This window comes from Bidens hawaiensis, unplaced genomic scaffold, assembly GCF_021521415.1.
Source record: "Bidens hawaiensis isolate Kalapana, Puna unplaced genomic scaffold, B.hawaiensis_p1.1 tig00020455_1, whole genome shotgun sequence".
NCBI classification, from domain to species: domain Eukaryota; kingdom Viridiplantae; phylum Streptophyta; class Magnoliopsida; order Asterales; family Asteraceae; genus Bidens; species Bidens hawaiensis.
The window spans coordinates 279,917-340,975 of record NW_027493126.1 but is presented as its reverse complement, the minus strand read 5'-3'; the positions used below and the strand labels follow the sequence as shown (position 1 = coordinate 340,975).

Genomic DNA, 61,059 nt, shown 5'->3' with positions numbered 1-61,059 from the left:
GGCACATGGACCAGTCTTTAATTTTTTTTATTTTTTTTTATTTTTTTTTAGAAAACATTGATCTTTTTATATATAACACAAACCGAACTATATCTGGATAATGGGTAAGCGAGCAACAGGTTGCGCCGCTATCCCCTTTTAAATCACAAAGCCTATTCTACTAAATATAAATCCTTGGTTCCTCGGGCTCTGCGAGTCACCGTGGACCACATTCTGCACCCGCTCCAAGAAGCGAACCGCCTCGGGAGCTAGGGATCCAAAAGTGTCGAAGGCAAATGGAATGAACACGTGCTGATTCTCCAAACACAATGTCTCATGCTTAGCAACCTTCCTAGACTCCACTCTCAAAACCGCCTGTCCCGGTACGAAGCCACTGTCTCTCAGCCCCACCAACGGGGACACCCCGGTGAGGTCAACACACGCATGCTTACCCCTTGCCAAGCCAAACACAAGAACATCCGTAGGACGCATGGTAGATCTTCCCTCACGCGGATCAGTCAAAAAGTTAACAGGTGTCTCTTTCTTGGCTGAGATCCCGGCACGTCTAAGCACATCCCATAACACATCTCTAACCCAGTCATGACGATACTTGAATCCCGGCAATTCCTTACAGTGGAGGGCATGCTCACCGAATCTATCCAAACAAGCTTTTTTACAAATTGGGCATAATTCATCTGGAGGGAAAAAGGGAATCATAAGCGGTATTTAAGGATGACTCTGTATTCAACTGCCGACATCCGTTGCCCAAGACCTTCAATGGGCACAACAGTCAAAAAATCCTGGGCATGAGCCCCCTTGAGACAAGCTAAAACTGCCTTTTGTCTCGGGGTCATATCGAATCGCTTCTCCAAATCATATACGTGTTTACCATAAAGAGCACTCGCAAAGGTTTGTTGAGGTTTCTTGAAGACGGTCTCCTTATCAGTAAAACCGTCTATATTCTTGGGGGCGGTCTTTAATGTGATTGATCAGTTGGCTCACTCACATGTCACAACCCAAACCATAGTTTCCTTGTATGTGAAGTTGGATCAAGCCCAAGTAGCCATTTCTCCAACCATTTTTCTATTAGCCTAACAGGTGTGAATGTGTGATGGTCAAATTTAAATGTGTCTACTACTTTAAATGCCATTTCAGACTTCAGAGAATGTTTTACGGCCCAAACAAAATAACTCAATCCAAAAGACTAGTTTGATGGTAACGAGGCACATTTGATCTATAAATCCCATATTAGTTATTCATACAATCGATATGTGACAAGTCTCATAAATTACAATAGTTTCAGACTACTTTCAGTCCGTAACAGACCATAACAACTAATCATGGCCAAGGTTCTCGCTGGTCATGGCTAACTCACTCCAAGGACACTACTCCGAGTTTGACTATGTTATGTTATAGTCCAAACAAGAGAACCCAATCTAAAAGCCTAGCCTGACGTGTAAGGGAGCTCATTTGGTCTATTAACCTCACATTTGCTGTTAATACAACTAATGTGGGACAAATCAAAATACCTTATAATATTTTCAATCCATAAAATTGTGTGGGTTAGCATGTTTAAAAATATAAATACTTTTTCTTAAAAACAAAAGCTTAGATTAGAGTATTAGACCTCCCTAAATATGTTTTACCATTTCTTCTAGAAATCATTTAGAATTTATATTTTTTTATTTATGTAAGTCTCTAAAGAAGGTGACAAAACACTATAAATTGAAAAAGTTAGGCTGGAAGACCACAAAATGACTACAAAATTACTAATATATATTAATAGAAACTTTGGTGTCGTAACTGGCTTTGGGTCATTTGACGGTACCGTATTGATTGGTAAGTGTTGTTTTTTTATTTACTTTTTTATTTTTTAATTTAATAACAATAATAAACGTAATGGAGACCGACCAAACGCTAATTTTTTCTAGTTTCGGTACGATAGCAAACTTGAAAGAAACCGATCGAGTTCGCGCAGACTCGCGACCTTATTTAAAGCACATGACCGACAACGCTCGGGTTTTACCAATGCGCAAGTTTACCGACCCCCCCCACCCCCCCACCCACCACCACCACCACAAAAAAAAGTAATAAAATATAGTTGTTGGTCCACCTCAATTTTTATATTTTTTTTTCATTTTTTAGTTCTGGTTACGTAACGTACGTAATCAAAACCAACCGAATTCGTGGCAAGTTATCTCCTCAATGCTCGAGACAGACACCGTTTGGGTTTTACCGCCGACAAGATTTGCCAACCAAATAAATGTCATTTTCAATATTTTGTTTTCTTATATGTTAATGTTTTTATATGTTCATTTGGCGAATTATTCTTTTGGGTTTTAACACCCAAATTTTACCAATAGTGTTTATCTCGTAACGAACACGGCTCGTACTGACCGAATTCATGTTAACTCATCGTAGTAACACCCTGGTTTCAATGCTGGAGTTTTGGCCGGGTAAAGAAACTAGTTGATAATAAAAAGATGTCAGAAACCCACACCTAATGTTGTGACTATTTAAAGTGAATATATGATCAAACGTACTAAAGATAATCTTGAAATAAAATCCGTCGTACTTGGACAACAATTTCCACCATTAATCCATCTCAAGAGTTTTCAACGGTTTTGTCGTCTCAAAAAGCCTTTTCTGTAGTTATGACTTGATTAGAATTTACACGTTTTGTGTTTCAAAAGTTTAGACTTTAAAGTAGACTCTAGCATTAAGTTACGAATAATCATCGCTTTAATAATCGTTGTCGCGATGTACAAATGGATGGTGTTGGATGCAACACTCGAACATAGTGGTGCATGAAAACGATACATGGTTTTCACCTTTGCTTGGAAATAACTTTGAGCCTTTGGTGACTTCCTTAAGCAAAATTCTTAATTAGTGAATTGTGGGACCATCAACTATCAACATCAAAACTCCAAAGCAACTCCTCTTAACTCTTAAGAAAGTTTTCACTTTAAAATAATTTATAAAACAAAAATCACATAGGCTTTGAAGTCCAAGATCAAGATTTGATCTAGTGAATCCAAATCAACCATCATGATATTTTGCCAAATTTCAAAACTAGTGAGAGGTCAAAAGCGACGTAAGAGCATTCTCAGTGGGTTCTCTATATTTATGTGAGTGAGTTTTGTAAGTTATAATATATAATTATGAGTGGTTGTGAGGATAAAAAAAAATGTTATATGGAAAAGTTAAATATAAGTTTATAATATTCAAATCGTATAATATTTTCTGAAAAAGATTGTTAGTAAAAAGAGATAAATGTACAAAAATTATTATTTTATTGAAAAGAAGAGAAAATCTTAGTGATTTTTAACGGAATTATATGAATATGGTAGGAAATCAGCTTAGAATACTCTAATATCAACATCAGATGTTATATAAACATATAATAGTACTTGTCGCGTGTATGTACCTCCATTGACGTATAAATCGGTCCCCTTCTATTAATAACTTGGTATTAAGTCATAGGTAGAGCGGGGCTTGGGCAATTCCGAGTTATCTTTTTCGTGTAGTAGGTATATATAGATTGTACTATTAGCAATTGTTAGAACATAAATTTGAAATAATAATAGAGTTCAACCCGAATGATTGAGGTATTTTATAAACCTCTAAGATATCATGTGTTCAAATTCAAATTAAAATATGGTCTAATAATTGTTATGGGAATAAATAATTATAACAACCTCATTAATTTAATTAATATCAAATATAGGTGAGGATGATGTGTAAACGCATGAGACATGTGACAAGCAAACTAACAAAAATGTTGCTAGTCTTTTCCTTTCTTCCTTTCATGAGTCTTAGATAAGGACGAGATCGGTATCATACCGGTCATGGTCTCGATAATCCGGTCCCGAAATCGTAAAATTTTGATACTGGTATTAAAGGTATCGTTACCGGTATCGATACCGAAACTCAAAATTTTTGTACAGATTCGATATCGGTACCGATATGGTCCTGGTTTTCTTATCCCTAGTACCGATTTCGGTATCAATCGGTACCAATACCGAATTTCCTAATCCCTAGTCTTTAAAGTGTATTTCAATAAAGTATATTATATTGGAGTACATGAAAGAACAATTTAGCATAAACAGTAAAGGTTTTTTGTTTTTTATTAATCTTAACTATTATCATTTGGTCGTTTTCGGTTTCAACTAATGTATTGGCTGTTGACGGTCCCATTTATTTTTCTGGATAACTCAACCCGAGCACTGCCACAACTACCAATTGATTCACCACCAACCAACCACCACCACTTGAGCATCATCAACTGATTTCGACGAAGGATTTAGGGATAATTGGGAATTGACTAGAAAAATGTTCCTAAAGATCCGATCCAATATTACAAAGATGTTTGGGTGAAAATGTTGAGTTTTCCGGTAAAAGAATGTGAGTTTTTAGACAAAAAAAAAACGTTTTTTCGGCGACCTACAACTAATGACATTAGGATTATGTTAGTCGCGGACCGTTGGATACAGATACGTTAAAAGATAGGACTTGTCAATAGCTAATTCGTTAGTTGGAGCCGGTAGCGATCAAAAGATGAGAGTTATAATCAATAAAACCGATATACCAATATTATATTTTTATTTTGTATATTATATTTTGTTAGTTGAATTAATGCTGATTTTACCTGAATATAGAATTATAGATAGTGCTTCGCTAAAATGTCTTCTCTCCAATTAACGATTATTTATGTGATAACGTGTGTGTAGTAAATTTATACGATACCATAATAATTGATACATAATTCATCACAATAACAATGTTTAATAAGTTTAAAGCTAATAACGTTTACGTAGTTAATCCGACCAACCTAGTATTAGGCAGCCAACTTATTACACAACACCAACGATAAGTGACACATGTTAATTAGTTCTTTTTATAGTTTAACTAGGATAGTTTTAGTGGAAGAATATGTTATTTTCTTTAAATAATCCCATAAAAGTTTTTCTTTTCTTAGGCTATGTGTAATGGGCGAAAATTGTGGATCTTGGACGAAATTTGGAGGGAACACCGCCCCCCAGGCGATAAAGGGGGCGGGGGGGGGGGGGGGGGGGGGATGAATATTTCTCGCATGTGCATGTTAGAAAAATATTATTATTATATTCCTTTGTGTGTGGGGTGTGTGTGTGTGTGTGTGTGTGTATTGGGCTACAACACCAATACACCCCTAAAACAAAAACCTATCATTTGCTGACTGAACGTCACATGACATAAAACGCCCAATTTTATAGCCTCTCCAAAACACGTAACATAGTATTGCCTTTGATCTAATATGATTTCTTTTTTAGTGTATGCTTTTTTTTTTCCTTTTTTCTTTTTCTTTATCTTTTTGTGCATAATTTTTTTTTTAATAATAGAAGATATAGGTGTTCATGCTTTTTTTTCCTTGTCATCTCTCCATTATATTTTATTACGTGGCAAAAATATATTATTAGAAGTGTAATTAGTTATACTTTTTTGAATATATATATATGTTCTTTTCTTATTTGCATATGTTTCTTTTTTCTTATGGAAACTTTAGTGATAACTCATTTATTAATTCAGCTTTAGAGATTCTACTTTAATAATTAATCATGTCCATAAAATCGATTAAATTAATCATCATTATTACAAAGTGTATATTATTGAAGCAAAACCATAAATCATAACCAAAGTTTGTAAAATACATTAAGATTTAAGAACATGTGTATCAAATTATAAAATCCATTTCAAACATAAGAAGTAACATGTTATGAATCTAACTAGGGAATTCAAGTTTTATAAACACTTTATAACTCCGGTTTTTAAGATAATAGGTGACACGCTATCCAAATATCCAAATGTTGCCTCCTTATGTCAAAATAAAAGATACCTGGTCATAAATAGTGTAATGTCACGTCTTAAATACCACCAACACGTTTTAGACATATCAATCGTGGATAATAGATGAACTCAACAGTTAAACACGCTTGAGTGGGGCAGTCTACGATGGTTGACCTTTTGAGAAGTTTCTACACAAGCAATAAAAGAAAAAATTTGCAAACTCTTAATGGAACAAAGCACACAGTAACGATTGGTATGATGCTTACATAACATGTAAATTAAAATTATATTATAGCGTTAAGACTACCCGCAATGCGGGCACACGTGTGCCTGGAGGGCAGTGTTGGGCCACCGACGCACTTGGCTTCCTGCACGCATAGACAAACGGCTATGTGCTTCAAATGTGGACCCCATTTTATTTTAAACCATTTTTGTCATCCCATAGGTGATCAAAGTTATTTGACGTGTTGTTTCATTGATCGACTATGAGCTATTGAAAGGTGAATAAGCAAAGATAAAGAAATTTGGTTTGAGCGTAAGTCTTATATTGGGGTTCTTATATGGTTATTTCAAAATAGCCGCTATGATAATGGACATTAAAAAATAGCCCTAACAAATTCGTTAGGTGGCGATCATAAAACTATTTAACTACTAAATGATATAATTATTTAATTACTAAAGTCTTTGTTACGAATCTCGTTCGTAAATCAAATGGTTCAAAGAAAATAGACGGAAACCAGAATAGAATTCATAGATTTTTGGAAGAGACTTTGATTTATCAAATTATAATATTTTCATTCATAAATGCATAACTATTAAATAGAAACAAGACTCAAACTACCCACTACTTCTTAACCCATGTTCTACTAAAATAATAGAATAACTACCTATTACTTGACACACTAATTCTAATTAAATAAATGATAAAACAACTAATAATATATTATTATGCATAACAAAATAAAGCACGTAATAGTCTTTAATTACAAAATTATTTAATTACTAAATTGTTTATTTACAAAATTACTTGAATAATATATTAATAAGCTTTGTTTTTTTCGAACAGTTTACTTTCAATAAAACAAAGGAAAATAAAATTTTGAAAGTAGCTATCCTCAAACAAACAAACAACAAAGAGAAAAAACAATTAATAAGCTTTGTATTTATCAATAGTATAAATGAAAAAAACTAATTAATTAATGTACTAAAGTTGAAATTCGATTTTCAATTGGGCAAATTCAAAGAATATTTGGGTGAAGGGACGAATCAGAGCTTTAATCCTGGGTTCAAACCTGACAGAGGGCGAGTGTTTACGAATTGCATCAGCTTTCCGCACATCAGGAGGGTATGATCTCATGACAGTCGAAAAGTTTACCTTGGACATGACCCTAAAAAGATAGGTTTACTTAACCGTTTAAAAAAATATAACTAAAATTAGATATATGTTTAAAAAAATATAACTAAAATTAGATATATGGTATATGTGAAGAAAGTGGCGGGGAAGATCCCGGAAAATCGCATGAATATCCGTTAACCAGCTGGCTTTACCATTAAAATGCTTAGACATACTATTTACGTACAAAAAGAATTCAATGATTTTCTGTTTTTAGCAACAGTTTTAAATGGATGAATTTATGACGAAATTGATTATGAATTGATTATTGAATTGGTGACAACAGCTATTAAATAATAATTATTATTATAATAAATAGTTGGTAATAAATAACCTTTTAATAATGTTTAGGTAATCCCCTACGCACACATTAAACATTTTAGATTTTATTATAATGTTTACTATAACTAAATTGATGGTTTAACTTAAATTCTTCTCCAACTACTTCTTTTATTTTATTTATCATTTTAAATATTTTATATAGACAAAAGATACCTTATTTGCAATATAGAAGGCATGTTAGTATAGTCTCCATTCCATTACAAGCATATATAATTCAGTTTTTTAAGTTTATATAATTTGATTTATTAGTTTCGTTGTTTAAAAAAGTTAAATTGTTACTTTCATATATATATATATATATATCTATTTACAACAAATATAACCAGAATCCATGGATTACAATATAACCGATAAAAATGAGAATATCAAAATTGGAATTCACCAAGACCAAACGTAGTGAACAATGGAGGGTAATTTTATTAGTCATCAGATCAAACGGTCCCACCCTCAAAATTTTAGGGCGTTTTATACAAAGCGCTCAGCGAGATTTGAAGCCCATAACGCAACATAACATCCGCGTTAACATTACCGAAAGAACCCTACCAATCCTTGTCTGTACGGCAAATACGACTTCCTCTTAACAACTCCATTCTTCTCTCGTTGCTGCACGTCAAAATACTCGTGTATCGGAGACGACAACTGTTTCGATTCATTCACTTTCCGCTTCGTACTCTCACCTTTCTTATTATTATTATTATTATTATTATTATTATGACTTAACAACACCATTGGATCCTTGCCTTCACTATTACTCCGGCGTAGTAAATAATCTCTAATACGCCACCGTTTCGATCCAGATCCAGTCGAACTACTCTTCTTACACTTACTCAACGGCGACGCTCCGCCGTTATGCCGCCACACACAAAACACCGCCGGAGCTTCGTTTTCCGATTCGGATTCCGACGTGGATCCGGATCCGGATCCATCACGTTCGGTGATAAACAGCTTCTCTAACGAATTCGTCGTAGTAGTAGTAATATTACACTCAATTTCACGGTCTACGTCGTCGTTTTGAATATGCAATTCGCGGTTAAACAGAGGAAAAACTGTACGGCCGTCGGAATTGAGATCTCCGGCGATTGTTACGGCGGCTCCGGTGAGAAACGAGAACTCGAATTCGTCGGAATTGAGGTCTCCGGTGAGCTGTTGTTGTAACTGACGGCTGATGTTAGCGGCGGCGGTGGCGGAAGGATGAGAATCGGAAGAGTAACAGTTGAAGCTAGGGCAGAACCCTAGGTCTTCATCAATAATTATTTGTTGTTGATGCATTGTTGTAATGGAGAAGATGATAATAATAATATTATTATTATTATTGTTGGAAATGAAGAGAAGTGATTTGGTAGCAGGGGAATATATATAAGGGTTGAAAGGCACTAGAAACAAATTCTTGTGTGCAGTTTCCACGCCTTAAAAACAGTATTATTATTATTATTATTATTATATAAGAAAAAATATTATATTGTTCATGATCAAGTTGTTATTCAATTATTATAATATGAATAACAATATTTGAGCAATATTGTGTTGTGACTTGTGCATTAAATTAAAAAATATTTTCTTCTTGTTTAATACCATTAGATTATAGCATTACTTCACCATATTATCATAGAATATTATTATTGCGATATAGAGCCAATGAGCCGGTGGTGAATTGGGATTGTTTTTGGGTGTTTGGTATTGCTTTTAACACGAGAGGTAAAATTAATAATGAGATAAAATAAAGTATCCCGAACACCCCCTTAGTATTTGTTTTGACTCAGGTCTGAGCTATGCCCCCACCCCAATCACCATCATTTACCGGGTGATGATGAGAGAGTATGCGTGAAGGTGGTTTTCACTAGTTGAATCGTTAACTGAACAAGTGTAATCTCATCTTATTGTCGTGCCTTCGAACGAGTGTTCACATGTGTTGCCCTTAGGTGAGGGTTTTCCCCGGATTGAAAGACTGTTAAAAAATTTGTGATATATATTATTTTGGCATATATTATTATGTGTATAAATAAAAATATACGTAAAGTTCAATTTTAAACCATGTCCACTACTTCATCAATTCCACCTTTCCACTTTTTCACAAAGGTTTCTCTTTGTCCACCGTTCGATACTTCAATTACACCTTTGAAACCCGAGCCATTGGTCCTTGTTTCGCTTCATACACTAATTGTTTGTTCAATTGTCAGGAGGAAATATCAATCAAATATCTTTGTTGAACTTATTATATATGTTTTTATAGTTAACTTTGAGTTTTAGACCTTTAGAATTGGAAGTTTTGAATTAATGACATTTTGGAGTTTTAGAAATTTTAAATTGAAAACTTTATACGAAACAAAATTTTGGCACCGATTTGGCGCGTATTCCGTACCATAACTATAATTAAAAAAATACATTTGTCAAATTAACATATTTAATAAAACAAAACATATAGTGGCACTCGTATAGCGCATTATTAAAGAATTAACATATTTAAATAATTGTTTATTCACTAATAAAAAAACCCGGTCGTTGATAAAACCTGAGTTTTGCGGCGACGATTCGGCATGTATTCCGTGATTATAGGCTACGTTTGTAACGGTATTATAGTTAGACCCAAAATATAAATTGTCGAATTAACATATAGAAAGATTAACATATTAAAAATAATATACCTAAAACCATGTTATTTATTGTCACACCCTGACTTAGGGCCTAGGAGTGTGACCAATAGTTGGTACCTGTTTTGTAAATAAATCAGAGTTGCGGTTTATAGCGGAAGTCTTTAAATTATTTATATTGAAAACTTATTAAAATCTCGGATTTAAATACCCGCTTGATATTTCAAATACATTTCTTTATAAAATATAACTCTTTTATAATATTTTCAAATAAAATATCTGAGCCATCAGATAGCATCTGATGACTATAACTCCAATCTTCTATTCCTTCTTGCTTGTCTGTTCTAACCTTTTTTTTTCCCTGTAACATGGGTGGAAAAATACGTCAGCACAAAGCTGGTGAATAACGCTGACTCTAAAAATATCTTTTCAATACCTTTGTGAAACCAACAATAATACCTTTGTGACTACTCATTAGGCACCCAACTAAATTGGGATCAAATTACCCTAAGTACCTTGTACAATTAATTATATACACAATATCATTTCTCTGAACAGTCCCATAGACCTTCAGAGGCATGTTGATGATATGCATGGCCTCGGGGAAATGCCGAGTCACCATGTATGTTTGGATCCAGACACATGTATACTCTTAATCAGAGTGTCTGTTTCTTATTATTGAATGACTCAACACATTTCTCAGAGAAGACGAATGGTGCGTCTTTCTCTAGAAGTTTGGTCATAGGTCTTGAAATTTTTGAAAAGTCTTTTATGAAGCGGCGGTAGAAACCGGCGTGACCTAGAAAACTTCTAATTGCTTTGACTGAAGTCGGTGGTAGGAGTTTGGATATGGTTTCTATTTTGGCCCTATCGACTTCTAGTCCGTTTTGAGAAATCTTGTGACCTAGGACAATGCCTTCCTTTACCATAAAGTGGCATTTTTCCCAGTTGAGCACTAGATATACATCTTCACACCTAGCTAGCATTTTGTCTAGGTTTTTCAGACAATGATCGAAGGAGTCTCCAAAGACTGAGAAATCGTCCATGAAAACTTCCATAGAGTTTTCGATCATTTCATGAAAGATGGCCACCATGCAGCGTTGGAAGGTGGCTGGAGCATTACATAATCCAAATGGCATTCTTCGGTAGGCGAAGGTTTCGTATGGACATGTAAAAGTAGTTTTCTCCTGGTCTTCAGGGGAAATGGGAATCTGAAAGTATCCGGAAAATCCATCAAGAAAACAGTAGAACATCTTTCTAGATAATCGTTCGAGCATTTGATCCATGAAAGGAAGTGGAAAATGATCTTTTCTTGTGGCATCATTAAGCTTCCGGTAATCGATGCAAACTCGCCAGCCTGTGATGGTCCTCATTGGTATTAGTTCGTCCTTTTCGTTCATTACGGCTGTCATTCCTCCCTTCTTGGGTACTACTTGAACGGGACTTACCCAAGGTGAATCTGAGATCGGGTAGATTAATCCGGCGTCAAGCAGTTTGATTACTTCCTTCTTCACCACATATTGCATGTTGGGGTTGAGACGTCTTTGATGTTGGACCACGGGTTTGTATTCTTCTTCCATGAGGATTTTGTGAGTACAAAAGGAGGGACTAATACCCTTGATATCCATGATCTTCCATGCGATAGCCTACTTATGGTTTTTGAGAACCTTAAGGAGTTCGTCTTTCTCTTCTTTAGAAAGGTGAGATGAAATAATTACTGGGAGTTGAGAATCTTTCTCTAGAAAGGCATATTCGAGATGTTTTGGTAGTTCTTTTAATTCCAAGGCTGGTGGTTCTTCGATTGATGTTTTTGATTTTTCATTGTTTTCAATGACTTCGTATATCGTTTCTGATTCTTCGTGGTAGTTGTTATTGAAATTTTCATTTTCTAAAATGGGTTTGTTTAGTGTTTTGTCTAAGACTTGTGTTTCTAGGGGAGTATTGATGGAGGAATCTCGCATATAGCAACTTACGATGGAATCTATGATGTCAACACAGTATAAAGTGTCATCGTGTTGTTGCGGATATTGCATAGATTTTCCAATATCAAAAGTGATTGCCTCGTCATTGACCCTAAGAGTGAGTTTGCTGGTGCGAACATCAATGATAGCCTTTGCAGTGGCTAAAAAGGGTCTTCCTAAAATTAGAGGTACGCTTTTGTCTTCCTCCATGTCTAGAATCACAAAATCTACTGGGAAAACGAACTTGTCAATTTTGACAAGCATGTTTTCAACAATGCCCCGAGGATATTTAATGGATCGTTCAGCTAACTGAATGCTCATGCGGGTGGGTTTTGGTTCTCCTATCCCTAATTTTGCAAAAACCGCATAAGGCATTAAATTGATACTAGCTCCTAGGTCAGCCAAGGCATTGCTAACAGATAAATTTCCTATGAGACAAGGGATAGTAAAGCTCCCTGGATCGATCATTTTTGTTGGTAGCTTGCTTTGGAGAACAGCTGAACATTCTTCACTCAAGGTGACATGCGAGAGCTCCTCCAGCTTCCTCTTGTTGGTCAGTACTTCTTTGAGAAACTTGGCGTATTTAGGCATTTGAGCGATAGCTTCGACAAAAGGGATGTTGATATTGAGTTGCTTAAAGAGTTCTAGAAACTTCCCATAATGGGCTTCCAATCGTTCCTGCTTCAGCCTTCCAGGGTATGGAATAGGTGGAACATAGGTTCGAACTGGCTCCTTAGGCAGTACTGTGCTTGTTGGAGTCAGCCTTTCCTGCGTTTCATCAGGAGACTTTTTCTCCAAAGTTGGTGAAACAACAGTGGTTGTACCACTCCTGAGTGTAACGGCGTTAGCTGTTGCATTCGGATTGGTGATTGTATTGCTTGGAAGAGTGCCAGGTGGTCTTTCGGATAATTGTCGAGCAATTTGTCCGATTTGGGTTTCTAGGTTATGAAGTGATGCTTGTTGACTTTTGAGATCGGCCTCATGCTTCAGTAATACTCCGCTGATATCAACAGCTCTTGAGTCTGCTTTCTTCTCGGCTTTATTTGTTTTGGTCATTAATTGGATTAACATTTCTTCAATCTTCGAGTAGTTTGGGTTTTGATGGCTATTAGAACTTTGATCTTGAAATTGAGGTTTAGGTTGGAAGGGTTGATTCATTGGTCTTTTCTCGAACCCGGATAAAGGTTGAGTGTTACCTCCGTCTTTCCAGCTGAAATTCGGGTGGTTTCTCCATCCTGGATTGTAGTTATTGCTGAAAGCGTTGTTCTGTCGAGCGATGAAATCGACTTCTTCCATGGCCATAATGACTTGTTTACAGTTACTCATCTTGTGACTTCCTCCACAAGTGTCACAGGTAAGTCTGGTTTTTGATAGTTCGGCTTGAAGTTGTTCGAATTTTTTAGAAAGAGCTTCAAGTTGGGCTGTGACAAGAGTGTTGGAGTCAACGTGGTGTATTCCCTTATGGGTAGGTGTAGATCTTAGTGGGTTGTAAGCGAAACTCTTCTTTGCGGCCTTCTCCATGACTTCAAATGCTTCGTTAGGTGATTTGGATCCCAGGTCTCCACCAGCGATCTGGTCGATGGCCTGTTTGTTTTGACTGGATTGTGCGTCAAAGAAAGTTTGGACTTGTAACCATACGCTCAGTCCATGATGTGGGCACCTTCTTAGAAGACTTTTGTATCTTTCCCATGTTGCGTGTAGCGATTCATCATCATCGGTCCGGAATCCGGTAATGCTGGCTCGATATTTGGCAGTTTTATCGGGCGGAAAATATTTGAGGAGAAACTGTTCAACCATCTGGTCCCAAGTGGTGATGGAACCAGAGGAAAGAGATTCTATCCATTCTAGGGCTTGGCCCCTTAGAGAGAAAGGAAAGAGTTTAAGCTTGATTTGATCTTCTGAACAGTTTTGAATTTTAAAGGTTCCGCAAATTCGTAGAAATCGAGATATGTGAGAAAGAGGGTCTTCGTCGAGGAGACCATGAAATTGAACTGGATTTTCTATCATATGAATGGTGCTAGATTTGATTTCGAAATTTTCGGTGATTTCGGGAGCAGCCAATCCATTGCCGTAGCCTTCGAGAGTCGGCTTGGCATACTGGCTCATGTTCGGCTCATTGTTCTAGGCCGTCATCATTTCTTCGGTTTGATTTTCTCCTGATGTGGTGGCGTCTACTGATTCGTCTTTGATTGCTTCTGCGGTTTCTGTAGCCCGTTTACGAGTTCGTCACGAAAGAGTCGTTCTGGTTCAGAAATTGGAGAAACAAGCTCACGCTCAAAAGTAGAGGACATACACGAGGCTAAATCAAAATTATACTAAAGTAAAAGTTAGTTAAAGTTAGTCTAGGTTGAACTATAAGTTAAGCTATTTTAAACTAAACTAATGTCTAAGTTAGTTAAACTATTTCAAAAGTAAGGTAAATAAAGGTTAAAAACTAGGCTAGCTGTAAAATTATATAGTTTAATATTTAGTAAAATTAAAGATAAGATAAAATAGAAGTTAAAAATTTATACAATTATAGACAATGATTAAATTAAAACTTGGATCGTTCTTAGAAATGTACCGTGTATCCCCGGCAACGGCGCCAAAAACTTTTGATGCGTACGTGCTAGTGGTATAAAATATGAAAGGATGGAATGATTTGCACAAGATCGTGTTTTAAATTTATAAAAGTGATTTCTACAAAGACTAAACACACACAAAATAGGCAAGTGTACCTATCGTATATGTAAAATAGTAATGGTAAGAACCAAGTATCGATCCGTGACACACAAGTTTCTAATAATAAATCGTTGTTTTACTTCAATCGGAGGTTTTAATCATTTTGAGGTTGATTTTTAAACTTTTTATAAAATATAAATACTTATATATATAGTATATAGGTGACCGAGACAATAGATTCTAAACGAGTTGTTCAATTATGCGAAGGTTACCATCTAAGATCAAGAATCCACTCCATTTTTAGCGTTGATAATTAATATGTAGACATGTGATAGACTTGCCGTAGCAATATATGATAGATGGCTCTTTAAACCTTAAGTGAACATCTTCGGCACTAAGGAGATGGTATGCGCATTTTAAAGTCCACCATTTCCTAATGTCATACCATCTCAATGATGTCGATTTGAGTTGACAAGTAGTTTCGTAAAGTAGAAAGATTAGGATTGACTTCGATTTCTCAAATACCAATTCTAACAACTTCGGGTGGTTGTAGTTCATCACACAACCTCCCCTTGGTTGATTTATGTAGGTTATAATTACACATTCCGTTAACATATGGTTTCTTTAACTAATTTGATATCCTAAGCAAAGCCATTTTCGGATTATCAAGGTTTAGAAAAATACACCATAACTTATATCTCATCATTTCTAAGTACAATATAAGGATCCATGTTTCGATAATGTATCAAAGTATTTCTATCTTTCAAGAACATGAATCGATCATGAACGATTGTCAATGATATTGACAACCACCAACTTTGATTTAGTGATTTAATATGGTGAAACATTTCTCATCAAAAGATAATTGTAATATAACCATGTACTTTACCAGACTACATCACATGTCTTGATTAATTATCAAGTAAAATAAACTTCTTCATAGATTTTAGATGTTAAAAGGAATTTTGCTCATAATGAGCATAATGATAAACATTAAGATGATTGATAACAACAAATACATTATTAAACTTAGAACAATCTTACCAAGTATAGATGAATCCTTCTTCTTAATTATGGTAATGATGGTTGATGATGATGATTAGTGGTGATGACCTCCAAGCCTTCAAACTCTTCACTAGATCTTCAAAGTGAGTGTTAGTGTGTGCTTTTATAAGTGAAAACCGGAGAGAACTCTTTTCAAGGCACACTTGATGAATGCAACATGAGCCACTATTTATAGGCAATCTGGACGATGAGACACGGCCCCGTGTATTTTTATGACATGTGCCAGATTTGTTTTGTCTTTTGTGTGAGGTGGCAACGGCCCCGTGGTTAGTAGGCACGGCCCCGTGTTGTTTAGTGACATGTGCTCAATTCTTCTTTGTCTTTTCTGCATTCCCGTCCACGGCCCCGTGCATGCTGAGCACGGCCCCGTGCCTTTTCTTCCAGATTTTGTCTTTTCTTGTTTCAGAAGCATGGGGACGTGTTTCTTGAGGCATGGGGGCGTGTTTCTTTGTTTTCTTGTGTTTTCTTCGTCTTTTTGCTTGTTTCTTCGTTTGAGGCTTGGTTTCACATGAAATAATGTTTTATTATGATAAGTAGTCTTTTATGCTATTTTATTAGATAGAAATTGCAGTTTTTAGAGGTTATTTGATGCCGAAAAGATGTATATTTCTATGTACATCATTCATAAAAGAATATAACTATGGAAATTCTATCTCTTATAAAGAGCTTCCATTTCTTTACCACTTTCCATGTGGGATGGATTCCATCTTCCTTATTTATATCTTAGTGGAATGCTTCCACTTTCTTACATCTTCCAATGTGGGATGGAGTTTTATTATTTTTCTTTATATAAGAATACTTAACTTAGGAAATATTTTTGTTTTCTTATTTTTCTTATATTTTCGTATTTAATACTTTCCCATTACTTATCTTGAGATTATTTTTGATCCTTCAACTTTCCTAAGTTGTCAAATTTGGATCGAAATTTTGGAGATGTTACATTTATTCGGTTGATAAAACCTGGACCATAGGAAAACCAGAGTGTTGAAAATCAGGCATTGGTAAAACCCAAGTGTTACGACAACGAGTCTACGCGAATTTGTTTGGTATTACTTATGTTCGTTAAGTTATAAACAACATTGCTAAATCCCGAGAGTTTAAACCCAAATAATAAATTCGTCAAATTAACATTTAAAAATATAAAATATTTAACTAACATTTATTCGGTTGGTAAAACCCAAGCGTTGGCAGTCCCAAGCATTGAGGTGGTGAGTTGACGCAAATTCGATCGGTTTTGGGTACATCCGTTACCGTACCGGATTTAAAACAAAAACATATAATAAATGGCGTGGGCCAATAGGTGACATCGGTGGTAAAACTTGGGTGTTGGTAAAACCTGGACGGCGTTGGTTCTGGCGTAGAGACGGAGTTGAGACGGTGAGTGTAAGTGAATTTGACATATTTTTGTTACGTCCGTTGCGTTACTAAGGGGGGAGGGGTGGTGGATGTGATGACATCACTCATCACACACCCCACCCAATCAAATGGTGCCACATCACCAACCCCAAATCCATCACATGTGATGGTTTTTTACTAGGGGTGGTGGTGTGGTGTGTGATGGTTTTTTTAATAAATACTAAAATATATAAAAAGAAAACAATATTACATTAACTTAAAAATAAAACAAGATTACATTAAATAAAGACAACTAAATTAAAAAAAAAACCTACGGGCCTTCCCAACCCCACTTGTCGCATGTCTCGCGTTTGCGTTGAAGTAAGAGCGATTTAAAGGGTTCCTCAAGATGTTCGTGCGGTTGTAAGATGAAAGTTAGCTCGGCGTTTTTTTTTTGTTTTTCATTCAAATGGTTGATATACGTCTCTTCACTTTTCATTTTTAAAATATGAGCCTCTTTCCTTTGCTCCTTCATCTCGGCCATTTCCGCCATCTTAGCCGACTTGTATTCGATGAAGTTTTCGGCCACCGCTTCCTTTCCAAGTCTTGATGGTTCCCCACTTTTCTTGCGATTCAGTCGTGTGGGTGTGGGTATGTCTTCGTCGGGATTGTCTTCGGGTTCCTCGTTCAAGTTCATGCTTGGCATGTTGCATGACAAGCCGCCGGTAGACGTTGTGTAGTCCCCAGAATCGGAAGTTTTTGATCTTTTTGAAGAAGATCCTTTCTTCCTTGGAGTCGTTGGTCCGTTCAAATCGACCAACGAAATCGGTTCCCACTTAGCGTGATGTCTCTCAATCTCCCACGCTTCCAAGTGGGGAAAATCCCTAAATTTGTAAGCTTGGACATATTCGGCCAAAGCATTCTTTATAATAGTCGCCTCGCTCGCTCCGCTTTGTGGAGTTCGGAACTACAAAACATTTAGAAAAAATATATATATCAAATTATAAAAATATAGTAATAGATTATAAAATAAATAAACTAAAATAGTTACCTCTTGGACGTAACAAGCATTAAATTTTGACATTTTTTAATTCAAATCTCCCCACTTGCCAATCATTTGATCCTTGTTTCGTTCGGTTGCGCCGGGAAGTTTCGAGAAATGTTCTTTAACACGTTTCTTTTCTTTGTTGGTTTGAGTGTTTTTTTGATTCGGAGCAATATAAATAAGCCTTGGTCAAGGCGACCTCCTCATCGGCCAACCAATGCCGATTACCTCTTTGATGCGGCTCCTCATCCGCGGATTTATCTTCATCCAAAGTTTGCACTTCGTGACGAAAAGCACTTGCAAATTGATGTATAACCTCGTTATCGTCTAGAGGATCGGCAGACATTTGAGACGGTTGAGATCCAAACATTTGAGACATTTGAGACGGTTGAGATCCAAAAGTTTGAAAAGCATTATTTGGGTAATTTTGGGTAGAAAAGGGGGAATAAAAGGTTGGTTTTGATACGATTGGTTTTGGGACGGTTGATAATAACGTTATTGTTGGGAAGGTTGTTGTTGGTTTTGAGACGGTTGAAAAGGTTGAGGATAATAAGGTTGTTGTTGGGAAGGTTGGTTTGTGTTGGGTTCGTCTTGTAAGCGAAATCTCGTCGGTTCGCCTAGATTTTGTCGAATCTTTGGTCGGGTTTGGGTTTTCTTTGAACCCGACCCACGTTTCTAAGAACCCTCCATTTGATATGTTTAAAATGGTGTGTGTAATAGAATATTTTGAGTTGGGTTTGTGTATGTTTTGAAGATATATTTATATAGGTAAATAATTTTTTTTTTATTTTCCAAGGCTTCCAATGGCTACATTCCTCCCCCCCCCCCAACCAACGGCTCTTTTCTTGGAATGCAACCCTCATCAAGCGTGACACCCATCACGTAAATATGCCCAAATTCGCGTGACAAGGGGGCGGCGGCGGTGTGGAGAAAGTCACCACGGGTGATGGGTGATCCATCACGTGGTGCCCCGTCCCCCCTAATTAAATCAAAAAAGAATTAAGCAAACCTGGCGTGGGCCAATAAGTTTCAGCCGCTTAGCACAATAGAAGCTATTACCTCACCAAAATCATCTTTTAATCTAGATACACATAATATATCTTTTTCATAAAACCTTTTTCAATATTTACTAAAGAGGTTTATATTGCCTCACAATATATTTTTTTCATAAGATAGTTATTATTACACTAACTTCTCTATGGAAATAAATGATGCACTTGTGAAAATGATTATTATACTTACAAAAGACACCAAAGATTTTCAAGATCATAATGATATTGTGAAACTTATGAAAATTTTAATGAGTTTAAAGAACGTTTACTTACCTAAGAAGCAATATTTTAAGCAACCCACCTTCTTATTAATTTATTTCACAATAGTGTAAAGGAAGGAGTCTCATCCATGCTTTTTTAAAAACTAGAACATGTGCGTTTGAAGTAAATTTCTACATAACGAAAAAATTCAAAACAAAAATTTTAACTTGTTTGTACCAAGTGTTGAATAACTAGACATACGAATGTAAACGAACCGAACAGTTAGTAAGAAGTTCGTTTATTTACATTGCATTCTCGGGGTTTAAAATAGAATGAAAAGAAATGATAAGATTGGATAGAGGAATAAATGAAAAGAAATTTTTGTGTTCATTTAATTAAACAAACAAACATGATCAAGTGTTTTGTTTGTTGATTTATGTCTGGGAACGTTCATGTATGTTTTGTTGCGATTAAACCCTCAACTCTAGTATCATTTCTACTTCTTACTTTTATCAAGACAAGTTTCTTACAATTAGAAATTATTGAGATTATTTTTAAAAATAGCTAGTGTGATTACCTCTTGTACTGATGCATCGATTTGTATGTACTGGATCACCAATGAAAAGCTTCATTGGTAAAATATACCGCATACGACCAGGTATTAAAAGCCGTTACTTTATACAACTTGCATACGGGTAGGCCTGGTGACGGGATTAAGTTTTTTTTACCAAAATAAAATTTTCAAATATTTATGTTTATTCAATATAATGTTGGGTCACTTGACCCGATATCCAACAGTTATGTAGGTCATGACCGAATTAATTATAACATTATTTTTTTTCACGTGTTTTAAGGTTTAATATATACCATGCACTGATTGTACTTGTAGTTATATACACAAGTAACAAATCTAATACAATAATTGAGATTAATTTAATTATAAACATAAAGTAATATTTGTCTTTAAGATTTGTTTTTTTTTGTTTTGTTTTTTTTAACTAAGAATCTAAATCCATAAAGTGGTTCTAAATAAAAACAAAAGAAAACCGGATCACAATCATATTTATTAATATTTTATAAGGCAATAAAGTAAATCTTTATTGAATCTTAAATAATAATTATTTAAAACTATGTTAATAACGCCGTGTATATCTTATAAGGCTTCCAAAGCACTTTAGACAAAATATTAAAGAGAGGGTGGACCCTCTAGAAGCAAAATCTTTTTAAGTATCACCATTTAAATAAAAAAACTCCAAATTTTACGTCGTTATGTTGGAAAGCTATTAATATTTTATAATTCTACATGTTTTAAATATTATTTTAGGTATTTGTATGTTAAATGCGCTTAACTACCAACCCAGTATGGGGGGGGGGGGGGGGGGAACGTTGTAAAAATAGCTAGTTGCTAGTCAGGAGGCGGGGTGAGAACTAACGATTATTAAAGAGGATTAACTGGATCGAACTCTGATCATCTGATGTATAACTTTCTGTTTCATATATTCACGCACACATTTTTAATTTTCAGTTATATATATACACAAACACCTTTTGCAGGAACCCATGATTGTGACAGAAATCTCGTTGGAAACCGCTGAGTTTAGACGAAATCTCACCGGAAATTGGAAACCGCCGACTTTGGCTAGAACCGCAAAAGAATAAGTCGATTGAGTCCAATTAATCCTGATTTTGGCCGTACTTGACCGTTAGCCCAAAATTAATCTGTGAAGTGGAGACTTTTGCAACACTGGGTAGGGGTGTGCATGGGTTGATTTGGATCGGTTTTATGTCAAACTTATAACCCTAATCAATATCGGTTAATGCATAACCATAACCATAACCATAACCGGTCCATTATGTTGGTTTTGGGTTATAGCAAATCAGTTATGAGTCGATTAACTGTAACAAAAAAAATGTATGGGGGCCTATAAGCTTGGTACCAAATTCTAAAAAAACAACATAACAAAATCCAATAAAATATATAATATGTAATCTATAATATTAAAACCAAATATTACAAACTTAATCCAACAATGAAATTTAAATTAATTTGATAACAAACATCAAACCAAAAACTTCAAAATGGTATAATCAACCAATATATTTGGGGGACTGTTCAAATACGACGGGTTTGGAATTATCTTTATGACACACATTTGCAGGGTTTACGAAAATTCAATAAACCGGCCACCCAGTTATGTCGGTTACCAATTAAATTCAGTTTACATATGACGGTTATGATTCGGTTAACGATTATGGAGGTTAAGTTACTCACTTTTAAACCTAGGGACGAAATTAAAGTTGTTATTGTATATCTGATTATGGCTTATAGTTTACACAATGTTTCTTCTTATTTTATGGAACTTGAAAGATGAAATTACATTGTAAACAAGTTCTTATTAAGAATCTTTTAAGAGAAATTTTCAAGTTGGTGATAATGGTCGAAGTCCAAAAATTGGTAATGATGTACAAGATAATGATGATATCATTCTAAATATTCCTTCGACTTTATTTCCCTTCAATACCAAATACAATCAATTTAAATGATCTCCCTTCGAATCACGAATAAAATAGATGAAATAAGATAATAAGTTAAAAAGGATATTCAACCACAAGTCCTATATTTTCATGTAAAGACTATTTTAATGGTGACCAAAGACCCTTAAATCAAGAATGGTTTAATAAATGAATGATAAAGCTTTGTGTAGTGGGCGGCAATTTAGGCGATAATGAAGTTTTGGGGGGAAACAACATCGCACCCAACATCGATAAAAAGGCGACAATGGGGTGGGAAACTAGTATTTGTCGCCGAATGTGTGTGTTTGTTTACGGGCAACAACATTACACACCTAAAACAAAAACCCACATTTCGCTGACTGAGCGTCACATGGCATAACTCACTTGATTTTATAACCTTCGAGTACAATACTAAAAAAGACAAACATTTTGCCTGTGTTGTTATTTGTTGAAAGAAGTTGGAAATCAAGGTTAGAACTCCAAATCAGTTTGGGTTGAAACCAGTTCAACTGGGACAACAAAAATCAAAATTGATTCATGATCAATTTCAGTTCGGTTTGAAACTGATTTCATAAGTTGAATACGATTAGTTTTGATCAGTTTTTGCCCGATATCGGTTAACCTTGGGGGAGAGAAATAAAAACAGGTACAGGACATACGGTTTCAATGAATTCCAAACTGAAATCTACAATCGGTTTCAGTTCAATTACCAACGACAATCAAATAAACAAAATTAACCTAAAACCAAATTAACAAAAGATTGGTTACCAACTATTTGTTGCACACTCGATTAATAAACCAAACAAAACCAAACCAATTATATTTTCATATGCTTTTAGATTGTATTACTCCAATTCATGTATTTCATGTTTTTCCCCGCCATTTCATGTAGTTATTTCTTCAATTAATTTTCATGCATTTAAACATTTAAACACCAATTTCATGTATTTATGTATCTGTTTAATATAAACAAAACCATGCATTCTCTAGTCTCATAAAACATAGCCCATTAAAATAGTTATGTTTACATTAATAAAATTGGCCCACTAAAACATCAACTTTTATTATCATAAGTTTCAAAAAGACACAAATATTAAAAATGTACTTGTGCTTACTAGACCAGTTTCATAGACTATTAATCTCAACAAGTCTGAAGAGCAAAAGAATTTGATGTACGAACAGATTAACACCAAGTGACCAAACCTTTAAATTAATTTACAAAAGGTGGTTGTCGATAAACTCATAAAAAATAATATAAACTAACAAAAAATAAATAAAGGAATTAGGCTCAGAGTGTTGCTTTATGTGCTCAAAGAACAGCTTTTCAAGGCCATTCTCATACAAGAGGTGTCAGAATATTAAGCAAACAATCATCTTTGCAATATCAAATATCAAAAAAACAAAAATTATATCATAAAAAAGATTATGAAAAACAAAATATCTACTACTCTAATAAAAGAATACTATTACGTGCCACTTGTCACTCTCTCAACCATTCTCACATTTTTAAACCCATTTTGTTATTTGGATCCCTTGTGGGTCATTACCCAACCCAAAATAGCTTTATTCTTATTTATATATAAAACAAGTGTGTTAATGTTTATTTATTTTTTCTTTTTATATTTTAACATCATGTTTATCCTTAAGTAATAAAATGAAACAATTTACTTATAGAAATAGAACATGCAAATGGGATTAAAGTGGTTAGAACATTGTTTATTATTATTTTTTTAGTATTTTCAGGTATACAAAATAAAAGTTAATTGAAATAATTTCTTCTTTAAAAAATTTCATTATATACATCGACTACAATAACATAAATTTGTTTATTGACATACTAACCATTTAAATTTATTCTTTTTGTTTATTTTGAAAGGCTAGAATCATGTTCTTCTTTTCTTAGCTATCATATATATATATATATATATATATATATATATATATATAAAACTAACTTTTATTCCCTTTAATACGGGATTGTTTTATATTATTCATTTCTAATATTAATATATATTTTTTGATTATAATTTTATTTTTTTACAAGGAAGTTATTAATATACTTAGGATTTGATGATGAAAGAGTTTCACAAATAAATAAGATGTTATAACTCGTTTTAAAAAAACTATATGAGTTTGGTGAAACCTATGACCCGTTTTTTTTACTATAAAATTGTTTATATATTATAAATACTATCTTTAAAAAAACGGATACTAGTTTTTAGTATATCCCTATTTTATAGGATTTTCATATAAAATATTTGATGAGATTAATTTTTAATATAATGACATGTTATAACCCGTTTAAAATGCTATATGGGTTTGGTGAGACTCATACCCTTGAATTCAGTTTAAATGCATGATAAACATTCATTTACAAATAAAACAATATGGTGGTTTGAGAGAATTTAAGAAGATTTCGTTTATATATATTTAAGATTAAGATTTAATACATAATCTTGTTTTATTATATATGGTTGGTTTGTACTTGAAAGAACCTGTGTTTTCACACGGACATCTATATCGCTTTGTCAAGATTTAAAGGCATGCATTGACTAATTTTGATTATTGATAAACTAGGTATATTGACCAACACAACCGCAAACGTATTGTACAGGTAATTTTTTCTTATTAGTAAATATTTGCGTAATGTTTCTTTAGTAATTCCTACAATTTAATATGAATTGTAATTATATTAACAATATATGATAATTGTGTTGTCGATTGTATTTTGATTAATGCTCAAATTTTAAAATGTTCATCAATTCCCCGTGTAATACACGTGGCTCAAACTAGTATATCATAAATTTAATTAAATCAGTGACATAGGCGGCTACATACATAAGGGTTTAGGGTGTTATTTGAGCATTATAATTGGGTGGATATTTATAGATGGCTTATGGGCTTTACACCGGGCCAGATAAGATTCAACTATTTTTCTTAAATGGGTCGTAGAGGCCCAAAACGTTTTGTCACCATCTAAATAGAGATGTTTAAAAAAATCAGTTTCGATCGGTTCACTAAAGCCCAACCCGAACTGATTTGACAGCCGGTTCCCAAGCTGACCCAGCCTGCCGGTTCCATCACCAATTCCCCCCTTAGAACTACCAGACGCCGGATTTAAACTGATCAAAAGCGGTTTTAAGTAAATTGGTTTCTAAGCTGAATCGAATCGGTCTGACCGGTTTTAAACTTTCATGCTCCTAAACCGGTTTCTAAACCAAGCCGATTTAGGTCAAACTGGTTTTGACAATAGGTTGACAAAGCTGATTCAGTTTTAAAACCGCTTGAAAAAAAATTGGTTTTATACACCTCTACATCTGAGTAGGGATGGAAAATTCGGGACTGGTACCGGTTGGTACCGATTTGGTACCGAATTGGTACCAACGTTTTGAGTTTCGGTACCGGTACGGTACGGGACCGGTATTTCCCGAAATTTTACCTTAAATACCGGTGTCGTCCCGGTCTCGTCCCGGTCCCGTACCGGTACCGAACTGAATATTTCGGTACCGGTACCGGTACCGGTACCAAGAATCCGCGATTTTTGGGACCGGGACCGGTCGGTATCGGTACGGTCCCGGTCTCATCCCCTACATCTGAGTATAACTAAAAATATAAGTATATGTTTATTTTGAAATGATAATATTTTCACTAGTGGTTCGAACTGTTAAAATATTACTCTCACTGCCTCACTGGACCTCCATTAAAATAAGAGTTAACGGCGTTAAGTTTTATTTGAATTTTGAAATGATGTTTTAGAGCTTTTGATCGGAAAAATGGACACGGATTGATTGATGTACAACTTACCTCTAAATGGGGCTCCAATTGATGAAACGGTACTTCAATTTGAGTGTTTGAACTTCTGATAAACCAAAATTAAGTCGTTTGAAGCACTGTTTTCAAATAGTTTTTGCATATATAAACTCGCATTCTACTTTCTTCAAAAACCATAAAACACAAGTTTGAAATTTATATAAAACTTAACGCCATTAAAATTAGGTCTGACAATTGGATACCTGTTTAAGACAGGATAAGACATGTTAAGCAAAAAAGTACAGTATGTGATTTTTTTTATTTTCTTTAACAATTGAAATTAGTAGACTAGACTCCGTCATATTCCCTTCTTAGTATGTGAAACTTAAAATTGTCTTATAGTCATGGCATATAAAGTAGTAAAATGTGTCATATTCTTGTTTAATACTCGAGTTATCGCGTTGTATCTAACTTGTTAAGACATGATTTATCAGCCCAAATTAAAATGTGTTTGACTGAGGTGTACATATTTTCAGTTTAATAACATAAGTTTAATAAACTTTAAAATAAAATCCAAACTAACACATTATAATCATGTGCGTAAGCTCTATCGTCATCCATGAATGTGTGATATAATATTAACCACTCTCTTCTTCTTCACTATATTTTATATCATAGAATATTATTATTAATATTATTATCATGTCCGGCCCACAATGCTGTGAAAACCCACCGGAGATTATCTCCGGCAGTAGCAGCCAAGAGGGTCACATAGAAGTTATTGGAGGCTTGACTTCATACACTAGTGGCTCACTTGCCTCAAAGCTTGCTATTGTTTTAATTGCTGATGTTTATGGTATTTTCTTGGCTATATATCATCATCTCTACTTTTAGATGATTTTGCCATTGAACATAATATGCAGTGTTTTGAAAACCGGTTCGTACCGGTAATACTGGGTTTCGTATATCATGCCAGTAATTTGGGTCCGATATTTTCAGGCGGTTTGCTAGACCGATGGTGCCCCCCTCCTAAAATACTGGTTTAAACCAACAAACTGGTTTTAAGCCAAGAGATTTTTGACATTTTGTGGCCCATATTTCATTGAAAAATACTTTTAACCTAGCGATTAACATTTAAACGAGTAATCTTTTGGATTATTTTTTTTTTAAAATGAGTGCTTTTGTCTTATTTTTTTTTGTTATAGATTAATTTTGGGATTGTATTTTATTATAAAATCATATATTTTTGTGTTAGTTTTTGAGTTAAAGTTGCATTTATATGAAATTACAAGCGAACTATTCAGCCTGGTCAACCGGTTGTACCATTTTCTAGCGCAATCTGGTACAAGTTAAAAACCGGTTTTTTAAACATTGAGAATGAATTAGAATCAGAAAAAACCAATTCAACCAGTGAAACATTTATAAATATTTCTAACTCGATTCGGGTTGTTTTGAATTTTATTTTTCTTAGTGAGTTTTAGTGTCATCGGGCCATTACCATTTTGGGTAACCGGGATTCACATAACACCAAATGAGAAATTAGAATATACTTTGATACAAGTAAAGAGGTGCGGAGTGCACAACGGGTACCAGGCGGTAACCAACAAACCACATCATGTAGTTACGACGGTTAAATAACAATCAAGGGTAGTTATGACGGTTATATAAACTTCCAATGGTAGTTTTGGTGATTATTTAACCACCACTATCCAACCTCTATATAAAGAGATCATTTGGTCGTCTCTCGAGTCTCGTGGTTAGAAACTGAGTTTTGTCCACTTAAAAGTTCGGGACACCACCAAATTATTTCGATCTGAAAGTGTTTGACGTCTCTCAGATTATCCAAGCGTCACGAATACCGAATCCCCAACATTTTTATATATAAAATAATATACACATATATAATTCAAACTCGGTTTGATTAAAAAACCTGAATAGTGAGTCAGAATTGGATTCTGATCTTTCTCAATAAACCGAACACGATTTGGTTTGGTTCAAGTTTTGTTTTTTTAACAAAAAAGTTTGTTTAAATATTTGTTGTATGAAGAAATTGTTTCATTATTTATCTAAATTAACATTTTAGTTTTGCTGCAGGCTATGAAGCTCCAAAACTAAGGTATGAACATCCACATTTTCTAGCTACATGTGTTGTAACTGATAAACGTGTCCAACACCAAATCAGATTGAAGGCTCCTAGAATCTCGGAGAATATTTAATATAATAATTATTTTATTTTCATAAGATAAGTTAGTCTTATTTTATTTAATTCTATTTGTTTTGGATTCAAGTTGTGTATTTGAGTTAGTATAGTATTTGAACCGTGGGTTTATATATACCATTGGTTCAATGTGTTAGTTATTATTAAGTTTTCTCGTTAGTCGTTTTCTTAATAAAAGAGTTGATTGTGTGTTGATCAAATCTTGTTTTCGTGTTCTTGATTCGCTTGCTTAAAGTTACTGAAATTGAGTTTTCACACCAAGTCGAAAATATGGTTTTTCGCTAACTTTGGACACAAATAATTATATGCATATGTTATTAATATAATTATTATTTACTGGATATGAAAACTACTATGCGAGAGCTTTGTAATGAACTAAACTGACTAGAAAGCTGCGTTAAGATGAATGAGATATCGATACTGAAAGTACTTAAAACATATGTTGTCTTGTGTTAATTATGAAGACAAATTGCGGACAAAGTTGCAGCAGCTGGATTCTATGTAGTAGTGCCTGACTTCTTCTATGGAGATCCATTTGTACCCGACGCGTCACTGTCTTCTTGGTTTCAAAATCATCAACCAGTGAGTTCCCAAAATTTTCTATCTTAATTTTAGTTTCATAATCTAGAACTATTCTTAATTAGTTACCGCTTTAATTAGTCGAAAGGGTGTGAAGATACTAGAAAGGTAGTTGCTGATTTAAAAACCAAAGGGGCATCTGCGGTTGGAGCAGCCGGTTTCTGTTGGGGAGGTGCGGTTCACTTATTAACATACGAATCTATTCGGGTTATCTTTTATAGGTGTATTGGTTTTTATTAATCCCAACGATCATATTTTGGTCGTTGCTTGTCCCATTTTACGATTTGGTTGCTGACGGTCCCATCTTTTAACGTACTTGTTCCCAAGGGTCAGCGACTAACAGAATCCTAACGCCGTTAGTTGCAGGTCGCCGTAAAAACGTTTTTGGCCGGAAAACTCACATTTTTCCGGAAAATTCAACATTTTCGTCCCAAACATCTTTGTGACCTTGGATCAGACCTTGAGGAACCTTTTTTCTAGTAAAAGCCCCAATTATTGAGGTCGTCGGAATCGGTTGGTGGTGTTCAGAATGAATTTTCTGGCAAAAAATGTGACTTTTCCGGAGACCTGCAACTAACGGCGTTAGGATTCTGTTAGCCTCTGACTGTTGAGAACAAATACGTTAAAAGATGTGACTGTCAGCAACCAATTCATTAGTCGGGACCGGGTACGACCAAAAGATGATAATTGGGATTAATATAAATAATATATCTGTTATATATTTTTTCAACATGTCAAGTAGGTTAAGATAAAAGTTTCTAACTTTCAAATTATTATTCTGTTATTTAGGAATGACCGTGTCGAAACTAGCGACGCATGGTGAGATTGAGGCTGCGGTTATATTACACCCCGGTCCACTCTCGGAGGATGATATTCATGGTAATTGTATAATGTTTATTTACTTGTAGCAACAATTACAATATAACAATATACATTCTTATGTAACATATATGATGCTGTAACAATATATTCAGCAATAAAAGTCCCGACAGCAATCTTAGGCGCCGAAATTGATGAGTATTCTCCGCCTGAACATATTAGAAAAATTGGGGAAATTTCATCAGCAAAACCAGTAAGACTTCCTGCAAGATTTTTTCATAATAAAATATTAAAATCCGAATGATATTTGATTTTTTTTTTTTTTTTTTTGTGTTGTAGGTTGATAATTTTGTGAAGATATACCCTGGTGTTGTCATGGTTGGACGGTGCGATACAAGGATGACGATGAACATGTTGTTAAATGTGCGATGGAAGCACACGCGGACATGTTGGAATGGTTCAAGAAATACCTCAAATGAGGATGGGGCTCTAGAAGATTATTTGAATGTACACTGATGTAACACATGTTGCAGTATTGTGTATTCTGTTTTGATGTATTTCCTTTAAGTTTAATAAACAAATGAAGTGATGTTCTTGATGTACACAAATTATATATAAGCATTTTTATATACTTGAAACTCATGTGTGACAATAATACACATAATGTGGTATTAATTCATTTGACTCACTAATACAAATGAAGACTATATGATCTACACAAGTATATAATTTGAAAAATCAAGTGCCGTGCGCATGGTAACATATCGATGCCGAAGAACTTTAACTTTGTTTTCACTAGGATCAGATTGCAACTTGTTGTGTGCTTACTTGTCTCAAATGTAATTGAATCCTTTTCGTTATATTGAAAGGTAATGATGAATTGCATGCTTAAGGTTGTGTTTTTGGGAAATATAGAGTTTTATGTATATGTTGACTTATCTACTAATTTTGACTTTTTGTTTGTCACCGTTGACTTTGGGGAGGACCTGATTTTTTGGTCGCAGTAGACTATGATTGGGCTTATTCTCTCAATGGGCAGCTCAAAGCCCAACGCTGATGGATAAAGAATAGCATGTGTATAGACTAGAGTTGAATAGTTGATTACCTTTTGGGCTTTGCAAATTGTTGGGCCTAGAGTTATATTAAAGATATAAATATTTTGATTATGTTGGAATAAATACCCGTATATTTTTAATTCATATAATTTAGTTAATTAGTTATTTTATTAGATGATGGATTGATATACTTTATTTACACTAACATAAATATGTTTTTATTAAAAACATAAAATAGTTTGAGAGGGAAATATAGGCTAGGAATGAACTTCCAAGTGACATGTGTTCATGGTTATTTTCATTTATTAGAATAGATAAATGGTCATGCTAAACGTATCATCTTCCTTATTAGATGTACGACCCCCTGTAATCCTTTAACATTTTTGAATTTACTATTAGTCTCGCTAACATTTTTTTATAACTCTCTCAAAATATCAAATAAAAAACTATTAAATTTTTATTTTGTTTTTTTGGGTCATATATTTTGTTATTGATTTTATTATTCGTATCATCTTTTTAAAAGTTTGTTAATTTTTTACGTGTATTAACTGAAAATAGCGAAATTTCACATTTACCTTGCACTTGCAATGATTTAAACTCACAACATCTCATTTGTATGGAAGGACTTAATAATAACAAAAGATAAAGAAATAAAAATAAAAAGTTAATACTTTTTTTATTTGATATAGTAAAAAATATTGGAAAGACTAATATGTAACAAAAAAAATGATAAAAGGAAAAAATGTTAATTAACTTGAAATATCCAAGAGAGTATGATTAGTAAAAATAATATAAAATGAAAGACGTTTAACAACACTCGATGATAATACTCATCATATCTTCTCTATATAAAATATAATTTTGACATAGTAGTGCCAATTAAGTAGCTTAAAAACTACAAGAAAATGGCGTTATAAAAATGTATCGTAATAAGGTTTGTATATAACACCAAATATCTTCATATATCAGCAAAATTTTCTGACCTAGACGCAAACAATCAAGTTGAGGTCACGTTAACCCACAATCATCTCTCATTATTATTTTTGTATAATAAATTAATGTTGATATTTCTCTTAGTTTTCTTTTGGTTATCTTTTATTTTATGTCATAACTTGATTGGAAAAATAAACATATTACTATAACTCTATAAGACCTTATATACAAAATGGATAAAAAAAATTCAATAAAAAATTAATCTAAAATCTTAAGACATTATGTTGTATTTTGGTAGGGGTGAGTAACTCAACCATGAAAGATTAAATCAAACTAAAATAATCGAACATTTAATAACCATACAGTTATGATTGTATGTGTATAAATAATTCAACGATTAACTGATCCAAACCAAAAATTTAACCAACGTTTGTATTTTAATTGTCTTTTTTGTTATATATAAAATGTTATGTCACATAAATACTATCTTAGTGTATTTTCCTATATAGATTAATAGCATTGCTAATTTTTGATTTATTATTTGAATAGATTGAATCCACTAACTACTGGTTAACCAAATGAATCGAACCATATTTTCCAATAACCAAATTAACCGAACTATTTAAAACAAAAACAACCAGTTATGAAAATATAAAACATAAAACATTAGTTATAGATTTGGACCAATGGAGTTGGTGGTCCATTAACAAAGACAAAAACCTTCAAACCCCTTAGGCTGAGACGATATAAGAATCCTAGATTCAAATTCCACATACGATAATAATTAAAAAACAAAAATTATTGTTAAAAAAAAGTTATAGATATGGTTTTTAGACTTTTAGCACATACCGAAACCGGTGCTTACCCTAATTTCACATATTTTACCCAAGTTTATATATTTGAAGATGTTTCAAAATAAAATGTTAATAAAATCATTTATTCATATTCATCATCAAATTTAAAAGTGGAAAAGAACAAAAAAATAAAAATAAAAATACAAAATAAAAAAAGGACGTACGTGCCCTCATGACCGTTGACTTGCAACCGGAGACCGGTCCATGATGGCGGACAACGACGGACATAATCACCGGAAAATTTAATTGTATTATTTAATATCAATATCTCCACCTGGCATGATAACACAATTTAAATCAATATAATATAATAATTAACTATTAATTAAACAATTCATACATCTCCTCCATTACAAGTTTCATCCTTCATATAATTAAGCACATATTCATATTCATATTAATATTCAATTTATTTCTTCTCTACATTTCTCTCTTCCATCATCACCTCCAACTGTGAAGAACCAATCCGTCCGATCAAAGGCCGCAGGCGATCATGATACACAAGTTATCAGGTGATCAACTGTTAATTAATTAGTTGCATAATTGACTTGGAAGGTTATCCTTGAGGTAATTACCTATATTCTAATGTTTTCAAACTAGTTATATGCAAAATGTTATGTGATTCCATTGAAATTTAATCACATTTTGAATCGACTGATTAATCTATTGTTGTCCACTCTTTTAACTTTAACCGAATAAACAGACTGACACAAATACTTAATGAGCAAATTTTTATTTACGTGTCGTTCGTGAAGAAAATTAATATGTTTGTTCGCTAATTTGGCATATTATTATTATTATTATTATTATTATTATTATTATTATTATTACTACTACTACTGTTGCTGCTGCTACTACTACTATTATTATTATTATTATTATTAACCCCCCCTCCCCCCAATTGACGTAAATAGGCACTCCGATAATAGAGGTCTTGTTTGCAAGTTGCCCGAAACAATTCATTAAAACTTTGAAATGAGACAAACATAAACTTAAATTTGAGAACGTCTGATGGATCATAGATGAACTCAAATATTGGCTCGGACCAGCTTCTCGTTTACGACATTTAAGTGTTCTTCTCTGACACTTCACGCGGGCACCCCACTAGTAAATATGATATATCATATATGGTTACATAGTAAATGTCATTATAAACATAACTATAAATTATAATAAAAGAAATTTAAATTTAAGTAAACGAGGTAACCTTAAACTTAGATTCAAGTTCTTAATGTCCTCATCTACTCACATCGATCACATTCACATATGACATTAGGGTCCCATGAAATTACGTCACATAAAATTAAAGAAACGTAGATTGAAATATATTCTAGATTTTGAAAAGCAACAAAAAAAGGTTTAAAAGAAGAGTTGTAGAGGACTAATAATGTACGAATATCCCACGTGTGGAGAGGTCCCACAAATCATAATTCAAAACATATTACTTGTTTTGTTTACTAGGAATCTATTTCATTGTAAAGAATATTTTTATTGAGTAAAAGTTAAAAACATATTATTTAAGGAAATAAAACGTCAAAAGAAAGTGCCTTTGGTGGCAACATTGTTGGTCTATTTTTATCAGAAGATAAAAAGATAAGATGAGTAGAAAAATTAGGTTAGTTTTGTTACTGTAAGCATAGTTTTAATGCCGTTTAAGAAAAATATTATAACTAATATGAAATGCATGTTAAACAATAATAAAAGACTTCAAACAACAATATTTAGAGTTAACACACAAAACTGTTTATCATGTACAACAGTTGGAACAATAGTTGTACTGCTAGAGACTAACTCAAATGTCTGAAAAGTTACATGAAAAGTGTATATTGAATCTATTTAAAAATACTTGATATATTTTAGGTGAAAACTATATTTTTCTCCATATTTTAGAGGTGAAGAGAAATACAAAGTGTGAGAGGGAATCATACACAACAAAATTTCACTCGTAGCAAGAATATTGATAGGGTATGGAAATGATGAGACATAGGTAGATCATACCTTTATTCCAGTATATAGAGAGACTGTTAATTTCTAGGAGACGCTGACTCCAAACATGATATGTGGATTTGAAAATGTAAAGTATATCATTAACATAGAGTGCATGTATCTAACATGGATATAGACGACCAAAACAATATGCATATGAAAAATACTAGAGATCTAACCATAGTAAACTACCAATAAGGTAATAACTGAGACAAATTAAGAAAGAATAATAGTAACATATAACACATCACATAAGAGCAATGACAATATGACAATTGTGCTTTTGCTATACATGGGTAAATAACTAAGACGCGTATATGATTGTGTATACATACCATGATATGATGGGAGGGAAAATACGATGGTTTCTGAAATTCGGTTTCTTCAATTATATTGGCCGGCACCATAACCAACTGACTCAAATTAAGGCGGCCTAAGTGTTCAATTGGGACGCTATGGGGATGGTTCTGGTTGACTGATTGGTTCGATTATAGGACGACTACTTCTAACTTAAAATTACAAGCTAAATCAACTTACTAACTTAGCTCATATTGTTACAAGAGCGTCTACTAACAAAGTGTCATATTTTTTTAGAACGGCTAACTCACACACTCTCTAAACATGCTATTAAATCTACACTAATGTCCATTATATGATCAAAATTTTCAACCACTTCATAAGTTATACTTTAGCACATATCTTAATACTATTAACCTACAAGTCCTTGGGGTAGGAAGAGTATGACATTCAAGAGGCATAATGACATGCAAGGTAGGGATAATCATTTTTGATACTAATTGGTGCCGGGTACCGGTACCGGTACCAAGTTTTTGAGTTTTCAGTATCGGCATAGTACCGAACCAAGCATTTCAATACCAGTACCGGTACCAAATATTTCGAGATCAGTCCGGTTGATGCGGGTTCCATCCCGAACTCATCACTAATACAAAGTATGTAATCAAAATGGGAAAGTGATGGTAACTTTAGCATAGGGCGCGTGCTAATGGGTTATTCATCTTCCTTTTTTGGCGTACACTTTAAGTCCCACATCATTAAATTACATGAACTCTAGTTTAGTACCCCTTTAGTAAATCCAAGAATCACTATATAGGCATATACATTCATATATTGCATGCTAAAAAAAAGTGAACATATAAAATAATAAAAACCATACAAAAGTTTGCATAAAACCCTCTTTCCTTTCCATAACACGATGAATTATTTGTCCTTTGTCTAGGTTGAACTATCACTTGCCACAATTTCAATATTTCAATATCTCAAATGGGTTGTGAAATACAACCTTACTCATCTCAACCCACCAAGGGAAATATTAACAAAAGAAGCCACCCGAACCAAGCGGAAGACGATGGAGTGGAGTGTTCGGGGAAGGCATGCCAGTCTTGCACTGCTAGGGTGATTGCTGACTGTGTCGCCGTGTGTTGTTGTCCTTGTGCGGTCGTTAACTTCTTCACACTCGCATTATTTAAACTTCCTTGGATGATGGGAAGGAGATATTTGAGTAAGAAAAAGAAGAAGAAAAAGTTGAAGAATGAGGGTAAAGATGGAATATCAAGAAAAGATCAGGGAGAGAATGGGAATTTAGGGAAAGTAACCGCGGTTGAAGGCAAAGATGAAGACGACGAATTGGGAAGTGGTAAGTATAGTGCGAGGTTTGAAGCTGAGAGGGTTTGGTTAGAATTGTATAGAGTTGATAATTTAGGTTTTGGTAGGGTTTCATTTAGTGGCATCCAATCACTTGGTTAGTTTAATATTCGTTTTGCATGTTGCTTCTATCGGTTTTTATCATAACCTTTTGAAGGTCATATGTACTACACAAGTTATGATTTACCTGATTTCGTTGGTTTATATTAGGCAATTATTGTCACTGATAGCGATTGTACTTCATGGGTTGATGTCTTAATCGCCTCAACATAATCCTATATATAACTTTGCATGATTAATTTTCATACTGCTTTAGCGCTTGCTTGTCATGTTGCATTGTGTCTCATTTACCTTTACATCGTACTTCTTCTTCTTCTTCTTCACGTGTTTCGATTCTCTTAAGGACTAACTCTTAACTTTATCACCAAATTGTTTGGCAAAATCTATCTAGCAGTCAAAAGTTATCCCAAGTCTTCATGGGTGAAATGTTAACTTTTCAAGACTTTTATTTCAAAGGACTACTTTCTTTCCCTTATCACAAAACTAGTCATCTTTATATGTGATGTACTTTGTTGGTGTATTATTTGTATATTATTTGGGTTACTATTAGTAGTTACATACTTGCATCTATAGACATGAGTTACGACCCCATAATCACGTATTCTACTTTAACTCGCCCGTTCCACTTGTTTACTAAACACGGGCAAAAATCATGCCCATCGTGAAAACCCTCTCAAGTATCACCAACAAAGTTTAATACATACACGAAGTTGACTCGCATATAGATTGTTTTATTAGCATGTCTATGTATTTGTATTCATATTTAATGTAATGAATTTTAGGCACATATAAGCCACATTCATAACTCTAAACACATAAAAACATAGATATTGATGTGAATCAATGGAATTTTATCGATGATGGTGATCCAAACATATCAGAGCTCTTCAAAATAACAAGATCAATTGTTGTTTCTAATTGTTCGTTAGGTCAATAATGCGAATGATGTTATGCAACAATGTGTGTTACTCTTATCACTTCATTGTCATAGGTTTTCATGACAATCAATGTTCTTGTTTTACAAAAGAGTTAAGTCTTCTTATCGTTTTTAATTAAAGTAAAGTTGCATATATGAGGCTTAAATCCTCGATCTTTGCCTTTACCATTGCATCATATGACGATAGCAAATAAGTCGGGTAACGGTGACCAAGCGTCCTGAAACTGCGGCCACTTTTCACAATAGTACAGTTTAAACTGTCAATGTTTCTCATACCTTCTCGCCTTTTGCTAGATTATTAAATTTAGATATTGTTCTTATCTTGTTAATTTAACGATTAGTATTAACAATATAGTGAAACATTGAATACTTGGTAGCCCAATGTGCTTATGTATAATGCTTGTTTTTTTCGGGTTTTTTTTTTAAATCAAGGACGACACTAGGAAAGGAGACCGAAAATGATCACTTCAATAGGAGTTTATGTCTTATCAAAATATGTGGCACAAACACCTATTGAATGTCTAAATTCGTATTTGCAATAATTGGAGCGCACCATGGAGCCCCGGTGCGCTACCAAGAGCATTATTTTCGTTAAAATCAGTATCTAAATAAACAAGATTAGAACAAATTTTAATAAACAAGATTAGAACAACTTTTAGACGTTACCAATTTAACATAAGTTGGGAGTGTTTCGCCTTAAAAAACCTGTCAACTTAGAATGTTGTTACTATCTACTTACAATAATCTTAACTTATAGTGAAAATAATATATTATTTAAGCCAAGTGAGATAGTTCACCTGATGATCAAAACTTTATATTACGTGAGCCAGGCGACACGCAAATATGGCCATGTGGGTAATTGTTTATTAGCATATAGGTTTTTTTTAATATGAAGCAAATTAATTTTTCTTTATTTTATCATAGAAAATAGAGTAAAGTGTCATTTTCGTTCTTGTGCTTTGACAAATGATGCGAATTTAGTCCAAAAAGTTTTACACAATGTAAGCCTAGAAACAACAATGTGGTATAAACAGGCGCATGCGTTACGATGTTGACAATGCGCCTATCTTGTGTTCGCTCTTTCAAACACCTACAATGAGTCTGAGTAACTATGTCATAGAGTGTAATGACTAAATGCATGAGTAGAGAGAATAATGTAACGGAGTTATATTCTAAGACTTTGTGTGGCGCCCGAAGGCCAGCCAAGCGGTCTGTTTATGATCAGTGTATGCTAGTTTCGAGAATGATTCACTATGATAAATTGGACACCAGCAGTTCAACCAAAATGTGAGTTAGTCGTGTCAATTAATTATGTCGTCGGATTATGTAACGCAGACTTTCGCCAAGTTAGCAGACTTCAAAACAGGTTACGGCTCTGCTACATCGTAAAACTTTTAACACGAACACAGTGCCTTCACTGACCCTGGACTAGGGCAGCACTCACGATCCCATACTCGCGGCATACAAAGACCATTCGATCTCTCCCACCACCATTGCATAACTCATTATCGACATTTTAAGCTCTTTTTGGTTGAGTATACACGTTCCAATGTATCCTAGGTTCGACCTGCTTTGATACCACTTACCACATGGAGTTTTAGAATATAACTCTGTGACAATAAGCTTACTTGATATAACAATAGGCCTTTTAGAGCATTAAGTACTTGTATCACTCTGTTATGTCGGATCATGTTTATAAGTCATGCATCAATAAGCTGATACAGATTCAGAAAGTTATGTTTTTTTTACATGGTATTGATATGTAAGGTTATATTTAATTCATAACAAGAAATTAAATATGTTTTCTTGGATACATTGTTACATAATAGAATGTTGATAATGCTAAGTAGTTTATCAATCTTTTACATTTAACTTTCTTCTTCTCCATTAACCCTCCAAAACAGTGGAATCAATGGAAGCAAATTCCTCACCATCTCCGCCGTCTTCTTCCATACCAATACGCGAATCCAGCTATTGCTGCCACCACTACCACCCCAGCAGTCGCATGCCACGGATACATTGGTTTCTCTAAAACAACTGTGGACATCGAACCACCGACATTCACTGCTGGTGCCACTGGCAGTTTCTCACTCAATGCTACCACAAACCCGAGCCCCTGCCGCTCGAGCTCACTCAAATCATCAATTTCTGGTTTAAGCCTTGTCACTTTAGCTATTGCTTCGTACTCTTCTTTACTCCCGCCTTCAAGAAACGACCCGATTAGATGACCTTTGTGCACCCAATATGCACCGAAACTAGGTCCCGAGAAATCACCGAACTACTTCTCCTAAATTGTCTCCATAAAACTGCCATGAAAATGAGAAAACCCGAGAGTAAAAGAATGGTAAGTAATCGAAGTCTGGAGTTGTGTCTGGTTCCATTATTGCAGCGACGGCATGGCGGGCTGATTTTCTGGCGGCGTCCAGGGGGTTCAAGTCGCCGGCTTTCACCGAAAATCTTGACTGGAAACGATGCCACGTCTCCGACTGCATACACTGAGCTGTTGCTCGTTTGCAACCGACTGTTGACTTTGATGCCGCCTTTTTCTAAAGTGAGTTGACCTTCGAATAGACCTGTGTTTGGTCGGATTCCGATTCCGACTACTACTAAGTCAGCCGGAAGATTGGTTCCATCCTTGAGGTTAACTCCATTGACCTGCATGTAACCGGTTTGATCAGTTGACCAATCTTGACTCGGATTCGACTAAAATGAGATAAACGAGATAAATGACCTTAAGATTTACCTTCCCATCTTCATTGAAAACAAATGATGATAGAACTGTGCCTTTAACAAAGTTTACACCCTTAGATTTATAAAAATCTTCATAATAACTTGCAATCTTGGGAGTGAATAAACGACCCACTGTCAAAAAGATATATAAATTATTCAACTTTTATCATAACTTAATAGATTATTCAAAATAAATCATAGACAAAGGGATAGAATATTAGAAATACAAATAAAATATTTAGGTTTTGAAAATGTAAGTGCTTACTGCAATGTGGTTCAGGGAACACCATTGAAACATTAATCTTATTTATAACCAAAGATGCAGCAACCTCCATTCCAATATAGCCACCGCCAATGACCACCGCATTACCTCCGGTAGAGGTTTGCATCACGTCCGACAGCCTGGTCGCATCGGCCAAATCGCGTAGATAACATACATTTTCAGCATCTGATCCGCTTACACCGAACTCTTCAAGTTTCAAAGCCTGTTAAAGCCATACAAATTTTGTTTTATAGATTGTTGAGAAATGAAGGATAATATTGTTTCGAGAAATGAGAAGCGGTTTCAGTGCCCAAGCACCTGTTGCAATGATAAGAAACTTATAGCTAATGGTTTCTCCTGCTGCAGTGAGTAATGTTTTACGTCTCACATCAGCAGACTTTACCCGAGTACCCAAAATCAGCTCGATTCCTGAAAATAATTATGTATTATGATTTCATCATCAAGTGAATCTATAAAATTTTATAATGTTTGTAACGGTACTTGTTGATCAAACATACTCGAGTAAAGTACTCTTTTCCTCCCTAAAGTTTGACCATTTTAACTTGTTCAGTCCAAAACTAGAAATTTTAACCCTTTGCGTCACTGTGGTTACAATTTTTAGCCATTTCCGTCTTTGACACCAACTCTGTTAGATTTTTATATTAAATAGATAGACATTTTAGTGCACGTGATTGAAATGGTTACATAAGATTTATTATTTGGACTGAACAGGTTAAATATAAACCACAAGATTTCCAACTTTGGACTGAAGTAATGGAAATGAGTACTTTACTCGGCATACTATAAAAAAATATTGTTAATTCTTATTCAGGAAACAAATATTTACCATGTTCCTTGTACCACTTTGGTGTCAATCTTTCTTCATTAGCACCGACACAAGTGTGAAATGCAGGAAGACGCGCAGGAGCTATGCAAAGCAAACACAAAACAGAGTTAAAAAGAGGAATATGTTCATGATTTTGAATTTCACAAAGAACCAAGACTAAAACAATCGCGATAAATCATAAATTATATAAAACAAAACAATATAACATGAAACACCTTCTGGAAGTAAAAAGCCTTTGCTGAGTGCAGGTCTCTCATATGGAGCCACCTGCATATTACCACATATATACATCAACAAAAACCAATGTCAATCAATGAATTATTAAACCAGAATGCTTACAACTTAAATTAAGTTCCAGGTTACATCAAAATTCACTGGCTTTTTGCAAAATACAATTCCAAAACCAATACCAATCAATGAATTAAGTTGAATTATGCTCCATCTATCAATTAATTTTGCAAATCCAATTCAAAAGATAACTAACTAGCGCTGTAACCGAATCAAACCACACCGAACAAGGTCTTTTTCATGTTAGTTCATTAATCTTTTATCAAACAAACGAACGGTTCATGAACACCTAACCAAACAAAATTTCTTGTTCGTGTTCGTTCATTGAGGAAATGAACTTGTACGTGAATGGTTCGCGAACATAAATGAGGACACACTATGTTTTATTTGATTCGACTAACCGAGAATGGTTAGTGTCAATAGTTCGGTCTGGCTGTTTATATGTTAATTTTAAATGTATATTAATAATATACTACTCATATAATGGTAGTGTCAATAGTTCATTCATTAAGGAAAGAACTTGTTCGTGAACAGTCAGTGTCAACAGTTTGCTAAAGTTACTGATAACATTAAAAAGTCAAATGTCATTAAAAAACATTAAAAACTTTTAATGAACAAACATTAATGAAGATAAGCAAACGTTCACGAACACAATTGAACGAACATAGCCAAAGCCTCTATTTGTGTTCATTCATTTAGTTAATCGATCAAACATAAACGCACGTCCCATCGAACACGAACAATTCAAGTCTACAGCCGTATAACTAATAGTTTCTCTAAGTTGTAAGAGGTCACAGTTAGATGTGATCATGTGAAAACTTGAAATTCCACAGGCAAACACATGAGGCATTTGAACATACACCTTCCGTGCAGCAAACTAAACCGACATCAACAATCAATTATTCAATGAATTACTAATTCACAAATTAGCTTGTTAATATTAACTAAATAACTAGATAACTAATAAAATCGATGAAAACAAGGATGCATAAAATAATTAACCAATTAAATAATTACTAGTGAGAGGTCACAATTAGATGCGAAAAGCCGAAAACACTTGAAATTCCACACGCAAACACGTGAGGCATTTGAACAAACACCTTGCGTGCAACAAACTAAACTAAACCAAACATCAACGATCAATCATTCAATTTTAACAATCAACAAATGCGATGATTAATGAAATCAACGAATTACGAATACGAAATCGAACTAAAGAAATTAAGTTAATATTAATTATTAGCTAACGTGTTTGGCTAAGCTTCTGAAACTGCTTATTTATTTTAAGCAAATAAGCGGTAACTAACTAACAAACTAATAACAAGATCGATGAAAACAAGGAAGGAAGAATAATAATTAGTTAATGAAATAAATAATTACAGGTTCTTCGGAGATGATACAGAGTTCACCATGAGAAACACCTCTTTTGGTGAACTCAAGAGCTGCATAACCGGCGGCAACTCCTCCGCCAAGTATTACATACACAAACGCTCTGCCCATTACCACTTTCTCTCTCTCTTAAACAAAACAAACAGGTTGTTGTTGTTGTTGTTGTTGTTATTGTTTTGTTTCTCTCTCTACAATATAAAATAATAATAATAATAATAATAATAATAATAATAATAAAAGGTGAGTAATATTTGTGATGGTATTAAATTAAAAGAAGAAAATAATATGTTATTGTGAAATATATGTGTTGGAGTCGATTGGTGGGTTATCCGGAAGGAGTGGGCAAGATAAGAGTGAGTGGGGTCAAAGGATAGATAGAGATGCATAGGGAATTGTGAACGAGTGTGAGGATTGAATTTGAATTTGAATTTGAATTTGAATTTGAATTTGAATTTGAATTTGAATTTGAATTTGAATTTGAATTTGAATTTGAATTTGAATATGAGATGTCAATTTGGACCGGAATGGGTGGGTTGGTGTGTTAGAAACAAGCAACTAGCCAACCACAACTTTTAGGTTTTGGAGTATAATGAGATCTACTAGGGAAAGAGGGGTGTAGTCGGTAAGCGCAAATCGGGTACCTATAGGTTATACCTAGTGTTGAAAAAATCCCCGATTACGTTAGTTCTCGCTTCATAGATTAATTTTAGACTAGTCGACTAATTAATTGGTCAACGGTAAAATCCAACTAAAATCGATGGTTCCGACGAGATTCTGACCTAAATCAGAGGTTTTCAACGAGATTCCGACCAAATCAACGGTTTCCGGCGATATTCCGACCAAAATCAACGGTTTCTTACGAGATTTCAGCAAAAAACTAGCATTTTCCAGTGAGATTCTAGCCAATTTCGGATCAAAATATTTTTGTGTATCAATAAAACTGAAATTACATATAAAAATGTGTGTATGTGTGTGTAAAACTGAAAAATATACATTAAAGTTCGATTTGATTAATTTTGATTAATCTCGATTAATCGTTTGTCCCCACCCAACTGCCCGACTACCGATTTTTACAGCACTGGTTATACATGATAGTCAACGCTGCACAGTTAACATAATGTTTAATTCAGGTATTCTTATTCGTAGAACAGTGCCTGATTATTTTGAGGAAGAGACAGAAGGCATGTGTGTGTAGAGAGGAGACAGTTGGGGTAGTTGAGTGAAGTGTTTCCTTTAGTAAGACCATGTGTAGTTGGTGAAACCTTTATGAGAGTATTTTGCATTATGTGACGCCAAGTTAGCATTGTGGTTATCAAAAAGGGTTGTGGTAGATGGAGCTCATTTAATCATTACTCATTTATTAAATTTAAATAAGATAAATGTGTTATGATTAGGGTTTGTGTGAATAAATTTGATTTGTCGTTGATTTTTTTTTGGGAGGGGGGGGTGTATAAAAAGAGCAAACCCATAAAGCCCCTCTGGGGCGGTGTTTTGGGCGCTTTGGGGCCCTTTCACCCTCTCCAAATCGACCACTACACATGGTCTAATTGGTTTAGATAATGAAACGACATTATATTATGGGATTGGACAGAGAAGGGTAATTTAAGTGACAATCTGACAACCTTTTAGCCCCTATATTTTAAGTGATAGCTTTGTATCTAACTTTTGGGTGCTCTGTCTATTGTTAGTTGAGTATTAGAATTTTAGAAAACATGTCACATGTATATATTATTGTGTAATAGTTTTTACTCATGGATCATTATCATAGTTCGTTTAGCTCTAAAAGCTTAGGACACATTCAAAGTTATATATGTGTCACTAGGTCAAATATTAGGGTACTCAGGGTGTCATCATGTAGCTTGTTCGGGTTTGAGGCTTCTCTGGCCACACCATCATTTCCAATTTCGATGACATTGTAAACAATGAACACGTAGGATGGATATGGATATGTTTTTGGATTAGAAGTCTCGATTATGGAACACACACGGTAAAAAGGGTGGATGATCATGAGAATGAATTGACTTCTCGGTTCTTGGTGAACAATGATACACAATCCATATTCGCAAAACTAGTGTCTATAAGTTCATTACAACTATTATGTTCTTTAAGACCTCAAGGTTGAATTTATGTTATCTAGAAAATGCGAAAATTTAGAGAATGAGAGTGTAAAAGTGTCTTTAAGACCTCAGATGCGAAAATGCATATGAATGAATGAGTGAAGGCAAATGATTAATCTACGGCCTTGCAACAACTTTAGAGAATGAGAGTGTAAAAGTGTGTTTGTATTGAGCATGTTGATTGTTCATGGCAATGGAAAAACGCTAAACGGTTTATTAACGATGGACACAAATAAAGTCCTTATTGATTATTGATAACCAAAATGAACCAAATATTAACAATCCATGTTGGTTATTAAGTTAATTATGCCCAAAGATGCTGTCCCATTTAAAGCTTAAGCGGAAAAATCCAGTAAAACAACATGTTAGCAATCAATTTGAGACTCTAATACATTCACATAGGCTATGTTACTTTATTAAAACTTTTATAAAAAGAATTATTGTCGTTTGTTGATTCCAGTAATATATTCCAATTTGAAATTACAAAATCGTCTTTAGTTCTTTATTATCTAAATACTTTTAGTGAATGTTATTTTTAAACTAATTTAAACCAGCTTGTTTAAGTCAAGCCGAGCTGTAACTAGAATTTCCAACTCGGTTTCAAAACCAAATTAGGAAATGCTCAGGATTTTAAACCGAGCTAGCTTGGCACGGCTCGGCTCGTGAACAGCCAAGTCCTTTTAATAACTATTTGGTTCATAGAAATTGAAACACATCATTAAATGATTCGAACTAAAGGCGTACAGAATACACCCTCATCCAACCGTTAAAAAGCCACACCAAAAAAGATCAACGGCTACAAAACTTCAACAACACAAAAACTCACACCAAACCCACCACGGGCCCCACCCATACAGCCAATGCATACGGACCTCTAAACTCACCCCAAATCAGATTTCATAAAACCATTTCAAATCTGCCTGCAACAAATCAAATCAATTCAACCAATTCAACTTTCATCAGACAAAACATATTAATATTAATATTATTATTATTGAATCGCAGTCTCTGAAGCATCAAATTCACCGGCGTTACGTTCCGATTTCAATTATTTAGCGGTTGTTTAGGTCCGGTGTTGAATTCAATCGGCGATTTACAGATTCCGAGCTGTTTTAGCTACAAATTTCAGGCATATATATCATATATATCGGATTTATTGCTTATTGAATCATTTTGTTTGTGTAATTTTGTAAATAGATTAGAACTGAGTATGATTTTGCCCTAATTTTGTGTTATGTGGTTGTTATGAGGTTTTAGTTGTTAGGGCATATATTCATTGAAATTAGGGCATGTTTTGGTAGGTTACTTGTAAATAGGAGAGTGTATAAGATATAAGTTAAGAGGATGTTGCTCCTGGTTTGATAATTAAGCTATAAATTGTTATTTATGACTAAAAGCTGCAGCTAGTGGTAGGTTTTGAGTTTTGACAAACTTGAAATGAGAACAGATTTCGGTTTTTTATCGGTTGTTTTGGTCTGGTGTTGAGCTATATTGGCGTTTTGCAGATTCCGAGCTGTTTTAGCTACAGATTACATGTATATATATCGAATTAGTTTATTTGTGAATTACGTGGATTGATCAGAAATTTAGAACTGAGTATGATTTGACCTAGAACTTCAGAAATTACGCAATCTCGTTGTCTCTGTGGTCAATTTTGCCCTAATTTTGTGTTATGTGGTTGTTAGGATAGGTTTTAGTTGTTAGTTGTTGGTGTTTGAAAGTTAGGGCACATATTCATTGAAGTTAGTGCAAGTTTGGTAGGTATTTAGAGGATATAGCTGCTGGTTTGAAAATCAAACTATAAATTGTTATTTATGAGTTACGACTAAAAGATTGCAGCTAGTGGTAGGTTTTGACAAACTCAAAATGAAACAGCTTTCGGTTTCTTTCTATAATGCTCTAGATGTTACACATGCCATATATTCTTTTAGCCACTATGCGATTTGATACATGCTTCTGGATCATAGGGATCTCTAGATAACTTTGATGAAGATGTTATTTAATGATGAGTTGCGATTTTATTGTTATACAGATGCTTTTTAACACGAGTGATTTTGGAAGTAATAGTATCATGAAATGTTCAAGCTCATGATTTGAACTAGGGCTTCAGAAATTACGGAATCTTGTTGTCTCTGTGATTAATATTGCCTTCAGTTTCTGTTATATGGTTATTAGGATAGCTTTTAGTCGTTAGTTGTTGGTGTTTGAAAGTTAGGGAACATGTTCATTGAAATTAGGGTAAGTTTGGTAGAAAATTTACCTGAAAATAGGGGAGTGTATAAAATATGAATTAAAGGATGTGGCTCCTTGTTTGAAAATCAATCAATAAATAGCTATTTATGACTAAAAGTTGCAGCTAGTGGTAGGTTTTGACAAACCGAAACTGACAGCAGCTTTCTGTTTCTTTCCATAATGCTCTAGATGCTACACATGTCACAATTTGTTTTAGCCACTATGCAATTGTGATTCATGCTTCTGGATTACAGGGATCTCTATATAACTCTGAAGTAGATGTTATTTAATGATTTCTTATGATTTTTTTGTTTTACAGAGGCTTTTTAACACGGGTGATGCTTAAGTGACACGAAATACATTATACTATACGGTCTTCCACAATTATGGCTTCTGGTGGAATGGCTCATCCGACGGTCGAAAAAGTAGACGGTGATTCAATGTTTGTTGACAAATTGCCAGAAGAAATCAATGAAATGAAAATCCGAGATGACAAGGTGGAAAAGGTTGCTCCTTGTGTCTTCTACATAGTTTCTTTTCATTTAGTTTTTGCAATTTGGTTAATTAGTGCATCTCTTTTACAACTCTCACATATAATTTGCCTATTTTAGGAAATGGAAGCAACCGTAGTGAACGGAAATGGCACTGAAACTGGTCATATTATCGTTACTACTATTGGAGGAAGAAATGGTCAACCCAAACAGGTAACTTTATGTCATTACACACCTCATAAAGTGTTTATATGGGTGTGTATAAGATAGACTTTAGATATGATTCCATTTGTTGTTTAAATACTTTGTGACTGTTATATCAGACAATAAGCTACATGGCGGAGCGTGTGGTTGGGCAGGGTTCTTTTGGAATTGTGTTTCAGGTAATATTTTAATTTACCTCGAAACATACTTCAAAAGAAAAAATCTTTTATATACCTCATAAACAATTTGTGATGTATGCAGGCTAAATGCTTAGAAACCGGAGAAGCTGTTGCAATTAAAAAAGTATTGCAGGATAAACGCTATAAAAACCGGGAATTACAAACGATGCGACTTCTTGATCATCCCAATGTTGTTTCACTTAAGCACTGCTTCTTTTCAACTACAGACAAAGATGAACTTTATCTCAATTTGGTTCTAGAATATGTACCAGAAACAGCTTATCGTGTAGCTAGACACTATAGCAAGGCAAATCAAAGAATGCCCATGATTTATGTCAAACTATACACTTATCAGGTTTGCCCTTTTCATATACGAACCTTCATTTATTCTTATTTATATTCTCATACCGTTTTCATATATGAATCAATGATGCTCTGCTGTTTTCAGATTTTTAGAGCACTGGCATATATTCATTCGATGGGCATCTGCCACCGAGACATTAAGCCTCAAAATCTTCTGGTTTGCTTTTATCAACCTCCCCCTTCACTCCCCCGTCTCAAAAATAAAAAAGTTTGAATATTTTGAAAAATATTACTTGCAGGTGAATCCTCATACCCACCAGCTCAAACTATGTGACTTTGGAAGTGCTAAAGTTCTGGTAATACATATGTTTGGTCATTAGTTATACTGTTATAACATGTTATTTTTGTTACTTTGTTGATTTTATTTTATATTGTCTGAATGAACAGGTGAAAGGCGAACCGAATATATCATATATATGTTCTCGGTATTATCGTGCACCTGAACTCATCTTTGGGGCAACTGAATACACAACTGCCATTGATGTGTGGTCGGTTGGTTGTGTTCTTGCTGAACTGCTTCTAGGACAGGTTATTTACGTCAATAATAATACTCTTTAATTGAGCTGTTAATTATACGTCATGAAATATTTCTTTTTTTTAATCTATTTCCATTGTACTGTTTAGCCTCTGTTTCCTGGTGAGAGTGGAGTTGACCAACTTGTAGAGATCATCAAGGCAAGTTTTTTCCATTTTATACAAAAAATGTTTACCTTTTGAAAATAAAAATTCTTCGGTTCTGTATTTATTTGTTTTTTTAATCATCTTTAAGGTTCTTGGTACACCGACCCGTGAAGAAATTAAATGCATGAATCCAGACTACACTGAATTTAAGTTCCCACAAATCAAAGCTCACCCTTGGCACAAAGTGAGGATATTTATTATTTACTTTTCGAGTTCACTTGCACCTTCATTTTTAAACTGTTATTATAATATATTTTATTTACCTTTACTTTTCATACATAGATTTTTCACAAGCGGACCCCGCCAGAAGCCGTAGATCTTGTTTCAAGACTCCTCCAATATTCTCCTACCTTGAGGTGCGCTGCTGTAAGTGCACATAACCTTCTTTCAAATTATTTTAATTCACTGAAAATATTTGTATATCGATGTTCTTGTATAATAAATAACAAATTGTTTCAACAGTTGGAGGCATGTATCCACCCTTTCTTCAACGAACTTCGTGATCCAAACACACGTCTTCCAAACGGGAGGCCCTTGCCACCACTCTTTAATTTCAAGCCTCAAGGTTAGTTATTATTTCTAATGATTATGTGTTTGTTTGCATTGTAATTGTTCATTAACTGGTTCGGTTTATGGTTTATTGGCAGAGCTGAAAGGGGCATCTTTGGAACTTTTGGCTAAACTGATACCCGAACATGCTCGCAACCAGTGTGCCTTCCTTAGCTTCTAAGTCACTTAAATTATTATTGTTGTGTAATATGTTATGTTATGTTATCCTCATATGCTTATTTGTTTAACTTTGTTGCCTACTTGTTTTCATGTTCACCTTAGACTAGGGCTTGAATCTCAATATTTTATGTAGTATGTTACGTCGTTTCATATATATATATTAACTTTTTAACATGATAACAAGTTGCTTTCTGATTATGATTATATCATCTAAAGAAATATAATACAAATTTACAATGTTATTTGTAGAGCTACATTTCGTAGAATCATGAAATGAAGATGAAAACCTTTATGCCGTATTTTGTTTGTTTTGCTTAAGAATATGTTTCTGTTAGTGATTTCAGTTGAAACAACTTGATGATGTGCCCTGTGCAACCGCTTGTCGAAAGTGTTGCGGTAATCTTTGAGTGACCCGTTTAGTGCATCATTACAACAGCATCAAGTTCGAACAGGTCGTTATATGTTTATATTTATGCATTGCAATGGGTTTAGACTGCCCTAGTTTCAACCGAGTTTGAATTAGGGAAATACGTTCTATATCATTATCCCCTTATTTCTTGAAAGGGTCGTTATATTTAAACACCACTCCCATGGCGTGTTAATAACTCTATACGGTTCGTATATAGGCTATACGAGTCGTATAGCCTTCACATAGCTAACTACCCTATGGATGACAACTTTTTCAAGTCTATACGGGTCGTATAGCCCCCTATAGCTCGTATAGGCTTTAAACACCTGTCACCCGTCAACCCAAAAGAACAAAATTTTGCATCTATACGGCTCATATAGCCTCTATACGAGCCGCATAGGTGCATATGGTGTCCAAATAACCTATATGGTGTGGGAATAACCTAAGCCTTCTTGAAATGGTTTTACTCTTGAAATGGTTTTACTCTATTTTTGAGTTTTCAACCTTTGTTAGCCGAGTTTATACCCTTTCAACTACTCGGGTCTACCTGTAGGTGTGAACATGAACCTAAGCAGGAACTCGAATCCCGTCATTGAAGTCCTTGAATCTAAACTCTCATCATGGTAAGCCAAAACTTTATCTATCAGTGGTAGAATAACATTAGTTAAACTTTTCTTGGCAGCATTCCGATTTATTACCTATCTGTGAACTGGAGAAGAGATCCACAAGATGATTAGGAGACAACAGAACGACAAAAACGCCTGGCCTTCGGCAATCACGCATAACTATCTGAGTGTGAAGATAAGGGCATTCGTAATGGAGCGGCTAAAAACACCCATTCTTTTATGCAACCTAGACGCAGGGTTTTTCCAGTTTTATAGTTTTATGGGTAGTGGTTGAAGCCCCTCCTAAGTTCTAATGTTTAAATGATGTATAAGATAATTAAAAATATAAAATGAAGGAAAGATATGATTGGTCAGTTGACCAAACCTTTTGCCCCAAACACCGTCATCCCAACAACGGGCAGTGTGTAAAGTTTCTTTTATTTTAATGTTTTAAGTTTTAACATGCATTGAGTTATGAAAATGAGAGCATTATTGAATTGGTGTTTAAGGGACATTGTTGGTTTTTAGAGGACCACTTGCACGAATGGTGACCGTAAAGTAAAGTAACTTTTATTTCTACAATAGTTTCTTAAGTTTTCCATTCTTGGATATTACTATATGTTAACACACATTTTGTTTTTGATGTTAACTTATTTTTTATTACCCGATCTATTTTTACCAAACCATTTTGACGCCGACTCATTTTTCATCCCCACCCCCGGACACACACAACCCACTGTTAGTGTGATCTTGTGTTAGCGACCGGGGGGGGGGGGTTAATTATCGTATGGGGTCAATGATGTTTCAAAAGGCGGTCGGTCGATTGAAAACCTATAAAGAACGACTTGGGGAGGAAGCAATATCGGAAAGGGGCGGCGACAGGCAATAACAATTGTTGTATACAAGGAATGGAAAGCAAAAGGTAGGGTCATAGGAAGGGTAAATTTGAAATGGGGGTCGCAAAGTGTATTTTGGCGTTGACACGGGGATACAAGCTATACTTATCTCTTCTTAATGCACACTTATGTAAGTACGGGAGGTTAGTTGTCATACTTACCAATCTAAGGTTTTTTACTTTTTTTAGATAGTTTTTTTTTCTTCCTAGTTTGAGTGTAATAAGGCTTTGTATAAGTTAAGAAATAAAGAGATAAATATGAGTTGTTTGTAATCAAAGTTAATCATCACCGTCAATAATATAAATGAGAATTAGATTCATAATATCTGATTACCTCTTTTAACCACACTCAAAAAGATATCAAGAATTTACCATCGATATATAAGATCACTTAGGTAGCGTTTAGTATGCATGAATAACAGGGGGAATGGAATGATTCATTACGTGGGTATGAAGAAAGTGGTGTTTGGTTACTCAATGGAATGGAAGCATCCATTACACATGGAATCTCATTCCATAAAAACCATTCATTCCCACCTCCTTTTTTTTTCATTCAATTCCTCCCTCACCCTACTTTCTCAACATCACCACCACCTAACAACAACCACCACTACTACCATCGCCACCACCACCATCACCAACTGACCACCACCGTCATCGTCGCCACCACCACTTTACCACCGCCACCACCATTGTCGCTGCCTGACCACCACCACTGTCGTCGCCACCCTACCATCGGCATCACTACCAATGCTACTACCGTCACCCCCACCACCACAACCACCCCGCCTAACCGCCACCACCACCATTTTCGTCGCCGAAGCTATCACCACCACCGTCGCCATTTCAATTTTTTTTTTTTTTTGTAAAAAAATATATATTTTGGGATAAGAATATTTATATTATTTCTATTTCATTCATACAATTTTTTGGATACCAAACAACATAAAGTAATTATTCATTTCATTTCCATAGGTTAACCAAACAAAACAAATGAATGGTAATGATCCATTTCATTTCCTTATTCATTTCATTCCATCTCTCATTCAATTTCCTCTTAGTTCCATTACTTTCAACCAAACATACCCTTACACATAGCACGTTACATGATTAAACTAACTTTATATTATAATTTTTAGTCATTGTTCAATATATACATAATGTTTGTTAGTAGATTGGATTTTCTTTTGGTGATACAGTAAAAGGTTATAACTCATAGTTCGCCCCATAGTTTGGGCTATGGAATCTTTTTGTTGTATCGATAAGTTTGACTCATGGTTCGTTAAGTTTCAGCCTTTTATATTGTTTAAATTTTTATGATTTGGCTTTAAAACTAAACGTGATCGAACTAGGTATGATAACAGGCTGGGTTTAAGTAGTCTCAAACTCATATTTGTTTATAAAATCTTGTTTCAAACTCGTCAGCTATCTATAGGTTTTAACAAAATGTAACTAATCATTACAATAAAATATTCCTAATGACTAATCAATTACAAAAAATAATTGGGTAATATATTAAGATAAATAAAATCATGCAGGCTTACTCGGGTATATAATCAGGTAAATGGGACTATGTTATTGGGTCGGTAATCGGGCGTATTACAAATCTCATAAACGTCCCATACCCGTGAAAATTGTTAAAAGTAATCAAAAACCCGTCCCATACTCTAAGACTAAGGTATTCACTAACCACCATGTAATGGTTTAACTGAAACATAATTATTATTTAAACCTTTTTTTATATAAAAACTAAGAGTGGTGTATTGTGATTGGTTGAATTTGTAGTTGGACCTGCCATTTGAACATTTGGAGCCCTTGCTCGTTACTTCACTTGCGCTCAAGGGGCACAAGCCAACTTCGTTACTCTTCGTAGGAAAATTCCATATGGATTTTCCTTTTTTTCATGTACGAAATGAACGAGTTTAATAATACTACCCTTCGTTGGTATATTCAGTTCTAGTATGTTGTTTGGCATCATCTACTTGAGTGGGGTATTTGTTTAACCACCAATTTGATGGTGATGCGCCATGCATGGACTCTGGGATTGGTGCCCATTACAATATAGAGGGAATTGGCATTCATGGGTATTACCCATGCATGGCCCAATTCTGCACTATCACTTCATTTATATCTTCAAGTACCCATAAACCATAAAATCACTGGCAACACCGTACCTACCCACAAGTACTCTATGAGAGGAAGCGACACCGAAATCAGTAGATGTAGTGTATATTACTATTGAACGTTGAAAGAGATGCTTTGACACAACATAGAAGAAATTGATTGATCGAGATCGTTATGATGGTGGCGATGATCGAACAAGATGATAGACGAGATTGCTATGAAGACTCGTTTTTTAAATAATTAAAGATGTACACTGATCTCTTCTATGTATATGGATACAAGGTTTTACCCCTCGTATTACAAGGTTGTTTTCATTTTTTGTTTCTAATATTTATATATATTTTTGGATTTTAATATATTTATTGTAAGGAAGTTAATAATATACTTAGGGTTTGATGATGAAAGGGTTTCACATATAAATGAGATGTTATAACTCGTTTAAAAGCTATTTGGGTTTGGTGAGACCCACGACCCGCTTATTTTTTTACTATAAAATTGTTTCTTAATTTTATAAATAATATCTTTTTAAAAAAATTGGATATTAGTTTTCAGTATGTCCCTATTTTATTAAATATTTGATGAAATTATTTTTTTTTAATATAATGAGATGTTATAACTCGTTTAAGGTTATATGGGTTTGGTGAGTCTCATACCCGTGAATTCGGGTAAAATGCATGAGAAACCTCCATTTACAAATAAAGAAATTTGGTGGCTTAAGAAAATATATGAAGCATCCAGAATGCTTTTAAACGTTTCGTGTGTATATATTTAAAATTAAGATAACATTGTCAACAAATATAAGCTACGATCCTTAAGCACAAGCCTCTCACATGCTTACAGCCCGTTATATGCAAAATCAAAAATATATACATAAACACTTACATGTTGAATACAAATTGAAAGGATACTTCATAAATTTAACACTAAACAAAGATACCTAAACAAAGAATTTTTAAGTACGAAACCAGATGCGGTTTAAAATAACAGTAGTAACAAATAAATCTTAATGAATATTTTAAACACATACGTAATGAATGGACATACATTAAGCTACATAAATGAACGTAAGTTAAAGAACACAAATGAACGTTTACGATTTAAATGAGAGAAAACTACATTTTTTATTTTTAGTTCGTGTCCATTTATTTATTAAAGTTTTTGCCCATGTCCATTTATTTATTAAAGTTCGTGTCCATTTATTAATTTATCTAACTTTTATGATCAAACATGATCAAACTTTCCGGTATTTCTAGATGATTCTAGGGTTGTGTACGTGTATACAATTTTATTTACTTATTTATATTGCTAAATTATAGAGTTAATTTGTAGCTTGTTTATTACACTTTATTATGTATCAACGAATGGCTGTGACTACCAAATGAATCGTTTGGTTGTAATAATAATAATAATAATAATAATAATAATAATAATAATAATAATAATAATTCCGTTGAAGGGACATGAAGTGTTGAGCCCGCCAAAGATCCTAACCAACTAGACTACAACGAAGTAGTTGAAATCAGGAACATTTTATATCAGTTCCTCAGGAACATTTTATATCAATTCCTGTAATATTAAGGGTATGTTATTATTACCTCGATGAAAGAAGTAAATTCGATATTCAATCAATATATAGGCCTAAAGTATTCAGAAGTTACTTTAGATTAAGTTTATATAAGTTTGAACCCGAGCTTGAGTCTAAATTGAAGTTCATCTAATATACATGCTCATACCTAAAATCCATATACGAGTATTCTCGCAAACTTCAATGACCCTGTTAACTTATCAATATAATATTAGTTTTATATAATAAAAATTTAATTACAAAAAAAAATAATATATTACGTTGAAAATTATGATGAAAGCTACTAGATAATATATATTTTGTTACACATAAAATTAGAATTATATATATGTAGTAAATACAAATAGTTAAATAGTTAAATAGTTAAATATTTAAAAAATAATAAACACAGTTTCGAGCTTATTAATGAGTCAAAGACGGGATTTCGACCTATACAATTAAATGAGTCAAATTCGAACTTGAGCTCCCTTAAATTAAACGACTTGAGCTTCCACTAGCTCAATTTTGCGTATTTACACCCGTCCAATGTGTGTGTATGTATGTATATATATATATAACTAGTTTTTATCCCTCGTATTACGGGGGATATGTTTCTTTTTCGTGTATAATATTCATATTTTTTTGCATTTTGTTTACTATAAAATTGTTTCTTAAAAAATTTGAATATTAATATTTAGTATATCCATATTTTATAGGATTTGCATATCAAATATTTGGTGAGATTTATTTTTAGAATAATGAGATGTTATAACCCGCTGAAGGTTATCTGGGTATGGTGAGACCCATACCGTGAATTCAGGTAAAATGCATGAGATGTCTTCATTTACAAATAAAACAATATGGTGGCTTAAGTAAATGTAAGAAACAACCATAGAGCTTTTAAATGTTTTGTTTCTTTACGGGGGTTATTTTATATTATTTTTTTCTAATATTTATTTATTTTTTGATTTTTGTTTTTTATTTTTTATATTGTATGTAAGTTAATAATATATATGTATATATATATGATTTGATGATAAATTGTTTCACAAATAAATGAGATGTTATAACCCCGTTTAAAAGATATATGAGTTAGATGAGACCCAAGACCCGTTTATTTTTATTTTTACTATAAAGTTGTTTTTTTAATTATAAATAATATATATCTTGTTTAAATAAATCATATATTAATTTTTAGTATATCCCTACTTTTTAGGATTTTTATATCAAATATTTGGTAAGATTAGTTTTTAATTTAATGAGATGTTATAACCCGTTTAAGAAATATATGAGTTTGATTCGACCCATACCCATAAATTCGGGTCAAATGCATGAGAAGCCTCCATTTAAAAATCAAGGAAATCTGGTGACTCCAAAAAAGGGAGAGCAACCACATCGCGACACATAGGATTTTTATGTTTTCGTTTATATATATATCTATAATATATATAAACGAAAACATAAAAATCCTACGTGTCGCGATCAATTTGGTAGTAAAAAAATAAACAAGTCTTGGGTCTCATTAAACCATAAGTATATTATTAACTTTCATAAATATTATTTATAATTAAAGAACCAATTTCATAGTAAAAAAGATAAACGGGTCTTGGGTCTCATCAAAACCATATAGCTTTTAAACCGGGTTATAACATCTCATTTATTTGTGAAACAATTTATCATCAAACCAAAGGTATATTATTAACTTTCATACAATAAAAAAATAAATAAATATTAGAACAAACAATATAAAACAACCCTGTAATACGGGGTTAAAAACTATATATATATATATATATATATATATATATATATATATATATATATAAACTATATATTTGTTATATGAAGTAACTATGACTAGTTAACCGTTGTTTATGAATATGGCTTCTGCCAGTGTGCTTACTATTGTTCTGCTTTGGTTAATAAAAATACAGTTATACAAATAATTAAGGGCATAACAAGAGGGTTAAGAGTGTTCACTGACCATTTATAATCCATTCATTAGAATATGTAGAATTTTTATATATAAAGTATTAGTTCTTCTAATAAAAAATAGGATTTGGACCTCCCTAGTTGTAACAAGTAGAGAAGATAATCATATTACTTAAAAGTGTATATTCGAGCTATTTTGTTCCACTAAAACGTGACTGAATCTCTTTATTTACGTGACTATTAGAAGGAGACCCTTTCTTCGGCCATCAAATCTACCGTATCACGTTTGATAACATGATACCGATGTAAAAAGGTCAAGTTGTTCGTGAGCTACTTGAGATTGACTCGCAAAAGCTTAAACTAAGTCAAGCTTAAATGTGCCAAAAGTAAGCTCGTCGTAATAAATAATCTCAAACCCAAACTTCATATACCAAATTCATATAGGCTTGCAAGACTAAACGTGCCTCTAAAATCACATAATTTTATTAGGGAATTTCTAACATGTGCCCTAAGGGCACATGTAAGAAACATTAACTATGAGAATATTCTTGTTAAAACTAAAAGTTTATATTAATTACATTCATCTTTTAATAATTATCATATTTAACTTTATATTTTCCTCTTCAAAATCTTACCTCAATTGATTACTAAAAAACATTTATATGTAAAGAATATAAATGTAAAGAATATAAATGTAAAGTTTACTACTAAATAAACTTTTCTAATTCCCTCTAAAATTACTATTTTATCTCCCACCTTTATTATATTCATTTATATGTAAAGAATATTTAAATATGAAAGTGACTTTTGAAATTCCTATAACGTCTCCAAGTGTTGAACCCCCCCCCCCCCCCTCAATTGCATTAGTTATATGATCATTATTTTATGTAAAAGATGATGCAACATCCAAAGTTTCTTCCTGGTGTTGAGATACGTTATTAAATTGAGTCTCTTCTCGTCTCCATCGTGATAGCCAATAACTAAAAGAAATTTCAAAACAACCCGTATGGAGAAGAACACTAAAAAACATGACGACAAAGTATCCCGACATATTCAAAGTAGGGCTGTTCACGAACCGAGCCGAACCGAGCGAGCGTCTGCTCGAACTCGGCTCGAATTGAAACCGAGCGGCTCGGTTCGGTTCGGATTTAAGAAACCGAGCAGAAAATTGATGCTCGAACTCGGCTCGAATTGAAACCGAACGGCTCGGTTCTGCTCGTTTTCTGCTCGATTTTCAACCTGTAATTTAAATAAAATTATTTCAAGCTTAAACACCACCGTTTTCAAATTTCAAAGACACACAACAAGTTTAACAAATACAAATATAAAATTGTTTCGTTCAAAAAACATACAAACATCTAAAACTCCAAGCATCATGGTGGCTCGCTCATTCGGAACCAACACCTTCTTTTCAATTGCTTGTACACTCTTTCGGAACCAACACCTCAATTTCCAGAGTACAACAGGATTCGTTTCCTGCTCAGCTCCTTCCGATTCAAGCTTCAACGGAGTAACGCTCTTCTTATTACCGTCCGGAAACGTAACCGTCGTGGTGCAGACGGCGATTGAGTGGATGGTGATGGTGGCGGAAGAGTAACAGCAGCCGGAGTCTGGAGTAACAGCAGCAGGGGCGGCGGACTGGATCGGGGTGGACTAGATGTCTGGATGTCTAGGTTTTTAATATATATGTTTATATATATTATTTAAAAATGTTTATATATATTTATTAATAAAATCTTTATTAATAATAACGTTTTTTTAAAAATAACAAGAAAGTTATACTATATAAATATGTATTTATATATATATATATATATATATATATATATATATATATAAATTAAAAATATTCGAGCCGAACCGAACCGAGCAGGCCTTTGCTCGTGCTTGGTTCGTTTACAGATCGAACCGAGCCGAGCGGCTCGTTTACAATCGAGCGAAAAACCGAGCGAGCATTTTCCGAGCAAAATCCGAGCGAGCGGCGAGCGAGCGACGAGCGCGAGCGGATTGAACAGCCCTAATTCAAAGTTTTGCAAGTGTTGTCAGCCATCTTACCATCCCAAATAACCTTATGCCATCGAGCCACTTTGTAATGTTTGACAACAAAACTTGTGTCATTTTCTTTGCAAGCCGAATATTGAATCGCTAGAGCAAGCTGATATTGAGTCTGTTCAACACTTAGAGACGTTATAGGAATTTCAAAAGTTACTTTCATATTTAAATATTCTTTACATAAAAATATATAAAAATGGTGGGAGATGTAATAGTAATTTTAGAAAGAATTAAAAAAATTTATTTAGCATTTATCAATAAAGGTAAAATTTAGGAGGAGAAAATATAATGATAAACATAGTAGTTATTAATGTAATTTTAATATAAATATATAGTTTTAACAAGATTAATGTTTCTGGTTAGAAAATCACATTTTATAATTGAGCCATTGAATTTGCAAATATACAAAAATAATTCCGTTGCCGAGACTTGAACCCGGGTCTCTCGGGTGAGAGCCGAATAACCTAACCAACTAGACTACAACGAATTTGTGATTGATACATATATTAGCTTCTAATATCTATGTGCTTGTATCAGCCTAACCACTTAATGAAGAACTTGTGAACACGTTTACATGTTTCATGATTAAAAGATTTACCAAACCCAAGTAAGAACTATGTGCTAATTATCGTTTAACATCCATTTGTGGCATCATCGATAGACCCTACACTTATAACACATTCATCAAACTCGGTGGATGTCAAAACGGGTAGCAATCAAAAGCTAATATTCAGTATTACCAACATAATTGGATCAGAATAATATGTACAAAAGTCATAATTGTCATTAACAATCACAAATGCAGTAGGCTACTAATTGTACTAGAAAATTTTAAACCATACATTATTAACATTATTATGCTTATAGTCACAGTTTGTATTTATATTACTTCGAAATGTAGTCCTTATAAGTGACACATAACATTCAAACTTATTTAAAAACTAAATATGTCTAGTAAGAACTAAAACAAAAACTGACATACCATTATCCGCGCTATACAACTCTGAACATAAACCTTCTTCAAAATAATCACAACAAGGTTAAATTATAAAAAGAGCCGAGCTTGAGCTCTTCCCTCATAAAGTCAAAGTGAGCCGTGCTTGAGCCTCGGCTTGGCTCGATTCACTGAGGACGAGAAGGCTATGGTGAAATTATGCAGTTTAAGCCCTGAGAAACTATAATTGTTCAACGGGTAGTTTGTTTATGTTCATTGTTTAATGAACGAACATTAATAAAGATTTCCGTTCGAATAACTAAATGAACGAACACGAACATAGGTCATTTCTGTTAAGTTATGTCCGTCAATGTTTATTTGTTTATGTTTGTTTACTAAAGGTTTTTAATATTACGTTTATAGCCGTATTTTTAATTTACTAATTTACAGCTATCTTACTTTGTAAAAAAAAAGATTTATTTGAGAGTTAAAAATTACTACTGGGCCAGTAATTCCTATACATGGATGCTGCAAAAGGGCTATGGGTCAATCGGGTCGATCTGTCATAGTTTTTTTGAGCCCAATATGTCTTGTGTTCATGGCCCAGCCCAGCCTTTAGTTCGTAGGTAAATTTAAACAATATTACACTTGCGATTAAAACAAGAGTGAAGGCACCTAAAATAGGAAAAAATAAATAAAAAAAAACTATATGGTCTAAATGATAAATTTATAGGGAGACTTTTTATAACTTGAAAAAATTGATAATTTCTTCTTTTTTTTTAACGGACAACGAATTCTTTAAATTGGCTACTGACTAAATTCACCATATCAAGATACACTCGTCTTTCGATCCGGGAAAATCTCTCACCTAAGGCCAATGCCCGTGAACACTCGCCCGAATGCACAGTGCAGTGAGATAGAACTCGTTCAGTTCAAGGATTCAACAAATAACGTCACGTATTCTCCTAGTCTCCCATCATCACTCAGGTGTTGCTGAAACTAAATGTCAGGGACATTAATTAAACCTGGGTCACATGAAACATCAAGTCTCTTTCTTAATTACTATTCCACTACTGGCTCGTTGGAAAAAAAAACCAATACTTGAAGTACTTAGTGGTATGTATAATATGGTATAATTATTAACATGGATGTTTGTACTTAGTAGCAACGCAATTAGTATATATTGCTTGTATTATACAATATTATCATTATAGTTTCAA

General features: G+C 33.9%; 3 protein-coding genes, 3 non-coding genes and 2 pseudogenes across 9 annotated transcripts; 3 read left to right on the top strand and 5 right to left on the bottom strand.

Moving 5' to 3' along the window:
• Positions 1-8,062: 8,062 nt before the first annotated feature.
• LOC143560835 (uncharacterized) lies at positions 8,063-8,806 on the bottom strand. The gene has a single exon (XM_077049045.1). It carries the CDS (start codon positions 8,804-8,806, stop codon positions 8,063-8,065), a length of 744 nt encoding a protein of 247 aa, XP_076905160.1.
• Positions 8,807-23,057: 14,251 nt separating this feature from the next.
• On the bottom strand, positions 23,058-23,193 carry LOC143560854 (small nucleolar RNA snoR77). Its single transcript, XR_013140197.1, has one exon. It is a non-coding gene; the product is annotated as a small nucleolar RNA snoR77 (small nucleolar RNA).
• A 51-nt stretch (positions 23,194-23,244) lies between these two features.
• Positions 23,245-23,340, bottom strand: LOC143560853 (small nucleolar RNA snoR1). The gene has a single exon (XR_013140196.1). It is a non-coding gene; the product is annotated as a small nucleolar RNA snoR1 (small nucleolar RNA).
• A 3,038-nt stretch (positions 23,341-26,378) lies between these two features.
• Positions 26,379-29,943, top strand: LOC143560825 (endo-1,3;1,4-beta-D-glucanase-like; annotated as a pseudogene). Its single transcript, XR_013140192.1, has 7 exons — positions 26,379-26,565; positions 27,804-27,825; positions 28,392-28,509; positions 28,588-28,678; positions 29,296-29,385; positions 29,481-29,578; positions 29,665-29,943. The product of XR_013140192.1 is annotated as an endo-1,3;1,4-beta-D-glucanase-like (transcript).
• Positions 29,944-35,434: 5,491 nt separating this feature from the next.
• LOC143560834 (uncharacterized) lies at positions 35,435-35,917 on the top strand. Its single transcript, XM_077049043.1, has one exon. It carries the CDS (start codon positions 35,435-35,437, stop codon positions 35,915-35,917), a length of 483 nt encoding a protein of 160 aa, XP_076905158.1.
• Positions 35,918-38,569: 2,652 nt separating this feature from the next.
• On the bottom strand, positions 38,570-42,509 carry LOC143560824 (monodehydroascorbate reductase 4, peroxisomal-like; annotated as a pseudogene). Its single transcript, XR_013140191.1, has 7 exons — positions 42,320-42,509; positions 40,867-40,918; positions 40,652-40,732; positions 40,115-40,233; positions 39,808-40,027; positions 39,556-39,674; positions 38,570-39,467 (listed from the first exon to the last, which is right to left on the bottom strand). The product of XR_013140191.1 is annotated as a monodehydroascorbate reductase 4, peroxisomal-like (transcript).
• Positions 42,510-45,549: 3,040 nt separating this feature from the next.
• LOC143560848 (shaggy-related protein kinase epsilon-like) lies at positions 45,550-49,486 on the top strand. 2 transcript variants are annotated; one of them, XM_077049054.1, is made up of 14 exons: positions 45,550-45,566; positions 45,973-45,980; positions 46,997-47,183; positions 47,289-47,381; positions 47,492-47,551; positions 47,634-47,906; positions 48,000-48,071; positions 48,154-48,210; positions 48,302-48,442; positions 48,539-48,589; positions 48,684-48,779; positions 48,878-48,961; positions 49,058-49,160; positions 49,243-49,463. In XM_077049054.1, exons 3-14 carry the CDS (start codon positions 47,064-47,066, stop codon positions 49,323-49,325), a joined length of 1,233 nt encoding a protein of 410 aa, XP_076905169.1. In that variant the 5' UTR covers positions 45,550-45,566; positions 45,973-45,980; positions 46,997-47,063; the 3' UTR covers positions 49,326-49,463. The 2 variants fall into 2 exon arrangements, with proteins under 2 accessions (XP_076905169.1, XP_076905170.1); XM_077049055.1 differs by lacking the exon at positions 45,550-45,566 and having other exon boundaries at positions 45,770-45,980; positions 46,997-47,174; positions 49,243-49,486.
• Positions 49,487-59,319: 9,833 nt separating this feature from the next.
• TRNAE-CUC (transfer RNA glutamic acid (anticodon CUC)) lies at positions 59,320-59,392 on the bottom strand. The gene has a single exon. It is a non-coding gene; the product is annotated as a tRNA-Glu (tRNA).
• Between the last annotated feature and the right edge of the window lie 1,667 nt (positions 59,393-61,059).

Bases quoted from the DNA above. Each gene is read 5' to 3' on its own strand.
- LOC143560835 (XM_077049045.1), bottom strand. From the start codon at position 8,806: ATGCATCAACAACAAATAATTATTGATGAAGACCTAGGGTTCTGCCCT.
- LOC143560834 (XM_077049043.1), top strand. From the start codon at position 35,435: ATGGGTTGTGAAATACAACCTTACTCATCTCAACCCACCAAGGGAAAT.
- LOC143560848 (XM_077049054.1), top strand. From the start codon at position 47,064: ATGGCTTCTGGTGGAATGGCTCATCCGACGGTCGAAAAAGTAGACGGT. The intron at 47,552-47,633 runs GTAATATTTTAA...TGATGTATGCAG, and splicing joins CTTTTGGAATTGTGTTTCAG to GCTAAATGCTTAGAAACCGG. The intron at 48,211-48,301 runs GTAATACATATG...CTGAATGAACAG, and splicing joins TTGGAAGTGCTAAAGTTCTG to GTGAAAGGCGAACCGAATAT.